At 48.2% G+C, this 70,920-nt stretch overlaps 1 protein-coding gene and 2 long non-coding RNA genes across 4 annotated transcripts; 1 reads left to right on the top strand and 2 right to left on the bottom strand.

Moving 5' to 3' along the window:
* Positions 1-15,799: 15,799 nt before the first annotated feature.
* LOC103161678 lies at positions 15,800-24,959 on the bottom strand. Its single transcript, XR_003479488.2, has 3 exons — positions 23,944-24,959; positions 22,565-22,676; positions 15,800-15,955 (listed from the first exon to the last, which is right to left on the bottom strand). It is a non-coding gene; the product is annotated as an uncharacterized LOC103161678 (long non-coding RNA).
* A 22,037-nt stretch (positions 24,960-46,996) lies between these two features.
* Positions 46,997-49,415, bottom strand: LOC107979001. Its single transcript, XR_004772443.1, has 2 exons — positions 49,092-49,415; positions 46,997-47,581 (listed from the first exon to the last, which is right to left on the bottom strand). It is a non-coding gene; the product is annotated as an uncharacterized LOC107979001 (long non-coding RNA).
* Positions 48,276-52,448, top strand: Msx1 (msh homeobox 1). Of its 2 annotated transcripts, none has more exons than XM_027387050.2 (2): positions 48,276-48,985; positions 51,262-52,448. In XM_027387050.2, the coding sequence occupies exons 1-2, from the start codon at positions 48,517-48,519 to the stop codon at positions 51,711-51,713; spliced, it is 921 nt and encodes a 306-aa protein (XP_027242851.1). In that variant the 5' UTR covers positions 48,276-48,516; the 3' UTR covers positions 51,714-52,448. The 2 variants fall into 2 exon arrangements, with proteins under 2 accessions (XP_027242851.1, XP_027242852.1); XM_027387051.2 differs by having other exon boundaries at positions 48,277-48,985; positions 51,271-52,448.
* The last annotated feature ends 18,472 nt before the right edge of the window (positions 52,449-70,920 follow it).

The raw sequence follows: 70,920 nt of genomic DNA, 5'->3' as shown, positions 1-70,920 counted from the left end.
TACTGTCCTGTTGAATTAAAAAGAAAAAGCTGCCTTCATAAAATTCCCAGGGAAGCACACAGAATGGAAATGGGCCATGCTGGTACTAATGAGAAGAAAGCAAGAGGGGTTATTTTAGCATCAAGGTAGATTTCACATAAAGATCCTCACTAAAGAGAGTAATTTTAAAATAACAAGGGTCATGTGGGGCTATAGAGGCTACTTCACAGTTCAGAGCCCAGGTTCAGTTCCCAGCACCCACAAGATGGCAAACAACCATCTAGGACTTCAGTTCCTGTATATGATATCCTTTTCTGACCTCTGAAGACACCAGGCACAGATGTGTGTGAACACACACACACACACACACACACACACACACACACACACAGAATTTCAAAATGTCTCTCTACTAGTCATTTACAATGTAATTCCCTGTGACTAAAGAACATTATTTGTATTTATTCTTGATATTTATATTTCAATATAATATATTGACATTTTTTAAGACCCTGGCTATGATTTATTTTGCTAAAGATTTTATGAGTACTTAAAAATATGTATGCTGCTCTTGCTGAATAGACCATTCCAGAAATATCAACTGGGTCAAATTAGCCAGAATATTCAGCCTTTCATGCCCTTGGTACCCTTTGCCCTGCTTGTCTGATCAGTTATTAGTGGTGTTCAAAGGTATGGCTAGCTGTACTTTGCAGATCTGTCAGTCCTGAGTTCATGGTTGGTTGGGATGTGGCACTGGGAACTGATCATAGCGCCTCACACCTCCCAGGCAAGCTCTCCACCACTGAGCCATATATACCCAGCACTCTATGACTTTTCAAAATTTTGAGACAGGGTCTCACCCTAGTTCACATTAAACTCAGTAGCCCAAACTGGCTTTGAACTTGTGATCCTCCCACCTCAGTCTCCTAAATAGCTGGAGTTATAAACTTGGTTATCACTGTCTACTTCATATGTTAAGCATCTATTTGATATTGATTCATGCTGTATTGAACATGTAAAATTACCATGTCCTTTTGAATGGTCTCTTTGCTATTTTTTTTTAAAGATTTATTTGTATAAGTGTTCTGCCTGAATGTATTCCTACAGGGCAGAAGAGGGCACCAGCTCTCATTACAGATGATGGTGAGCCACCATGTGGCTGCTGGGAAAGGAACTCAGGAACTCTGGAAGAGCATGGAAGAGCAGCCAGGGCTCTCAACCTCTGAGTCATCTTTCCAGACCCCTTCTTGCTATTTTTTAAAAATTATATTTCTTTTCATGTGTGTATGAGTGTTTTGTCTGCATGTATGTATGTGCACCGCATACATTCTTGATGCCTGCAGAGGCTTGAAGAGGTGTCAGATAACATGGAATTGGAGATGGTTGTGAGCCACCATATGGATACTTGGAACAGAACCTGGGTCCTCTTCAAGAGCAGCAAGTACCCTAACTGCTGAACCATCTGCCCAGCCCTTACATTGGTTTGTTTGTTTGCTTGTTTTGTTTTGTTTTGTTTTGTTTTTGAGAGGGTCTCTCACTAGGAGCCAGGGCTCAACAATGTTAGGCTAGCTGGCTTTGGGTATTGAAGTCAGGTCCTCATGCTTAAGCAACTGTTAAAGTACTGATTGAGCCATCTCTCCAGCCCCAATATTTACAGACTAATCAAGTTATCATTCTTCCAAGTATCCAAAAGGTCAAAGATATCAAAAGGGGAAGTAAAAAGTGATTTTGAAATAAGTGAAGAATGGAAACACAACTTACCAGAAGTTTTTAAATTAGTGAGCAAAGTAATGGATTTCATTCAAATGCATTTCATTTTGACACCTTCACAAATGCATACCATGTACTTTGCTGACACCTCATTGTACACCCAGGCTGCCCACAGATTAAGCCCCTTCTACTTTTTGGTCATATATAGATATAAAAGAAGACTAATATGTCTTGTGAGTTCCAAGCCTAATATTTAAGTAGGAAGACGATGTTCAAAATTTCCCAAGAGAACCAAGGCAATTTGTCATCTGGATACTTTTCCCTCAGTGAGCCCTTGGCCAGAGAAGAGAACAAGAGTTAACACATTGTAGGTTCTTGGCTGTGTTGTCCTTGTATGGATGAGGAAACAAGCCAGAGATATAATTGAGCCAGAGGAGTTCAGGCCCAAATCAGAATCCAAACCTTGTGCTCTGGAGCCTGGGCTACTAACAATCCCCCTGTCCCCTATTGCTCCTTCTCAGAGAGCAGGGGGCAGAAATCTTTTGGGATTTTGTTATGTGTAGGATGTTTTGACTGCATATATGTCTGTGCACCACACTCAAGGAGGCCAGAATGCAGCATCAATCTCCTTGGAACTAGAACTACAGATAGTTGTTAGCCATCATGTGAGTGTTAACAATCAAACCTGGGCTCTCTGAAAAAACACCCAGTTCTCTTAACCACTGAGCCATCTCTTCAGATGCAGGAAGCAGCAGTCTTAACCTGATGGCGGGTCCTCTGTGAGGAGTTCCACAATCCTTGCATTCCCACCCTGAGTTGTAGTATCCTCCCTTCTCTTTTCTGGCCTCTCCCATTTCCTTGGCACCTGTTTGGAATATCTCAGTTCCAGAACCTTCTAGAATCTTTCAGGCAGTTCCATGATGCCATGACTACTCTCTTATGACCTTATTCCTTGCTATACTCTTTGCCCTACCAACTGAAGCAGTCCTTCTTTCCAGGGATAGTTCATCTGTCCAGGCTTGCTGACGCCAGTCCCCAGACCCTGAAGCAGAGCTGTCCCCTTTCTTCTCCTGTGCTGTGCCTCAGGCGGACAGACTGGCTGTGAAAGATGCAGGGCTCTGGGAAAGGCGCCAAGATGTCATAGTAAATAATGTGGAACAGGGCAAGTCTAGTTGGGGTTTCTTGTCTAAATGAAATTTTCAGTCATGAAACACAGTTTATCTTATATTTATTTCATAACACTTAGTCTATGAACATGATGGTGGGGTGCCTGAGAGCTGGTCCTGACATGTCAAGATGACATGAAGCACCAAGTCAAGGGCATTTACTCCCTTGAGCCTGTGTGGTCCAGATGTTCATGTCCCTCTTCCTGAAGGGTCCAGCACTCACATCCTGGTAGCACAAGCACACTTCAGTATACCTGCATCAATTTTCATTTTATAGGGCCCAAATTTGTCCCCACTTTTGCTTTCAACAGAATAAATCCTTGAAAATTGTGGTAAGTACCAAAAGTCACCGATATTCTAATCCTTAGGACCCTGAGCAAGTCCCTGGCCGTGGTAAAGGAGACTTAGCAAGTGTCACAAAGTTCAGCATTCTGAGATGGGGAGGGCACTCTGGAATATCTACGGCTCATATCATTTCAAGCACCAGGAGAGGGGCAGGACAGTCAGTGTCACACAAAGTAGCTGTGGTGTAGAACTCAGAAGTGGGAAGCATGCACTTTGAAGAAGTAGCAAGGCCAAGGAATATGGCTAGCCCTGTGAGGCAGGAAGGAAAATGACAGGCCTTAACTGTACCCTAGAAGGAAGCACAAGGCCCATTCCAAACACAGAGCCCCAGAACAGTGGTGCACCAAAAGCTGCTCCATGAGCACACTCTGGGAATGCATCACCATGGCCACAGGTGGCTCACCCAGACCCTGGTGCTATGTCTGCTCCTGGGGTGTCCCATGGCTCTGGAAACAGCAGTTTTGGTGCTGGGTGCCTGTGTGTTCTGTACATGCACCTCTGATGACTCCCTAACTCTTCATCCTCTCCCCAGGGACTGTCTTCTTGGAAGGAAGTAGGTTACCCAAAGTCATGTTCCCTTTCTCTGGGACAGCCAAGGAATATGGCCAGCCAATGCCAGGGACAGAGCTCAGCTTGATTCTAGACCATTCTGAAGCCCCAGCCCAGCTCTGGGGGTTTGGGGTTCAGCCTTGACCATTTTTCCACTTTGAGGGTGGCTCCTTTACATCTGTTCAGCATTTCTGTCTGAGCTTTCCATAGTGGATTCCCTGATGGTGATATTCTAGGAAACTCAAAGACAGCAAGTATCAGGCAGCATTGCTGACAACCTAGAAAGTCAGTGGCCTTGGGGACCAGCTGAGGATCAGAGAGCTGGACCCTTGGTTTAACCAAGTTAGCTACAGAATGGAGTCATGCTGTTTGCTAGCATGGCCTCTCAGGAGAGGCCCATGCAGGCCATTATTGGAGAGTCTTTTTTTTTCCTTCTGGTTTTTCAAGACAGGGTTTCTCTGTGTAACAGCCCCAGCTATCCTGGAACTATCTCTGTAGACCAGGAAACTCATGAAGAGTCTTTCTTATTGCAAATGAGTTTGATTGTCCTAGCCACACAGAGCCTGCAGACACTGAAACAATAACCCTTACATGTGAAGAGCCACAGGGTAAATGTGTATTGTTGACACAGGCCCAGCCATTTCATGAATCAATGCCTCAGACCCATTGGAATGGCAAAGCCTTCTCTGACAGGTTGGCAAAGAGGATGTCAAAGCCTTCCTCTGTTCCAGGTGTGAGTGTTAATAGTGTAGGCAAGTAACAATTGTTTACTATTTATTTACCAAGTGACTGCAAAATCTAACCTCTGCTGCTTCTTCCTTCTCAACTTTAACCTGAAATAGCTGGCCTACAGCGACCTCCCACTGAGATTAGCCAACCCCTCCAGCTGTGCTGTATATAATAAACACACACGCAGAGCTTCCTGGTTATTGCATAGTTGATGTAGCTCCATCAGAGAGAGCACAGCCCACCTGATCCTAGCATTCACTCAAAGATATAGCATCATTTTAAATGGCTAGCAAGTGCCATTGCAGAAGCTGGGCAAGGGGGTCCCCATCTGACAGGTGTTGAGACCATACTAAGAGCCCAGGCCCTGTTGCTTTCAGTAGCCTTATAATCACTCCTCTCCCGGTTCTGCACATGGGTACACAGAGGCTGCAGTAAGGATAAGGGGACCTCAAAGACATACCATTAATTACTGGCATTCAAGTATTCATATGTGCAAGCATTAAACAAACATCTCTTACATGTCTACTGTAAGCCAGGTTCTTGAGAGGTGAAGGGGAAAGTGTGTGTGTGTGTGTGTGTGTGTGTGTGTGTGTGTGTGTGTGTGTGTGTGTGTGTAGGGGAAAAGGTTGCAGGTTTAATTAGGGTGGGCAAAGAAAGTCTCTCTGGGAAGGGGGAAGAGTCAAGACAGTATGAAAGAGGGTAAGGGGAAACCAGGCCATTAGAGAGTTCCTTCTATTTCTTGGGGCCCAGCACTGCAGCCCCTAATGGACAGGTGCCTCTGGGGCTCCCCAGAACAGCATGAAAAGTCTGTGGCCCTCCAGATGTGCTGTGCCAGATTGTACCTATGTCAGAAGCCGGACAGAGCAGGCAACATGGCACCAGATGATAATGCCCCCTGTCGCCCACACAGCCTCACCAGCTGTGAGTACCACCTGTGGCTCCAGTGTTAATTGCTCAGGAACACAGGGGCTGTATAATTTGGATCAAAAGGCCCCTCTTGGTAGAGACTTAATTGTAGCACTTTGTGCTGACCCGAGGCGATCTGCTACCTCTGGGATTGTGTGTCTGCTCTCAACCCTGCCCTTTTTCTCTCCCAGACTCAGTTTCCTTGCCTAGAAAATAGAAGTGAGAAACTATTTCAGTCCTAACCACCCCACAGGCTAAAGGGGAATAGGGAGGACAGGTAAACCTGGGGGGACACCATTCCTAATTTCTCACTGGAAAACTCCCATTTTTTAAAAGCTTACCCTGTATCCAGCCAGCCAGCTGTGCCTGGGTCCCTTGTATGCCAGGCATGAGTCCTGGGTTTACAGATGTCATGAAGGCCTGGTCAAGGGCATCTAAGAGCTGCCCTTCAGAAGGGACAGACAAGAAGACAGCCCTTCAGAAGGGACAGACAAGGAGACAGGAAGAAGTGCATGGAGAACACACCTACTGGGGAAGGAAGCTTTAGACTTAGCTCTGCCCACTTGGATCTGGGTAGGAGGCCAGTAGGTAGAGGACACCAGATGTGGAGAGAGGGAGGGTGTGCTGCTGAGTGTTGGTGGGAACTTCCTTCTGGCTATAGCTGGGACTGGCAAGGGCTTTGCAGGACAGTGGGGTAGTCTAGGTTTGCAGGATAGTGGGGGTAGTCTGGGTTTGCAGGATAGTGGGGTAGTCTGGGTTTGCTGGATGGTGGGGTATTTTGGGTTTCCTGGATAGTGGTGTAGTCTGTGTCTGCAGGAAAGTGGGGTAGTCTGGGTTTGCTGGACAGTAGGGTATTCTAGATTTGATCCTTTGGTTGCTGGAAGCCAGTGGAGAGTTATAGACAGCTTAATCTAGAGCCCCTAATGACAATGTGGGCTGTCAAAGAGTGGGGATGTGGGAGCAAAGAGGTCATCAGGAGTCAGCAGCATTGGTTAGAGTGGCACATCATTCCTGTACCCGGTGGTACAAGATTAGCAGGCCAGGTAGGGTTCAGGAGAGGAGAGATGGGCGCTTATGTTCCACAGGGAGATGATCAGCAGAGAAGGGTAAGGGATCCTTGGGCTGGCTGGAGCCCCCTGGACACTCCCTGCCCCTCCAAGCTGCTATGGATGGAGTGATGTAGTTGCTAGCTTCGCACTCCTGCTCACTTCCTTCTGCAGGGCTGGGAAGATAAACAATTCCAGCCCAGACTTCCTCCTCCCTCTGGGTCCCAGCCAGGTTACTAGTGCACCAAGGAGGTGAGCTGGAGCAGGAAGTGGCCTTGAGCCTGCTCCAGTTCCAAACTCTGGGCAACTCACCACTTGCAGTCCCAGTGTGCTATTGAGCAAGCTTTCTATGGGGCCTTGCAGGCTCCTGGAGACTCTGGGGACAGGGCCAAATGTCTGGTTGATGGTCACACTCCATGTTCCAGGGTCTGCTTTCTGTCCCTATTGGTGTCAAGAAGTGGTGTCAGTAGCAGTAGCGACCTCCTGATTTCTACTCCCAGATCCTAACTGCAGCCCTAGACAGATCTTTCATTTGAGATGGAACCTACTGTATAGTGCTCACAAGTGGCTCCTGTATGACTTTAAATGTTCAGGTCTGTGTCTGTGTAGTCACCTAGGTACCCCATGAAATATCCCTAACACTCCAATGCTGTTTACTCAAGAGCAGCAGACCTGGGACTCACCTTCCAAACCTCCTCATATTCCTTCAAATGACATGATGAAAGCCATGGGAGCCACTCTATGGTCACTTTAGGGGACTCTGCTGCTAGCCTTCCCAGAGACCCAATCCTGTGTATTAAATTGTTCACTGGGAAAACAGGAAGCCTTGGATGCTGGCTGGGAGGGAGGCCCTTGGTGTGGAGAAGATGCCATACCCAAGAGGCTGGACCAGTGGGTGCAATAGCTGTGTGACATGACTGGAGTGTATGGGACACTATGGAATGCATTGGGTACAGAGGAGGAGGAAGAGCTGCCTTGGATGCTACCCCTTAGCCATGTACTCCATGGCTACCCTCCATGGCCACCCTTCTAGGTTAGGCACCCTCTTTCTGTCAGCTGTCCTCCAGCTACCTGGAAGACCCCTGACCCTGACATATGTGGTCTTTTGTTGTAGACGTGTCACTGTGCCTCATATAGGGTGCTTTTCTCTCTAAGGTAGTGGATGTGGTTGGGGCAGCATCTTTCCTTTGTGTCTCTGTGCCCATTACATTGGTCTCCTCTTTAGACCATAAGCCATTGCTCCAAAAGGCTGTGTTATAGCTAGCTGAGTCTCCATGGACTCTCCCCTGGCAAAGAGAAGAGCAGGGATCATGTGGTCCAGGCAGGGTACCAGCACCTGTAATCTGGAGCTTGTGCACAGTAGGGAAGCGGGAAAGACAGAAATATCAGGGAAGACCTATGGGGCCACAGGCTGGTAGCCAGGTGTTGGAAATCAGGAGAAGAGGCAGGAGACAAAGTGTGACCATCAACAGCAAACATTTAAGCTCCTTGTTTCTGGGAACTAGGGTGTGAGCCCAGTTCCCCTGGAGCCAGAGGATTTCCATGTAAACCACAGTGGACCCTGGCCTGAGTTTCTCAGCCTTGTGTATTTGGGTTTTTCATCCTCAATGTACCTCTTAGGGCGTGTTGCCGGTTTCTCTGCCTGATATTGTAATGGTGGGCATAAAGGAGCAGGGTAGGGGCAGAGCAGTTCAGGAGCCTGTGGCCACAGACTGTAGCTCCTTGCCTGAATCTTACTCTTACCCTCCAGGCTGCTCTGCATAGGGCAAGCCTGTGGAGATACTTTTCAGGGAACCATAAACCATCCACCAGCCACCACCACACTGCTTTGCCATTACGAGCTGGCAGCCTAGGTATCCCTTCAGGCTCCTTGTTGGCCACAGGTTGACAACTTGTTGCAGTTGGCTCCTGTGCTCATCAGCCTGGCTGTCACAGTCCCTTGGTACAAAGCCTTGCTGTGTTCAGATGAGTTTTTTATTCTCAAAAGGCCATGCAAAACCCAATAGATGGACTTCAACAGGAGAGGAGGTGAAGAAGTCAGCCATCATGGTGACAACACCATGGTGACAACCAGGTTTTTGGGTGTGTGTGTGTGTTTGTGTGTGTGTGTGTGTGTGTATGTGTGTGTGTGTGTGTGTGTGTGTGTGTGTGTGTGTGTGTGTGTGTGTGTGTAATCGCCTTAACTTTGAGCAAGCAGAATCAGTGCCAAAGACAGAGCAAGAGCGAGGTGTCTGGGGCAACCCAGGATCCATTGTATTTCTCAAGTAAATAAGTTGTGCACTGTGCACTTCTGTAGTTAAAGCCAACCTGATTTCCCCATGGAGCAGACTACAGCTTAGCATTTTCTGGCAACCACTTGCTCACAGGATTTCATGCAAGTTGAAAATAAAAATGCAAAGCACTATGGTAATCCCTCCTGTTCTCCCAGCATGGGCATGGTCCACTTGAGGAGTGATTTACCCACCAGCTCTCCCTGTGGACCCCCACAGTGACCCTTAGAGGCTGCCTGTTTCACAAAACAAAAGAGGAAACCGAGGCAGTGGAGTAAGGCAAGTAGAGGCAAGACACAATTCAAGCCTTGGGGTCTGAGACACATGGTGTTTGCCACTCCGAGATTTATGCTGAAACCGAAAGTCCTGGGTCTGAGCCCTCTATGCACTGAGTATACAGTAAAAATGTCTCTCACTCATTTGTTCAGTTGGTGTCCTTGTCTTTGGAAGTATCTTAGGGTTTTATTGCTGTGGAGAGACACTAAGCACAGCAACTCTGGCTTACAGTTTCAGAGGTTTAGTCCACTGTCATCATAGTAGGAAGCATGGCAGTGTGCAGGCAGACATAGTGCTAGAGGAGTTGAGAGTTCTACATCTAGATCCACAGGCAGCAGGAAGAGACTGAGAAACACCGGGCCTAGCTTGAGCATCTGAAACCTCAAAGCCTACCCGCAGTAACACACTTCCTCCAACAAGGCTACACCTGTTCCAACAAGGCCATACCTCTGAATAGTGCCACTCCCTATGGGCCTATGGGGACCTTTTTCATCACAGGAACCTATGCTGAGGGGATGTTTCCTGGTTCACATCTTAGCCATGATGCTAGCCCAGACCCAATGGGAAAGAGCTACATTTTCAATTTTGGTAATTTTCAGGTATCTGATAATCTTTGAAAGAGGGTGATACTGCTTCAGTGAGCACAGGGGACTGAGACTGGTAAGTCTGCTGAAAGAGGGAAACTGACCAACACTGTATGGCCTAGGTGTGGGACTGGAGTGACTGGTAAAGGGCTATTGAGCTAACCAAGAGCTAGCCAGGGTTCAGGTCTCTGGAGGTGGTGACTCGGTGGTAGGCTTTACCCAAAGTTGGGACCCAGCAGAAAATGAGATCTAGAGATTACAGACATCACTGCTAGGCATTCATGGAGGCCCCTGGTCTGGGTTCCCTCATCTTACTGTGAAGATCTTGCCATCTGCTCTGCTACTAACTGGCTATGTAGCCATATGCCTGTCACTGAACCTCTCTGAGCCTCTAGTTGTTAATATATAGCAATGCTCCTGGGCCTGTGGTTTATTGTGAATTGTTTATTGTGCCACCCTCTGGGAAAGAAGTGAGTGAAGGTGCAGGCTGGGGTGAAGCCATGATACTTAGCCGAGCACTGCCACACAAAGGTCTAACACACTTTTCCTGGCACATAGAGGTGCTCCAGAGAGAATGTGTCCCCCAAATTCATATGCTGACAAATTACCTCCCAAGGTAGTGATACAAGAAGGTGGTACCTTAGGGAGGTGATGGGATCATGAGGATAGAAAATTCAACTGCATTAGCACTCTTGTAAGAGCTCCCAGACAGCTACCTCCCTCATCCCATGAGGACACAATGAGAACAAATTCTCTATGAATGAGGAATACCCTAAAACTAGGTGCTGGATACACTAGCATCTTTTTCTTAGACTCCAGCCTCCAGGGCTGAGAAACAAGTTGTTGCTGCAGCCATCTGGTCAACCTCATTTTCATGTAGTCACTGAAATAGACTGAGACAAGAAGATGCCCCTCAGCAGATAGTCATCTGATGAATGAATGAATGGGATCCCCAGCAATGCTGTGAGGTGATGGAATAGACAGTGTCACCCCATCTTACAGAAGGGGAAGGGTCTCTTTGAGTTGATTAGACTCTCCCAAGGACATACAGCTGGTCTATGGTTGCTTTGTGTGAGAAAGTTCAAGTGCTGCAGAGGGCTGTGGGATGATGGATACAGACTTGTCCACTCAAAGCACCACTCTGACCCTCAAGGAGAGCCCACAGGAAGCACTGGGCCTGCTTCAGGCCCCAGGAGCAAGCAAGGGCTGTTTCCCCCTCCAAAAAAACAAAACAAACAAAACAAAATACGACAAAAAACAACAAACAAAACAACCAACGACACCCTATCCCTGTTCACCTTATTTAATGCTCCAAATTTTCTGCGAGGCCTAATTGAACATTCCTCTGTGGACCCCTCGACGCGGAACAATTAACCGGCCTCTTAGCAGCAAGCGGCTCCCTGGGCAGACTGCTCAGATTTATGTCTCCTGGGGAGGCAGCCTATTAGCTGTGGCTGTAAATCCCAAGGTCCTGGCTGGCAAGGTGGGTTTTAATAAAATCAGAGGGGACGGAGCCAGGCTAGGGCTGCAGATTTCCGGGGGGAGAGCCAACATTTGCCTGTAATTAATCGGGACTCCTTCAAACTCTGGGGAGATGCCAGGGTCTTAATGAAAACTCAGGAGCTTGAAGCAGCAACCAGTTGGCAACCATACCAGTTCCCAGCTGGGACAGAGATGCAGAGACCTGGGGGAGTCTGGGTTACCCCTGCCAAGGGGACTTAAAATTGGGGCATCGTTCAGTGGACCTCGGGACCGTGAGTCTGTTCATCTGAAAACTTTCATGCTAGTTGGGAAATCACTTCATACCCCCATCTCCATGGACCCTCTACTTTTAGGCACCCTTGTCCAGAAATCCTGGAGCCTCCACATAATCCTAAAACATAAAAAGGTAAATACCTATCCCAGCAAGAGGCTTCTTGATCCCTAGTCCTTTTTGAATAGTGTTCTCAGCCTTCTTTTGAACTTAGTTGTCCCTTTAGCCAGATCTGTACATGTTGGAGAGACTTGGATGTCTACCCAGACACCAGACTCTCTCCCTTCCCTTCCCTCCCCTTCTCTCCCCTCCCCTCCCTTTCCGTTTCCTGGAGCCCTTCCTTTCTCTTTCTTTTCACTCTCTTCCCTTCACTGCTCTTTCTTCCCCTTCCCATTTTCCTTCCCTTCTTTTCCTGATCCGTGCCTCTAGCCCATACTCTTGAATTCCTGGTTCAGCAGCCTCAAGAGGTCCCACAGCATGGACCTATCTGATAGAGATCTTCTAACTATCTGGCCTCAAACTCCCTCCAACCTGATCCCTCCTCTGAGTGCCCCCACCTCTTCTCAGCAGCTATCATCTATCTGTTCAGGCAGAACACTCATAAGCACCCTTGGCTTTCCCTCACTTTGTCACCCCAACACATCCTGCCAGCTCTTCCATCGGGGCTCTGGCACCATCCTCACTGTTTCTTCACCACCCAAGCCTCTATGGTCTCCCACATGGACCACAGTGTCCTCCTCCACTCAGGTCTTTGTGCTTCCTTTTGTGTTTCAGGGTCTCTCTGATGTCCCTCCTACTGGGCAGTCTCACTCAGCAGTGATGGTAGACACTTTCTTGGTGCAGGTGTTGTCCCAAGTGCTTCACATGCTCCGGGTTCAACCCTCTGGTCAGTTGATGATAGTAGTGCTATTGCCCCCATTTTCCCAGTGACATTCCCATCCTGGCCTCTTCTATTCTGTCCCCCCACCCCTGCTCTCACCGAGTTACCCCCTGCCAGCTGTTATCACTGTCAAAAAGCAGCATCTTCCTATGCCTGTGTGCTGTCTGCTCCCTACCTATCATCCCCTGCGAGTGGGACCAGAGTTTTCTGTTTACCTGCTCCTGGCGCATAGTAGGCATACCATAAAGACGTCATGTTGGATGCATTCTGTTTAGAGTGGTTGGGAAACCATGTGGGAGCCATGTGGACTCCATGCGGTCTGAAATCAGGAAAGGGATTGCCTTTCTCAGAGGCAATCGTTGTCTGTGTTATCAGGCCCATTTCTTGGCATCCTACCTTAAGATGTACCCTCCTTGTTCTCATGGAGTCCATATAAGGTGAGGAGTGTGCCAAGAGGGACGTTTCTATGCTAGGTATTCTAAGAGAGATAACAGATGGACTGACACATTTATAAGAGTATTTTAAGAACTAGAAGGATCTTAGTCATTGCCTAACTATCATTTCATTTTATATTCTCTAAGTCACTGGACCTAGGACCCTAGACCCTTAGTAACTTGCCTGGGGATGCAGAAGTTCCTGACTAAAGTCAAATTATCTAGAAGCCAGACATCGTCCCAGGAGTCTGTGTGTAGCAGAGGGTTCTTATACTTGACATTACAACTCAAGGTCTGATTTTTCCTGAACTTGGGAAGCTAGGGAAAAGCACTGGGGTGACCCAGACTGGGATCTGGTGAGGGTGTTGGAGAAAAAGGCTTTGAAAATCAGCCAAATATAGACTCAAGTCCAAGCAAGTAGGCCAGTAGCAGAAAACAAGAACTTCAAGATGTTACTAGTGATGGTCTTCCAAATAAAGGCATTTCATAGGCGTTTACACTATCCCCAAACACTTATTCAGGATGAGGCCTATTCCACAAATTTTCATCTGTCTCTCTCTCCTTCTTTTCTTCCCTCCTTCCTTAACAGAGTTTCTAGCCAGGGCCACCCTCAAACACCATACATAGCTGAAGATGACCTTGAACTTTCTCATCTTTCTTTATCCACCTCTGCAAAGTGATGGGATTACCGGCATACACCATCGTACTAGGTTTATGTGGTACGGGGGCTCAAACCCTGAGATTATCACAATCTATGTGAGCACTCTACCCACTAAACCACACCCCTAGTCCCTCATAAGTTTCTCATGAAGCCACTCTGTCAAGCTGGGTTGAGATGCCTGCTACACAGTTGGTTTTTTAAACTTAATATTTTTTATTGAATCTTTGGAAATGTCACATCATGCATCCAATCACATCCACTTACCAGTCCTTCCATGTCCATCTCCACCCTTGTAACCTCACTCCCTCCCCCCCAAAAAAACCAAAGTCCAATTTGTGTTATCCATACAGACTGGAACTTGGGCAAATTCTCAGTAATCCTCCCCTTAAATAGAACTGAGTCCTTCCCTTCCTGAACCCTCACCAGAAGCCATCAGTTTTGGAGAGCTACACTTCAGCATCCTTATCAAACTTTTGCAGTGTTCTATTCCATGGCTCCTTGTTTTGTTTTGTTTTTTTTACCCTTTGGGGGTGGGTTGCAGGGGTAGGGGTTGTCACAGAAACCTTTCACATCCCTCTTTGTCAACTGTGCACTTGTAGTCACCAATATCATTGCAAAGGTAGCTTCCTTACTCTTTTTTGGTGGCAACTTGGGCCACCAACATCAACATAGACCCCCAACTGCAGTAGGACCTTGGCCCCAGACATGGCCCTTGGCAGCAACATGGCTTCAGGCTGCAGCACAGACCATAGACATCCACATGGCCTTAGATGGTATCATGGAGCCACCAACATCAACATCAACACCCCCTCTCCTGCATCAGGTCCACTGACCCATATATGGTCCTCAGCAGCAGCATGGAGCAGCAACATCAGTCCAGCCCCAAGCAGCTGCGTGGGCCACTCACTTCAATATGGTCCCTTGCCCATAATGTTTTCTTGATTGTAGCTTTTAATAGGAAAAGTGGAGGTGCTAGGACAGTGAGTGGTTCACAACCTATGGGTCGTGACCCCTTTGGGAGGTCACATATCAGATATCCTACATATTAGATATTTACATTAGACTCATAACAGTAGCAAAATTGCAGTTTTAATTAGCAACAAAATAATTGTATGGTGGGGGTCACCACAACATGAGGAACTGTATCAAAGGGTCATAGCACTAGGAAGGTTGAGAACCACTGCTGTAGAAAGTCAGGTGAACACACAGGGTAGAAAGTAAAGAATTCAGGATGAAAAAGTATGAGCATGAAGGAGGTGAATGCCACTGTACCATGGGAGACAGCCCTTATTTTACTGCACACACTTGAGACAATCCATGGAGACAGGGGAATCCATTAGTCTGCAGACACTGCTGGTAGGGGAGAAGTGGGATGGGATGCACACAGAGACTGGGGTGCATGATGAAGTGTTGGCTTAAACAATCACAGCACAGAAAAATTAGTTTAAAAAGGACTTTGGACATTTTAGACAAATAAAATATCTTATGAGTCTTTAACAACAAAAGCCAAACAAAAGAATCACAAGCAATAAATGAATTTTGTGTGCTTGAAAACTTTGTTAATAGAGTGCCAGATCCAAGAGGTTTAGCCCAGTGCAAAGAATAGGCAGGTTCTAGACTTTAGCTTCCAGAAGGCAGAGAGGGCAGAGCTGATGCCTCAGCTTCTGGGGGTGTCTGTGCCTGGGAACTGGGGTGCACCTGGGAACTGGGTGCTTGCAAAACTTTTCTTGGAGCAAACTATGTCTTCAGAGAAGAGTTTGTGAAAAGTTTGCTGGGAAATTCTCCTAGGACCCCTTTCTGGGCCTGAGGCTAGAAGACGGATAGTGTAGTAGGAAAGAGTTATATCACTTCTGTTCTCCCAGGTAAGCCTTGGGAATTCCTCCACGTCCAACTGTAAGAGAAAGCAAGTCTCCAGCTCTAGGCTGCTGTGAGAATGCAGAGGCCAGAAAGTGGATGATACTCAGGTAGGCCTGGCAAGATGGGGTTGGTTGGGGCAAAGAGATGGTGCTGTGATTAAGAGTGATGGTTACTCTTCCCAAGGACCAGGATTTGATTTCCAGCACCTATATAATGGCTCACAACTGCCAGCAACACCAATTCCAGAGGATCGCATGCCCTCTTCTGGCCTCTGCATACAGGTGTTGCCTACATACAAACAGAAGCAAAACACTCCTATACATAGAACAAAAATAAGTGCATCTTTGTTTTAAAAAGGTGGGCTGGACCATAGACACATGAGTCTCATCTCATCATAAACCTGTTAGCAAAGGCAAACAGGTTGGGTGTCCATCCCACCCTGCCCACTGCTGGAACCAAGTAGATTTTCTGATGCTATGTTCAGTGGGTTCTTTTTTTTTTTTTTTTTTTTTTTTTTTCCGAGACAGGGTTTCTCTGTGGCTTTGGAGGCTGTCCTGGAACTAGCTCTTGTAGACCAGGCTGGTCTCGAACTCACAGAGATCCGCCTGCCTCTGCCTCCCGAGTGCTGGGATTAAAGGCATGCGCCACCAACGCCCGGCTGTTCAGTGGGTTCTTAATGCTGTATTTAGTAGGCTCTTCGGTGTTGTGTTTAGTAGGTTATTTGGTGCTGTGCTTAGTAAGTTCTTTCCAGCTGTGTGTAGCTCATACTTCTCATGTCTCTTGTCCTTGGATGTGTGCCCTCTTGGATTCCTGTGGACAGGCCAAACACCCACATGTCATTCAGAGCTGGTCCGTGCCAACTCACCTATATTTCCTATACTTCCTGCACATAGTAGATGCTTGTGGAGCAGCAGATACAGGACTGTAGACTGTAAAGGAGGCCTGGGTTTTCATTTTGGCTTTCTACAAGGCAAGGCCCACAGCTCCCAAAACAGGTAGATTCCACCCAGGTAATACTGTGATAGGCTGAGCAGACTGGAAGACACTGAGGTGGGCATTCAGTATGAGTCTTCAGCATCCCATTGCAGCTCCCAGGACCCAGCCTCAGTCCTGCTGTGATGGCCACCAGGGTCTGCATTGCCTACCCCTACTACTAGTTTTTGGCCTTTAAAAGAATGGCCATTGTGGACCTCATCCAGGCCTTTGCTCACCAGGGATCCCGCCTGCACTGCACTCCTCATACACTGCTGGGTAAAAAGACCTTCCACTCTCAAGAGTCCCCTCCTTTAGAAAACCCTGAATGGCCACTATATAGGTGGATCTGACCACCCAGCAGGTAGATCCAATCACCCCCCCCACAGCTGCTCCACAGATGGACCCCATCCACCCACAGGTGGGGTTATTCATCCCAGGTTGATCTGGCCACCAACACAGATGAATTCAACTACACACAAATGAATGGCTACCCCATAGGTAAGTCTGCCAGTCCTAGATGGACCTGACTTTTGGCCACATTCACACTCCCCACTTGTCTGTATGTCCATCCTGGGTTTGTGTGACCTGGACAGCTGTGTTTCTTAGGTCACAGCCCAGGTTAGGCACACAGTTCTCTATAGGGTAAAGTGCCTGTTCCATTTGACTCACCCTCTGAGAAAAACGTAGGAATACTTACACTACATATGAGAACTTAGCTTCTCCCCTGGCATGGTTACCCCAAACTAAGAGAAGCCCCCATCCACAAGGAAGAATTTCACCGTCACCCAACCCCGCTGCCCAAGAGCCAAGCAGAGTAATTAAATCTCAATAATTGTTTTGCAGTGTTGGATTTATAATTACTAAATGTGTGATAACTGCGTCTTAAATGCCCGTGCTCTTTAAAAAACCTAATTTATAATGTAAAAAGCTGACACTTCTCCTCGGGCTTTATTTTATCTTGTCGGGAGTCATGGAAGAGTAAGTTATTGAAGCCCTTTCTTTTCCATTCGCCTTAAATCCAACGACAATTAATGTGCCCAATTTGATTATAAACCGCACAAATTAAACAATAAAGAGCTGTCTAATGAGAAATTAATTATGAGGCTGGGAAGGGGAGCCGGGCTGGATGGAAGCAATAACTCACCAGCCATGGCGGCGTGTGTCAGGCTTAAAGGAGATGGAGGGTCCTCTCCTCAATGTGTGTCTTTGCTGATAGGACCCATCACAGATCAGTTGATCCAGAAACCATAACAGCCTAGTAATTGAAACTGCTGAAATCAATAGTGCTGACAGCCTTAATTAAATTAAATATGGCCATGATGGGCTCCCAGCGCCCGGCGGCAGCGACGGGCCACTTGACCCTCCGGCTGTGCCCGCCTGATGGAGTGCAGTCATCAAGTGATGGATCTGACCCCAGGGGACAGTTGGGGACCTGGCTCCTGCTGAGAGAGGCTCCAAGCAAGCTGAGTAGCCGCTGTCGCCCCGCCCCACCTCCTGATGCCTGGCCTGCTGGCCGCCTGGTGGCTGAGCTGGACAGTAACTTGCATCTGACTAGGAAGCCTTCTGCTGGGGCAGGGGCTCTACTCTGTGGGAGCTGGGAAGTCTGTGCCATGTGATGTGTGAAGCAAGTGTGCAGAGGAGCCCCTTGAGCACAAGAGGGGCTAGGGAAGGAAATCCCTAGCTTTTCTACTACCTTTGGGAAAGAATCAGGGGCTCTGGCCCAAAACCAATTCAGGAGAAGCTGGTCAGGGCACAGTGTGATGCCACACTACCACTGAGGACTCACAGGACCCCGGGAAAGTTTCCCAGCCTTGCCAAACCTCCCTTTTTATTTCTGCATGATGGGTGGCTACATGGGCATGGAGCTATCTATGGTTAGGTGCATAAAACTTACAGCCTGGAGACACAGGCTACTGGATATTGGGAACTAAAGGACCTGTGAACATGGAGGGCCCTGTTTGGGTTACATGAGCATCCTGCGACACAGTGAGCACGGAGGGGCCTAGGTGAGTGGCTCAGACTCTGAACTCAGAACCTCTGGCCCAAACCCAGAATCTGTTCTTCCCACAGGAGCACTGCTCATGATGAAAGCCGGTTCAATGTTTGACAAGCTCTTTTTTTCTGCCCAGCCATCCCCTGTTATGAAAGTCTGTGGGTTATTAGCCCCATTTCACAGAAGAGAAAACAGAGGTTCTGGGCGATTAGGTAACTCAACCAATGTTAGAGAGTGGCTGGGTCCCTGAGCTACAGCTAGAATCTTGCAACCCAAGTAAAAGGGGGCCTAACACTTGAAGTTTAGGTCTAGGGGCCAAAAGAACCCCAGGTTTTGGGCTGGGAGGGAGGCTCTGATGAAAAACTGACTGTTTTGAGCTCCTAGAATTTGGAATCTTTCATCTGCCTCAGAACCCATAGAAGAAGAAACAAAACCAACAGCAGTTCTCTATGCTTTGGCTTTATGGCTGATTTTCTTATAATCCACCCCATACCAACATTGAGCTAATTCTGTGTGTGTTCATGTGCATGTGTGGGGTGTGAAGAACACAACTAAGATGCAATTTCTTAGGTGCTATCCACTTTGATTATTTTAATTTTAAAATATTTTGTTTACTGTGTGTGGGTGTTTGTATGTGTGAGAGTGTGGGGTGTGTGTGTGTGTGTGTGTGTGTGTATGTGCATATGCCTGTGTCTGTATAAGAGTACATGTACACATGAATACAGGTGCCCTCCGAGGCCAAAGGCATTAGGTCCCCTGGGTGCTGGGAACCCAGCTCAGGTCCTCTGGAAGAGCAGCAGGCACTCTTAAATGCTGAGCCCCCTTTTCAGCCCCAGGTTAATTTTTTGAGGACAAGAATGATCTAAAATGCACACTCCCCTCCTTCAACTCCTAACTGTGGGGTTCCCGAGACAACAGGAGCAGGTCCACCTTGGCAGAGAGAACACTTCATCTCATGGAAAGTTCCAGTTGGATACCAACTCAGATTCTGCTGCTTACTAATTGTGTGACCCTGAGTATGTCCCTATGCCACATTGCTTATGGGAATATGAGTACTTTATTAGTGAACCTCATATGTGTCACTATAACCAAGTCCAGGCCAGCCCTAGCAGAGTTTTCTTGCTTACCAGACACTGGACCCACTAGCTTTAGTCTTGGATTGAGCAAATTGAGCAAATGGGGTAGGGGTTCGGGCATGATCAGGTCCTGAGATATTATTCTTTCCTTACCAAAAAAAAAAAAAAAAAAAAAAAAAAAAAAAAAAAAAAAAAACCCTTAACAACTACAAAGAGTTGACCTCGTAAACGCTGGCTTTCACCACAGGAAGCTGAACAAATAAATATTTTCAGTTACCCTACTGTTGGCTGGCCTGAGTGGACTTCTTAAATGACTTGAGAAAGGCGGCTGTGTTCCTCCATGTTTATGTCAGCACTAACAAACTGCCCCTTCATTACAGTCCTGCCAGAGATCACAGGCCCAGATTATTAAAGGAGATGCCTTGGACATGCCCAAGTAGTTGCTGTGACAACACACCAGAGGCGGAGGGGGGTGGGCAGGAGGGCTGCTGTCTGTTGGAGGGCTCCCCATGCCTAGTCAGAGAAGATAATCCCAACCCCTCGCAGTCGTGTCATCCTCCTCCTCCTCCTCCTCCTCCTTCTCTCTCTCTCTCTCTCTCTCTCTCTCTCTCTCTCTCTCTCTCACACACACACACACACACTTTGCTTGACATGCACCTTAGCTCTCCAGGGTCAGGTTCCAGTCACTGACCCACCAGCAAATCCTACTGATGAACAGCTAAGTGGTATTTCTTAGCATCGGTTCTAAACCTTCCTAATGCTTCAACCATTTAATACAGTTCCTCATATTGGGGTGACCCCAATCATAAATTATTTTCACTGCTACTTCATAACTATAGTTTTGCTACAGTTATGAATTGTAATATAAATGCTTTTGGAGACAGAGGTTTGTCAAAGGGGTCATGACCCACAGGTTGAGAATTGTTGCTTAGCAGATATGGCCACCACCCTTCCCCAGCTACTACTCACAGTGCCAGGAACTCAGAATCCCTGCCCAGGTGTACCACCTTGAACAAGATCACTTACATTCTCTGAGTGTCCAGTGTAATAACAGTATAATAACAGCTTCCACCTTGCAGTTCTCCTAGGGAGCTTGGGACACTGCTACTCCAAGCGGCACACAGAGAGCAGAAATAGGGACTAGAGGGTCTCAATCTTGAGGGTCTAACTCCAACAGTGCTCCTCTCTACCTGCACAGCCTTGGGTAAGTCATCTACTCACATGAGCCTTCATTTTCCCATTTGCAAAATGGAGACACCACCCACTTCCTATGGATGAGCATATGATACCCTATGTGTTTAATGTGTGTTTATATCATAGAATGTCCTAGACACTCAGTTGAGGAGGGTCCTGGTACCTGTCTGAGGGAGGCTGGCACAGGCTGGACACCACCCCAAGATCCAGGCATTCACTGAGACACAAACCAAGAGTCCTGTCACTGGAATTTATATCTCACCCTGCACTCCCTCACTAGGACCCTGGTGACATAGGGAACAGACATCACATACATGTGTGTGTAGCTCCCTGTACCCCAGATCATGAGCTGTTTGTTGGTGACATTGTGGGTCCACTGGGGGAAGAAATTATCACAGAGAGGAAAGCAAACCCTACCTTGAATGTGTGTCTTTCACTAAGATCTGTCCTGCATGCATATGTGGGAGCTGTCAGCCTCCTCTGCCCAGTATTGTCCCCAGACATCTAAAGTGACAGACGATATGACTTACTCTCCCTGGTGGGCCTGATGGCAGTAGAGAAGCAGAGGGCAAAGTAGGTGGCCCTTGGGGTGGGTCTTACTGGAGCTTGGATTACTGCATTGCCCAAGCATCTTCCAGGCAGCTCACTCATCGGTTCAGCTACTATGACCAGGTTCCCACTTGGCGGCATTTTGCAGGTGGGATAATTATGAGTTCAAAGTCAACCTTGTCTACACACTCTGACCTTGTATCAGAAATACCAAACTAAAAGGGAAAGTGTAGGCTGTAAAGAGAGACTTTAAAGGACTTCACCTGTACAATAGTGGAGGCAGGTAAGTTTGAACTCTATAAAGCAGCAGGCAGAAGGTAAGTTAGGACAGAGCTGACACCACCATCTCCAGTCTAAACCCTGTGGGCTGGGAGGCCAGGCTGTTGTTTCCTGGGCCATAGTTTAAGGAAATTCGTCTGCTTTGGGACCCTCCATCTGAATCGGTAAGGACTTTGGCTGCCTGCACTCTGGAAGCTCATTGGCTTTGCTGAGTTCACTGACTCTGAATATTGATCCCTTCTGGCAACATCCAGACCAGTAGTCAGTCAAGTCAGCAGACCTCAAGACTGCTAAGCAGATCACACACACACACACACACACACACACACACACACACACACACACACACACACACTGCCATTGCCATGAATACCCAGGCCACCAGCCTTCTTGGAGGAGGCTTGGTTTGGGATCCCAGTTGCTATAAGTCCCCTTGAGCCCAGAGGACTCATGATGATCTGCAACTTTGAGACAACGGAGGTGAGACTGGATAAGGGACCTTCTCTGGAGTCAGAGCGGGGGCCTCACTGTCTTCAGGGACAGGTCCACTACAGGAAGAAGACAAGCAGCCCCAGACACCAGCAAAGAGCTGTCAGTGTCTGGCCACATTTTTCTACCTTTATTGCTGCTCAGGAATAAATCTAGGGGGCATCAGATATCAGAGAACTCAGCCATGGTAGTGAGGAGGAAGCCAGGGCCAGAAAACCCATCAAATTCAAATAGCCTTTCAGAGGTCAATATCTGACTCCTGGCCCATTCTGGAAGGACTTTCTTCCAATATATCCCTGTGCTATGGAAAAGAGGGTGTTTTCCACTGCCTCAGCTCTCAGCGTGGCCTCCCTCCTAGGACCCCATCTGATGCTGGCCCACCCTTTTAGCCTATTTCTAGCCAGTAACCCCCATGTCAAAAGAAAGCTCAGTCTTACATTGTTCACATGGCATGCTAGGCTGAACAGTGTCCCCCCCAACTCCCGGCCCCCTCCCCCCCCACCCACCCCCCCACCCCCCGCCCCCTGCAACTCAAGTTCATCTGGGATCTGTGGAAGTGACCGTATGTGGAAACAGGTCTTCTCAGCTATAATTAAGATGAGGTCACACTGAGTAATAGAGGGCCCAAACAGAGTGAGAGGGACAGAGGACACACTGAGGCTTACAGGGAGAAGACAGCCATTTGCAGGGGACTGAGGATTATGTTGAATCTGCAACCCAAGGGCTGCCAGTTACTCCAGAAAGCTGGGTGAGGGCGCAAGTTTCTTTTAGGGCATTCAGAGGGGTCAGGTGGATTTCTGTAGCTTGAAGCCCTTCTTCTGGTTTGTGGATATTGGTTACAGCAATCCTGGAAAGTACACTTACATTCATCACAGGTCTCAGTGGTCCCTGCTCCAAACCTCAGCAGTCACTCTTCTGGAAGCCTATTCTGGCTCCTCAGTCCTCATCATCCCCCTTATCTCAATGCTGATGACATCTGGTGACAAAGGCATGTTGCACATAGTCAAACCCGGTGCTTCCTAGGGACTATGGAAGCACAGATGACCAGTACAGTCCCCAGGACATTCCCCGCCTTGGATCTCCCATCCTGTCTGGCACACACCTGAAAGGCCTTGGAAAATTTTGCTCTCCCCTGTTTGACCTAGGATCTATGGGCAGACTAAGCCCAGCCTCTCTCTGGGGTCTGGGCCCAGTTCTGAGCTCATGATAAAGTGTCTATTTCTGGCAGCATCGGCCTGGAGGTGTAAACACATACCTGGTTGAGACACAACCATTCCTATCTTGGATTTCAAAATAAACTCAGCTCAGTAATGGGCAGTCTCCAGGTACCACAGTCCCTCATTAAGCCTGGAAGGGTCTCTGACGGGCAAAGGGCTGGCCCAAGGCCAAGGAGGAGACCTGACTTCAATGGGTAGCTTCCCAGCCCCACAGAGGGCATTAAACATAAGTTCCCTCCTCTACTCCCTCTCTCCCTCCCTCACCTCCTCCTCCTCTCTTACTTTCTCTTCCTTCCCCCTCCCTCTCCTCCTTTCTTCTCTCCCCATCCCTGCCACCTTTCTTTCTACTATTTTTTCTTTCTTCTATATCTTTCCCTCCTCTCTTTTCCTCTCTCTCCTTCATTCTCCCCTGGTTTTAAGAAGGACCTCTCCAGGAGCTTGGCAGTCAGTCCCCCGTCCAGCATGCATCCAATGTCAAAGCTTCAACACTTCTTCCCCATATGACCACAGCCCTCCTAGTGTTATAAATCAGTGCTCTCACTGGCTCTTGTTTCCTTTCTCTGGATTTCCCCCTTTTTTAATGTATATGTTCTGTCCACATGCACACCTGCATGCCAGAAGGCATCAGATCCCATTATAGAAGTTGTAAGCCATCATGTGGTTGCTGGGAATTGAACCCAGATCCTCTGGAACTCTTTATTGAGCCTCAGATAGCTTGGCCTAAAGAATTCTCAGCAGTGCCTCTCCCTGTATGAGCCTTCACTAGTCCCCTATTGTCTCCAGAAAAAGGTGGAATGCTTATCCACCTACAGAGCTCTTAGGGAAGTGGTTCTTGCCTCCAACCCATTCACCTGCCCATTAGCCACCGTTAAGGTCTGGCTAGGACTCAATGCACTGCACAGAAATACAGGTCCACAGCTTGGGCCTTTAAAGATATCACCCCTTCCTCTGTCCTCCCAGCTGACTAGCCCTTCCTTGCCCTGACAGACCCACAGCAGGGGTGTGTGCCTTCTACAGTCTTCTGACCTGAGTTTTGTTTTTCACCGATGTTATTCCCTGCTGCCTGGGTGGCAGTCCCACCTGTTCATCCATTCAAGGTTTCCTTCTGGTGGGCAAGTGAGCACTCAGCTTTCTGCAATGCAGTGCATGACAGGTGACTGCCCCGGGGACTCTGGCCTGCCCCTTGTTATGTAACACATCCTTCCATCCTGAAATATTAAATCCTGCAGGAAAACTCCTTAAGCAGAAAGGTAAACAACTCAAAACAGCTTCAGGAAGTCCCTGAAACAGACCAGATTCACTAAGCCCCTCCCTGGCAGAGTAAAGAAAAAGCTGAGAGTCCCTCTCAAACAAGCAGAGCTGCAAAGAAGACCCTCAGACTAGACCAGCAGTCAGGAAGAAGCCTAAACCAGACAAGATGCCTGGAAATGGTTTAGACCAACTGAGGAACCTAGATAGGACACTTTCCAACTGGCTGAACTGCCTGCTCCCAGCTTTGTGAGTTGTCACTCATGCATGAGAAAATATGCCCAGAAAAAATAAAGCTATTCTCAATGAAGCTCTGAGTAAGTTTACAAAGTACCTACTGTGATACCCATTTTACAGATGTGGAGACTGAGTCCCAGAAACACTCAAGAGAATTGCCCTCAGGTGCCCATGCCTGGCTCTGTGACTCAGATGAACCTCTCTCTATGCCTTCAGCTGTGTATGGTCATTTCTATGAACACCTACCCAGCCAGGTGGCTCTGGTCTCATTCCCAAGTGGCTGAGTGTTTTGGAGTAGCTTCTAAAGTGATTTCATTGTAGAAATAGTGTACACATTGATTTGGGAAACTAATGGATATTTTAAAACAATAAATATAATTTCTATTACTCTTATCACCCTTGGTCAACCTCTGTAGCAGCTGTTAACATTTTCTATTCTTTTTTACCTGTTTATTGATAGTGTTAAAATCAGAGCTCTAGTGCCATTTTAAATTGTGATTTTTAAAACTTATTATGCAGCTGGGTGTTGGTGGAGCACACCTTTAATCCCAGCACTCAGGAGGTAGAGGCGGGAGGATCTCTGAGAGTTTGAGACCAGCCTGGTCTACAAGAGCTAGTTCCAGGACAGCCTCCAAAACCACAAAGAACCCTGTCTCAAAAAAACAGAAAAAAAAAAAACTTATTATGTTTATTTATTTGTGTGTGTGTGTGTGTGTGTGTGTGTGTGTGTGTGTGTGTGTGTGTTGCATGCACACGTGCGCATGCCACAGTACTTTGTGGAGGTCAGAGAACAAGTCACAGGAATCCATTCCCTTCTCTCCCCGTGTGAGTCCCTGGGGATCACACTCAGTTCCTCAGCCTTGGTGACAAGTGCCCTTACCCACTGAGTCATATTGCCAGCCCAGTTCTACTTCTTGTTTTCAGCTTAGTGCAGTATCTTGGGTGTCTCTTCATATTCTAAACTATGAGTGTAGATAATGTTTAGCACTTTTTTATTAACTGTTCAAAAGGTGTCCTTCCATTTATAGGCGCCATCATTTACTCAGCCTCTCTCCTGTGGTTAAGCACTGAAGTGGCTTTGATTTTCACTATTCTAACAATTACACAACAAACTTTTTTTATCATTTTTTTATTTGAATTAGAAACAGGATTGTTTTACATGACAATCCCAGTTCCCTTCTCCCTCCCTTCCTCCCCTACCACCCCCCAACTAAAGCCCTACCTATCACATATCCTTTCTTCTATTCTTCCCCTGACTCAACCTTTCTGCTCCCTCATGACCTCCTTCCTCTTTTTCCCTTCTCATTCTCATAGCTCCCTGCCCCCTCTTCCCATGCTCTCAATTTGTTCAGGGGATCGTGACCCTTTCCCCTTCTCCAGGGGACAATGCACAACAAACTTTTATGGTCAAAAATTTCTTGCATACACTTGGATAAGCAATTAGGTTTTAAAAGTTAAAGATTTCTAGACTGGCGGTGTAGCTCAGTGGCACAGCATTTAATTAGTACCCCAGGTTTCACCCATAGAATTTTTTTTTAAAGGCAAAATAGATATATTGTTTAATAATGTCTTTGAAACCTGTACAATCAAATTGGAATGATAGGGAAATTTGCATGGTGACATGAAATACCATAAAGCATAATATATCTCTTTTGTTATGATAAATCTTTCTGCCAGCCACCCAAGCCCCGCTGCCATGTGGCCACCCAAAAGTAACACACAGTCTTATAGTAGTTTACAATGCTGTTGGCCAATTGACTAGAATTTCTTACATGCTAGCTCAGTCTTAATTATCATAAATCTATATATTTTATAAGACTTATCTTATCAAGGACACCTTCCACTGTCGTCCTCTTCCCAGGATCACATGGCGGCTCCTGAGCAGAGAGCAGGATGAAGAGGAAGAGCCAGAGAGTGATTTCCTGCTTATATTCTAAGTCTGCTTGCTATGTCACTTCCTGCCTGTATCACAATACTTCTTTACTACATTTCCCAGAATCCTCCTTGACTTCTAGTCCCACCTAACTTGCTTTTTCACTAGCCATCAGTACTTTATTCAACAACCAATAGGATAAACATACACCGAAGGACATTCCTCATCACTCTTTGGTTTCTTTTTCTTTTCTTTCTTTTTTTTGGCAGGGAGGAGTTTGGTTTTTCAAGACAGGGTTTCTCTTTGTAGCCCTGGCTGTCATAGAGCTTGCGCTGTAGACCAGTCTGGTCTGGAACTCACAGAGATCTACCTGCCAGTGCCTCCCAAGCACTGGGATTAAAGGCATGTGCCATCATTGCCTGGCCTTTTTGGTGTCTTAACAATTATTTTATTATTATTTTTGAGAATTTCATACATGAGAAGTGAATTTATATCATTTTCACCCCACTTTCTCTCTCCCCCAACTCTTCTGGTGTCCTTCCCCACTCCTTTTCACCTTCATGACCTGCTCTTCTTTAATTATTATTGGCAATATATTTGAATACATATACATATATCTATATAGAGATTGATCAATGTGAATGAATGAAACCAGCTGAGTCCCATGTGGTGGTTTGAATGACTCCCATAGGCTTATATGTTTAAATGCTTAGACATCAGGGAGTGGCACTGCTTGGGACTGATTAGGAAGTGTGGCTTTGCTGGAGTAGGTGTGGCATGTTTGCAGCAAGTGTGTCACTGGGGGATGGGCTTTAGGGTTTCAAATGCTCAATCGAGGCCCAGTGGCTCTCTTTCTTCCTGCTGTATATGGGTCTGGATGTAGGAGTCTCAGCTACTTCTTTAGCACTGTCTGCCTGCATGCTGCTATGCTCCCTGCCATGATGATAATGGTCTAAATCTCTGTAACTGTAAGCATGTCCCAGTAAAGTGCTTTCTTTTATAAGAGTTGCTGTGGTCATGGCGTCTCTTCACAGCAATAGGACACTGACCAAGACAGTCCATTTAGTGTTGCTCATATTGGATAATCTACAGGGGCTTTTTGCTGGAGAACACTGATTCTCCTTCTCTTAGCATCCATTAATGCCTACAGTTTCTCTATGGATGAGACCTTGAGAGACTTCCCCCATCCTGTGCTAGGCTGTCAAATGGTGGCATTGTACAGGTCTTCTTTAGAAAACCACATAGTTAAGATTTCATGAGTGTATGTTCTATCTTTAGATCTGCCTTAGCTCTAAACAGAAGGGCTCAAATCCAGAGACACCTGTCATGTTGCAGCCTGGCCTTACATAACAACGGTAGCCTCTTCAGTCCCCTGCATCTTGAGTCTGGTTGTTATTCTGTAAATAAGTAAATAAATAATAAAGTTTTGCAGGCCGGGGGAAAAAAAAAACTAATAGTGCCATGCCTCTCTAAATTCATATATGGAAGGCCCAGCCTTGCCCTGCCCCATGACTCCTAGAATGAGCTAAATGAGATCACAGAGGCAGGCTTAATTCCATGAGACTGGCATTCTCAAAAGAAACAGGAAAGAGACTTGAGGGGGAGGCCATGTAGGCACACAGCAAGGAGGTAGCCCTCTATAAACTGTGAAGAGTGTCTTACCAGGAACCAACCTGACCATCATGACCTTGAACTTCTGGCTTCCACAAAGGTTCAAAAGTGCAGAAGCCCCATGTTGGTGGTGTTTTATCCTGGCCACTCAAACAGACAAAGGAAACTTTACCCACAAATTGGGGTAAAACTTAACATATTGTGCATTTCAGATATTATTGACTTTTATTGTAGCATTGATGTGGTTTAGATGTGAAATGTCCTCACAGGCTCATGTGTCTGAACCAGTGTTAGTTTCCCACTGGCAGTGCTGTTTGGAAAGGTTGCAGAACCTTTAGGAGGTGGCGCCTTGCTAAAGGATGGAGAACAATGAAGGTAGGCTTTGAGGTTTTATAGCGTCACTCCACTTCCTGTTCCTTCTCAGTTTCCTGAGGATGCAGTGTGATCAGCCAGCCTCCTGATCTTGTCTCCATGTCTACCCTGACATGACAGACTGCGAGGTCTCAAACTGTAAGCCAAAAGAATCCTTTATTTCTTGAAGTGCCTCTTGCCAGGGAATTTTGTCACATGAGAGAAGTAACTAATACAATCAGGTTTGTTTTTTAAAGTAAATATCAACATACAGGCTAATTTGTGAAATATTTTCATCTCAATAAGTCCCTGCAGATAACTGAGAATAGCTAGGGACATCTGGAAGACTTCACACAGACCCTCACCATCAGTACCCGTGTATTTAGACACTGGTCCCTCATCAGACCATGGTACCTGACCGTAATGTATCCAAGAGAGCTGTCATACTGGCTTGGTGTGCTTGTGTGCTGCCCTCAGAGCCTGCTTCCTCATCTGTGAAGTGGGATGGTGCCTTCTTTCTTTTGGGTCACTCTGAGCTAAGATATACTAGTTGCCATAGTATGTGGGAGGAGATACTTCAAGAATTGTCTCTAAGAAATCATAAGACCCTGTGAATTTTTACCTTAGCATATACATGGACAAAGCCTGCCTCCTTCTCTGCAGTGACCAGAAGTGTCCTTTAGGAAAACTGACAGGAGTTTCCTGAAAGCTCCCACACTACATCAGAATTCTATGAGGCTTAAGTTGATACTGATGGACTCAGAAGTAGCTCAGGGTTTGGGGTGTTGGTGGGGACATTGTAAAGTGCCCAGAGAACTGCAGAGAGCCAACTTCCTGGGCTACACTAACCACACAAGAATGAGAATACCCACAATGAGGATTAACTCAGCCAGGGCACAGGGATGAGACACCAACCGAAAGACCTCAGAACATACCAGACACATCACATCCACACAAGGTAGTATCACACTGTCCCATTTTACAGAGGCTCAGACTTTGTCACTTGCTTGAAGTCACATCTCATGGAGCTGGGCTTCCAGTGTGAGTTTGTCTTGCTCTGAAAGGCTTTTCTATGTAAAACTGTGCACAGATATGTAGAAAGTCTTCATTAACGTGGGCACCCACTGAATGCCACTGTCAAACCTGCTGCATGAGGAGCCAACAGTTAACAATGCAGGCAAGGACTCCTGACTTCCACAAGTGAAAATGAGCACTGATAACACACACACACACACACACACACACACACACACACACACACACACACACACACCCCTCATAGAAAGGTGCAAGCTCTGTTGTTTTCTTAAGGACAGAAAGAAACAGGTGAAATCTGGTTAAAGACACAGCATAATTAACACTTTCCTTCTAGTGAACAGTATAGCTGTCATTCTAATGAAATCCAAATGACATCTAAATGAAGAAAAAAAAGAACCCCCCCCAAAAAAAGAAATCAGGGAAGAGCTGACCCATGTAGTGCTGGCCCCCACGGTGTGCCAGAAAACTCCAGATTGTCAAGTTGCCAGGTCTCAACTTCTTCTCTAGAGGTGAGGCACTTCCCAGGAGCCTGCATTGTAGATACCAAAAAATTCATTTTAAGTTTATTCAGAGGGCCAGAGACCCAGACAGCAGTGTAATATTGACAAGAACAGAGTGAGAGTGACAGCCCTGCTCACTCCAGACTTGCTGTAAACTATAGTTTGGTACTGTATGGGGGTCAGGCTTTCAGAATTAAAAGCCTTCTGCCACTTCCTGTTTGTTCACTGCTTCCTGATAGCAGTTCAAGGTGTGCTCTCTCAGCTTCTTGTCCCTGCCATCCTGCCTGTCACCTGCTGCCATATTACACCTGATTACACCTGATGTCTGTCATGGGCTCTATCTAACCTTTGGATCTGTGAGCCCAAGGAAACTCCCCCTCCCATAAGTTGCCTTGGTCATGGTGTTTTGTAACAATAACAGACAAGTGACTAAGACACTGGCCAAGTCGAAGGTCATTTCTTTTCTACTGTTAACTTTTTCTGAATTGTAAGGTTTTGTGTTTTACTTTTACACCTTGGATGAACTTTCAATTAACTTTTTATGTAAATTCTCTCTCCCCCATTCCTTCCTTCCTTCCCTTCCTCCATACCTACATTTTGCTTGTTTGCATGTAAATAACTTGTTGTTCCAGCAAGACTTTCTTCAAGCCAACAAGGTAGTGCATGCCTGTAATCCCAGACTTGTCTCAAAAACATAAGAGCTGAGGATGTGGGATGTAACTCACATGCATAGTATGTAGAAGGTCCTGTGTTCCACTCCCAGAATGAATTTAAAAATTTGATTTTTAAAATTAACCTATTATCAGCCAGGTGGTGGTGGTGCACGCCTTTAATCCCAGCACCCGGGAGGCAGAGGCAGGTGGGTCCCTGTGAGTTTGAGACCAGCCTGGTCTACAAGAGCTAGTTCCAGGACAGCCTCCAAAGCCACAGAGAAACCGTCTCGAAACACTCCCCCCTCCCAAATAAAATAAAATTAAACTATTATCAATTAATCAACATTCCACCAATGAGGACAGACAGATGTCTACAGACAAGCATATGAAGAAATACTTCTTGGGCTGGAGATGAGGCTTAAAGGGCAGAGTGCTTGCCTGGTTTGATCCCCAGTGCTGCATACACTGGGCCTGGAGGCATATTCCTGTGATTCCAGCACTCTGGAGATAGAGGCAAGGGGAACAGACTTCAAAATCATTCTTTCCTACATAGGCAATTGGAGGCTAGCCTGGGCTATATGAGACCTAGTCTCAAAAAATAAAATAAAATAAAAACAGATGCTTGAGAGAATATAGCATCAAGAAAAGTGATCTTAAGCAGTAGTGTGATAGAGGGATGCCCCTATGCCTTTCTTATTTCAGCAGCTCCAGTTTCAAACCCTGACAGCATCAGGCACTGGTGAGCATTCGGAGCACCAGGAATATTCTCCCACTATTGACAGGGCCAGTCATCTGCCAAACAATTTGACTTGAGAGAGGAAAGAGGCTGAATTCTCTCCCTCTCTCTCTTAAATAAAATTTGACCTCACAAGGCTGGCCTTGAATTCTTGAAACTCTTGCCTTAGCCTCCCGAGAGCTCAGGATGAGAACCTGTGCCAGCAAGCCTGACTCTGAACTCGTTGTTTTCATTAGGAGCCCACTCCCACAAAAGCTATCCCACTGTGCTATAATGTACTAATTCACTGTGGGGGTCATGCCTTCATGAGTGTCCCCTGCCCCCCTCCCTCCTGTTGCTATGGTGATTACATTCTATCTGGAGAATAGCACTATAGCCAACCACAGAAAGGAAACTTTTGGTGAAAGAAGGCTGATAGAATGAGAATAAAAACACTCATTTTAAGACCCAGAGCAGGGGCAAGAAACACGACACCCTCTTCCTCTATAGCTCCATAACGAAGTCTTTTAGTGGTTGTAAGTTTATCCTTAGTCTTGTGAATCCTAACCTGGACTCATTGGCTAACCTGAGACCCTAGTGGGGACTAGTATACTAACATGTTCCAGTGGAGAATGGAGAAAGCCAAGAGTCAGGTGATAAGAGGTGTTAAGTAAAGCCATACCTGTGTGTGCTCAGTATTCAAAAGATCTCCTCTGTCGCTAGGAATCTCAAAGCAGAGGTCTAGCAAAGCAGCCAGGCTTTCAGCTCTAGAGACCCTGGAAATGCACTGTGTGGATGCAGGTGGACCTCAACTGGGACCCTGGAGTTTTTCTGTTACTGTGACATATTTTAATTATTTCTCTTTATTTTATAGGTACACATGTTTTCCCTGTGTGCATATATATTCATCATGTGTGTATGCTTGGTGTCTGCAGAGGCAGAAGAGGGGGCCTCTGGAATTGGTGTTAGAGATGGTTAGATGTGGGTGCTGGGAACTGAATTTGGGTCTCCTGGAAGAGCAACAAGGGTTTTTAATCACTGGGCCATCTCTACGGCTCCCTATGAGAGACTTTAGGCACTGGGGTGCTCTTGCCCTTCATCCATCTCAGGATCCTGGTACCACCTCTGGCTGGTATAAAAGGCAAGACTGAGCTAGGTCTAATAATGCGGTGAGTCAGCATCTGCAGGACTCTCCCTCATCCACTGTGTTCCCCACAGAGAGGGATGGAGCGGGGAAGAGAGGAGATGAAGGGCTTGTTCTCTGCAGTGACCTCGGCTCATAGTTATTGCTGCCCCCATCACACTGCAGCAACTGCATACACCTTGGGAGCCAGCACTGCTTTGGCAACTATTGGAGGTGACACACAGCCTCAAGTCAGGAAGCCATTCTTCAATTTCTAATAAAATCCCTGAAGCAGGGATGACGCACAGTAAATCAACCTTCAGCAGTTCCACTCTCCCGTAATCTGTTCAATTATCTGTTGGTGCTCTGTGTGTCCCCTCAGAGGATCAGCTGGTGCTGCAGGCATGCCAGCCCTGCCAGCAGTAGTTGGAGAGTGTGGGTCCAATGGCCATTATGCTCAGAGACTACAACCACCATCCAGCTTGGAGGAGGGTTGCAAGGAGGTTGGGAACCATGCAACAGTCCACTGGCCCAGCACAGGGCTCTGTGCATCTCCAGCATCCCAGGAAAGATGCTCTGAGAATCCACCATGTTCCTGGAACCATGGAAAAGCAGGATCAAAATGAAATGTCCCTGCTATCTGGAGTGGCCAATCTAGCAAAGAATGGACATCAGGTGCAGAGAGTATGGGTGATAATAAAGAAAGGATCTGGTAAACTTTCCTGAGTGCCTGGCATTGGAGCTCTGTTGCTTACCTGCTTGTGACATAGGCAATAGCTTAACCTCTCTGAACCTAGATAATGGCTGCACAAAAGGATGGAGACTTGAGTGTGTACTGGGGGCTGTGGAAGAGTGGGGTGCTTCCCAGGAGCATCTTCCCTCATAACCTGTACTCCAGAGCTCTCTGTGATTCCGAATGGTATCTTTTCTCCATCCTCTTCAGGCCCCCTTCGTCTCCATTGCTGAGGTGTCTGTATATGCATGGGCCCCTCACCCTTACACGATTGACTGAGGACCTTTCAGAGCTAGAGTTCTATTCTCACTTGACTTTGTGGACCCCTTGGGCCACCTAGATGGCATACTATCAGCTAGTATCTCCTGCCTTGTTGTCAGAGGGCAGGTGGGTAGATAGAGAGCTGGATTCATGAATGGGTGAGTTACCTGATGAAGGGATGGTTGCATGCATAGACTCAGGAACTGGAGAGTAGATAAAATGATGGATGAGTGCATGCAAGCATGAGTAGATGGTTGGTTGGGTGAACTGGTTAATGGATGAATGGATGGATAGAGAAGATAATAAGAGAGGATAGTTAGATAATGTGAAGGGTGAATTGTATGATGGATGGGCAGATGGTGGGTAGGTGGATAAAGTGATGAATGAATGAATGAATGAATGAATGGTAGGAGGGATAGATGGATGGGTATGCAAATAGATGGGTGAATGGAGGCCTAGGCAGATGGGTAGGTAGGAGGTTGGGAGGGTGAGCCGCCGGTAGGTGTTACATAGAAAAGTTAGATAGGAAGAGAGTGATTAGACAAAGTGAAAAGTAGATTTTAGGATGGATAGAAGGATGAATGGGTGAATGGATACTGTTGAGTGAATGGATGGTAAGAAAGGTTGGTACATGGTGGAAGTGTGGGTGTACAAACAGATGAATTGTAGGTGAGTAGGTTAGTGGATATACAGATGAGCTAGTGGGTGCATATAAGTTGCAACTGGGGAAATAGGAACATAATAGGCCTGGGAAAGGATTTCCATGTAGAGGGGGGATGTTTCATTATCAGAGACAGAAGTTGGTTCTGACGACTAAGGAAAATTTGAGACATCATTTGTTTCCTTATTAAACTGTCTTGGGCAGCGTGCTGGGCTCTAGGGACCTGGAGAAAGAAGGCTCAGGGTTGAGTGACAGGTGACTGGGCAGTGAGTGTGAACTGCTGTGAGTGCTGGAATAGAAAGCCTGAGGGAGCCACTCGCTCTCCTAATTTTAGCATAGAGAAGGTGTCCAGCAGGGCTCAGTGTGGCCCTGTGAGCCCACATTGTGGACAGCCTCAGCATCTGGCAAGGACTGAGTTGGCACCTCTTTACTACCTCTGGGCAAGCCCATGCCTGACTTCGGCTTGGGAGCTCCTGCCTGGCTAGGGATCCCTGGGGACTTGGCAGACACTTGTGAAGCTGGGGTTCTTTTTTGTCAATCCTATTCAATCCTCACAGGGATGGGATTGTTCTCCCATTTGGGGAGAAAGGGAAGATATTTAAAGAGGGAAGACTTTTCCCTCAAGCTCACCCACCCAGCTGTGGAGCAGAAAGGCCAGACTTGGTACCCAGGACAATCACCCTGGACCCCCTACCCCTCCTACTAGTCTATGTCCCTGCTCAGCATGGATGTCCTGTCTCTGTTGTCAGGGTAACCTTCCCAGCCTAGCAGTCACCCCCCCTGGAGCTTGACTCCTGCACCTGACATCATAATCTTCCATGACATCTTAATCAGCTCCCTGGCAACGACAACAACAGGCTGCAGCGGCATTAATACTCCCATGAGTCAGCAGGGCCTTGGACAGGCCCACCTGCCCCGCCTCTCCTTATCCTGCCTGCCACCCTGACCTCTGGGAGGAGGAGAAGGGCCAATGGGGCTCGGTTTGGAATTCCAACAGTCACTACTGCTTCAGATGCAAGCTTTGCAGAAGAATCTTGACCGACTTCAGCTTCCTCCTCTGTAACACACAGAGCCGTGATGATGGCCCAGCAAGCATGCTCTACTGGATGAAGTCCTGGTGGAAGGAAGGGGGCATATCATGTCATCTCCAGGCATGCAGCATTACTCTTTTGCTCTCTGCAGCATGGGTGTCCAACCACACCACAGAACCCCCTACAAGGACCAAGAGGACACACCTATGGCCTGTTGTGGGTCTAATTGTGTTCCCTCCAAAAGACATGTAAGGCATGCCACACCCTGTTACTGGAAGATGTGCCCCTCTATAGAAATATGGTCTGCCGAAGTAAACCATTTAATATGAGATCATGGAGTAGAGAGGGGCTTAATCCAGGACAACCAGTGTCCTTCCAAGAAGAAACTTGGACAGAGTCACAGAGGACACCATGGAAACAGGCAAAGGCTGGAGTAGTGCAGCTAAGAGCCAAAGGTTTCCAAGGACAGGGCTACCCCTAAGGTCAGGCAAAGAAGAACGGTTGTACACAGGGTCTCAGAGAGAGCGCAGGCCTGCTTAAGCCTTGGTTCTGATTGTCAGCCTCTCGGACTATGAAAAGATCCATTTCTGTTGCTTTAAACTGTCCAGTTTGGGGAGCCTGTCCCAGGTGACCTAGGAGTCAAAGATGCCTTTAACAGTATAGCTCCTGGGTCAGGAGAGATGGCTTAGCTGGTAAACTGTTTACCATACAAGCACAAGGACCTGAGTTCCATCCCCAGAGCCTATATGAGAAAGCCAAGTGTGGTGGCACACACTTGTTATTGGGACAACCACTAGCCTAGACTACTTGGTGAGCTCCAGGCCAGGGATAGAATGTATCTCAAAAAAGCAGATAGATCCATAGCAACAACACCCAAGATTGTCCCTGAGCATGTGCATGAATGTCATTCAGGTGCACCTGTGCCTGTGTGCATGTACACACACAAACACACACACACACACACACACACACACACACACACACACACACACACACACACGTGCGTTTGCGCATGCACAGCTTCAACTCAGAGTTCTTTATGGCAAGGCTGGGGTACTCAGCAGAGATGCTACCTGAATGAAACCACCTTCTGCACCTTCTATAAGCTCAGTTCATTTTCCCAGGGATAGGGGACCATGAGGGCCACCCCAATGTTAGAGGTGAATTAGAGATGGAGGGAAAACGGCAGCCTGGCAGGGAAACACACCATGGTTGATGGGATTATGTATTCCACGGCATAGTTACAAGCACTGACTTTCAGTTCTCACTGGGGGGCCTGATTCTACCATCGAGGCCTGTGTCCAGTAGAAAATGGAGGTTTCCATGAAGAACTCGCCTAGTGTGTGCGTGACATCACTAGGACAGAGACACACAGGGTGCTCTGATAGCCTTTACAGTGTTTTTTCAATCTCTCTTTATTTGTTCCCTGAGACAGAGCAGCTAGGGATTCCAGAGCGCTTCTGTACAGATCCATGTCTCCTGTCGGCAGCTAACATTGTCCTTTGCACCTCTCCATGGACTGTGGCCTCCCGGGTCTGTTATCTCTTCAGTTGGGTGGGATAATGAGGGATCTCCACATAGTCCAGAAAATAAGGAGCTTCTAAACTCAGAGCCACCATCACATCTGTCTCCTATCATCACTACAGACCTTGTATTGGGATGAAGTCTGAATGTCAGGCCAAAGCCGCCTTCCACATTTGTCTTTTAAAGTGGTGATGAAATGACACAACCCCCACTCTGCCCCTTGTCACACAAACCTCTACACCTCTGCTCCTACCCCCATCTTCTGTCTTGCCCCTCACTCAGCCTAGCCTAGCTCTCATTCCTTCAGGCTTACTCCTCCCATGTGATCCTTCCTGAGGGAATCTTCATGGCCTCTGTCATAAAGCCATCCTCCCAAAAGAGTGCACCTGGGTAAGGTTGAGTGGCATCAGCCACAGCCAAGCAGCCACTGGACTAGTTAGAACAGGAACGTGGCTGGGCAGTGGTGGCACATGCCTTCAATTCCAGCACTTGAGAGGCAGAGGCAGAGGCAGACGCAGAGGCAGAGGCGCAGAGAGGCAGAGAGGCAGAGGCGCAGAGAGGTAGGCAGATCTCTGTGAGTTCAAGGCTAGCCAGGTCTACAGAGTGAATTCCAGTTCTGCCAGGGCTACACAGAGAAAACCTGTCTCAGAGGGTGAAAAAACAAACAACAAAAAACCAAGCAGGAATGTAAAGGGGTTCCCTAACCTTGTGACTCTCTTGACCTTTGTTCTTTTACCCCTAAGAAGACCAGGACAGCTAATCAGTGTGGAGGGTCATTGAGAGGCAAGGGTGAATTTGGGGTGGGATCCCTTGATATGCCAGAAAGACTCAGACATGAGGCTGTTGTGGTTACCTCACTCTTCTTAAAAACAGCTTCCTGAAAGGTCCACTGTCCTCTTAGAACAAACAACCATGGCCTACAGGCTTCCTCAATGCCAGGTCATACACAGGCCTCTTCCCAAGCCTGCTCTAGCTTACACCTCACAGTGGTAGAATGTGGAGTGACTGCATAGCCCTGCCTTGTCAGAAGACAAAGCACACACATAAAGAGTTTGGCAACATTTCTAAAGTCACAGTGTGTGGGGAATGAATTCAAGCATTTGAAGCTCTTTATTGAGCATCTACTGAGTGCAGAGCTTGGTGCTAAGTGGGGAGACAGCCTCAGCTGAATGGAACTCTTGAGGGGGCTGAAGCTCCAAAGAGAGTGATAAATAACAGCAATTCAATGTCACTGGCATCCATGAAAATAAAACAGGTACAGGAGGGGTTGCTAGGATCAACATCTGTGTTCTAGAAGGTAAGGGAACCCTTCTTGGAGAAGCAACCCTGAAGAGCAGAGGCCCCAAAGGAAGTGAGGAAACTGGAGGCTATCTGAGGCAGTGGGGTTTCTGAGGAACAGCTCGTGGGTGATCTTAGAGCAGGAAGGAACCCCCAAGCTATTGGGTGGGAAGGAAGAATCAAATGTGACAGTGGCACTGAAGGAAGAGGGGGAGAGGAGGGGAGGGTGGGTCGCAGGTTAGAACTAGGAATGAGGAAACATTTTTAGAGGGTTTTATGCACACATGACCACACTGGAGAGGTGCTGTGTAAGAAGTGGGTTGGTTTGGAGTAGCAGGTGGGGAGAGAGCATGTCCATCTTACCTCAGTTTACCTCCCAGGAGGCAGGAACCGCCCCCAGGCTCAGTTGATACAAAGGTCCCTGGCTAGCCCCATGTGACTCCTCTCGGAGAGCACTGTGGGTCTCCTTCTTGAACCCCAGCATCAGTGCATCTCCTGGGCTTGACCCTGGTCACAGTTAAGAAGCTCAGCAACTTTCTCAGAGGATACAAACCTAAACGGTTGAGGCCAAGATTTGAACCCACTGAGAAAAGTCCAGGGAATCCTCTGCATTCTGAAGGTGACTTCTTCACTCTCCTCTTCCTCTAACCCCCTTCCCTCCTTTCTCCTTTCACTGCCCCCCTCCCAGGCGGCATCTTTCTGAGGGCCTCCCTTACCTGGCAATCACACTCCAGACCTGGCTCTGGTTACTGAAAACCCTGGGGGTCTGTTTAAATAAGTGTGTCTGAGCAGGAAAATCAAACAGACAGGGACCCTTCGGGGCCACCTCAGGACCACCCCAGGGACTACCTCTTGAACCCGATAAGGCTGGATTTACTTTCACTTAATTGGACTGTGGCCAGGGGCTCACCATTTGATCAGATTGGAGTCTCAGCAGGGATGGGCTGTGTGGCCATCAGGTGGGTATTCTGTAGCCCTGGCAGGACAGAGAAGACAAAGGGGCTGTGGTACCCCTGAAGGGAGGGGCCCTGCTGGATCCTGCTTCTTGCTGAATTGGGAACACCAGGAGAGGAAGCTGCTGTGATTGAATCCTTCTAGAAATGCTCCAGGTCCCACTAGGTCCTGACTTCTCTGGCTTGCCCACCAGTCTCCACTGTCTGTTTCTAGGTATACACAAAGAAAGACCTGGTAGGCACTTCAGGAGTTAGTGGCCAGTATGGCAGGGACAGCCACTGGGCCTGTATGAAAGGCACAGTCTAACCACCAGGGCTTCCTCCTCTCTTGCTGGGTAAGAACTCAGATTCAAGTTCACAGACAGGAGCAAGCATCCTAGGAGGGACAGCTTCAGCTTTCTCTTCAAAAAACCATTCAAGAAACATTTGTGACCCTTTGTTGTGGCCCATGCCTTTAATCCCAGCACTCAGGAGGCAGAAAGCAGGCAGATCTCTGTGAGTTCAAGACCAGCCTGGTCTACAGAGTGTGTGCCAGGGCAGCCAGAGCTATGTAGTGAGACTTTGTCTCCAAAAAGAAAATGAAAGCCAAAAAGAGAAAAAGAAAAAATATTTGTGGGGGCTGGAGAGATGGATCACTGGTTAAGAGCACTTCTTGTTCTTGCAGAAGACCCAAGTTTAATTCCCAGCACCCAGCTATTTACAACCATCCATAACTCCAGCTCCAGGGTATGGATGTTTTCGTCTGACCTCCACAGGCACAAGGCACAAGGCACACAAATGGTGCACAGATATACATGCAGGCAGAACACTCACACAAATACATTTTTTAATCTAAAAATTAAAAAAAAATGGGCCCTGGGGCTGTAGCTCAGGGGGTAGAGTGCTTGCCTAGGACGCAGGAAGGTCCAGGTTCCATTGCCAGCAATGCATAAACCGTGAACTGTGGTACCCACACATCTGTAATCCCAGCACTTGGGATGTGGAAACAGGAGGACCAGGATTTCAAGGATTCACCACCTCAGCTACATGGAAAGATAAAGGCCAGCCTGGAATACGTGTGTGTGTGTGTGTGTGTGTGTGTGTGTGTGTGTGTGTGTGTGTGTGTGTGTTCACACACGGAGAATCAGAAATTTGGCTTGACATGATCCTGCACACATATTCACTCACTGAAGTGAATAAGGCAGGGACATTTAGGATTTGAGGCCAGCCTGGGCATACAAAATAAAAATATTTGATTCACATTTAGATTTGCTGGTTCCCACCCAAATGCCGTCGTTGGCTTATGCTAAGTGTTTCAGGCCAGGGGATTGCTCAGAGGTCCAGGTAGCATGAAGGTTGTAATTTCTTGGTAGTCATCCACTCATGTCTCTCTGGTACCAAGGTCTGTACTGGTCTCAGGATCTGTTCAGGCACACTGGGGGTGGGGTGGGGTGGGGTGGGGGTGGGGGTTCTATTGCTGGCCACCTGACACAGTCTAGAACACCTTCATCACAAAACCAGACTCCCAGACTTCTTGGCCAGTGTGCACTCCAAAGCGGAGTGCACCCCTGCAGTGATGAACTCAGACCCCCTGGGGTTCTGGGAGACTTCTTAGAGTGTTTTGTTTTGAAGTTCTATTGATACCATGAACTATTTAATTTTTCCCCTCTGTGTGTGAAGTAGGGACAAAAATAGTCACTATTGAAGATGAACTAGTTAAAACATGTTAATAGTATTGGCAATGGTGGTAGCTATTCTTTGCTTGGTTTTTTGTTTGTTTTGTGGTTTTTGAAACAGGATCCCAAGCTAGCCTTGAGCTCCTGGTCCTCCTGCCTAACTCTCCAAGTGGGCTTCATACAGCCACCCAGAAAAAGACCTATTAGGCCAATGCAACTGGGCTACTGAGATCTGACCATTTATCCAAAGCTCACGACTCTGAAGCTGGCCTTGGGGCAGTATCTGAGAACTAGGGTCCCTCCTTGTCTGTGCACTAGGATCAGCCAGACTAGAGAAGCCCTACCTGCCTCTCTTTTTTCCCAAACACGCTTTGGGCTGGGGGAGACCAACTTAACCATGGCTGCCGGCTGTTGCAACTCCCCAGGGCCCCCTTCCCCACCTATGTGCCTAGGCAGAGCTGGGAAGAGAACAGCTGAGTCGCTGCCTGTGGAGAGCAGCTGCCAGGAACTCTGGTTGCTGGTTCCCGCTACAAGGGTGGAAGGGTGGAAGGCTGTAATCCCGCTTCAACTCCAAGATCACCCGGCTCCCATCTGAAGGTCAGGTCCTCTGAAGAAGTCATCTGTGGAAATACATAAGAAATCACCCAGCTGGTAGTGGGTGCTAGGTGGAAGCAGATCCCTGCCACCCTTAGTTCAAAGACTCCAGTTCTGTTGGCTGCTCAGCCTCCCAGGCGCTCTGAACCTGCCAGTCAGTGCTTCAGGGTACCGCGCTGAGATCCTCCTTGCTTCTTAGCTGCCCCAGAACCGCCTGGCTTAGAGAAACATAAGACGGCCCAGGTTTCTTGAACTTTCCTGAGTTGAGGAGAACACAGATTTGCGGGGCGGGGGGGGGGTGTCGGGCCAGATACCCGCATTTTAACAGCTTCTGCCACTTTATGGCTCAGAGACCTGGGAAAATGAGTGTTGCTTGAGACTGGATTTCAATGTTCACGGAAAATGGGAGTGGAACTAAATTTCTACTGAGCCCTCCCTGCCCATCCCACCCACAACCTAAAGAGAAGCCTGGGCAGGATAGCCAGTGAGCATTCCCATTTCTCCCAGCAATCTCTTCACCTAGACCACTTTTGTGGCTGATGGGCTCACCTGGGAAAAGCAAAAGTCACAAAGCACTCCCATCTTCCTGAGATGACAGGACCCTTTGCTCAGAACCACCTCAAGTTGAGGGGCAGACTGGTGCTATTCTGGAAAACCTGTGGACAAGACCTTCCAGGGATGGGACAAGGGACTCACCCACTACATCTTGCAGACCACTAGGCTCAGTTGTCTGCTGCTTCTCCAAATTCTATTCATTTGCTATTCATTTTCTGACTGTTCATGAAATGCCTACTGCATAGGGAGGCTTCCAGCCACAGGCTCCTGTGGTTGACCCAGGAAGGCTCTTGAGGAGGCATGAAAAACCCTTCATTTGGTCCAAGGATGGCAAAGGCCCCAGGAGAGCCATGCACAGTGCCCATGAGGTGGCTTTCTTTCCTGGACCCAGAAGTCTGAAGGGCTAGAGGCATGAGGATAGAAACTGTCAGCAGGAGGGACTGGCCCAGAGGGGACAGCTAGAATCTAGCCCTAGTGCCTGTCCTGGGCATGCACATCAGCCTCTCCTGAAAGACACTACCTGCTGTCTTGTCAATTCCTGTCACCCTTGCCACCTTTCCAAATGTTCTACAATCTCCAGCTATTTTTTAGCCAGGGCTTCTGAGACAGTAGGGTCATGAACTCACCTGCTAGAAGGAATTTCCCACCTATCATGGTCTTTGTCACCTTTTTGGGTCTCTGGGAGGACCCTACAGGAAAGCACATATGTGGTCCATGATTTCATAGTGGAAATGGAGGTTCAGAGACTGGAAGCCAGTGGTGGTGGTGGTGGGGGGAGCAGAAGGATTAGCCGATCCAGGAGGCTGACTGCTGGTCTTTCAGAAGTCACCAGCTTCCTCCAGAAAGAACTAGCTGGAATCAAATTAGCTTCTTGGGGACTTGAAGGGTGTGATTCAGACTGAATCACTGGGTGAGGACAGAGTGTAAGAGGCTGGGGAAAGCAATAGAGAAGCTGCAGGAAAAGTAAACCAACAGCCAGGGAAAATAAGAAAGGAAGCCAGACTTGGAGCCTGTGTCTCCACAGGGGGTCATGCTACCAGCTCAGAGACTCAGAGACAGATTCTCAGAGTTGGGCCAAGACTGGAAGGGTATCAAACTCTGGGGCTCACCAGGCAGAGAGAGTGGGAAGAAAATGGGTTAACCTGCCCCTGCTCACTACAGTGAGTGCTGAAGTTTCAAATGGCTGGCTCCCACTCTCTGACCAGTCATATAGGCTGATGTTGGTCCCTTGTATCCCACCTGCTGTGGTGGTCCACGCCTGGGTGGCATAGCCTCCTGGGCTCTTCTATCCTAGTTCTAAGCCCCTCAGCATCCCCAATTGCCTTCCAATTCACTCAACTAGATTGTCTCAAGCTCTGGATGCCATCCGCAGTCTGGCCTTGAGCACCTCCAGGTGCTCTCTGCATTTTGTTAAAACAGACATTATTTTTAATGTGTTAACCTTAGATATGTTTAATGTCTGCATGCATGTGTGTAACTGCCCTGTGTATGTGTCTGGTGCCTGAGTAGGGCAGATAAATTCAATGGATTTCCCTGGAACTGGAGTTACTGAGGGTTGTGAGCTGCCATGTGGGTGCTGGGAACTAACCCTGGGTCCTCTGCAAGGTCAACCAGGTTTCTTAAGTGCTAAGCAATCTCTCCAGCCCCTCATTGATGTCTTTTGTCAGGATTCCTAAGAACAAGAATTGCTCCCTGCTGTGCTTCTGCCCTGTCTCCACCTTCAAGCTGGAGGACCAAACCTCAGAAAAATAAACAAACAAACAAACAAACAAACAAACCTGTACCCAGGCCTGTTTTCTTCTCAAAAAGACCCAAGAGCCTGGGCATTTAAGACATAATTCAGGAACCTCGACAGTGTCCTGGACTTCTTAAGAGGGAGGGCAAAGACAAGGCAATCCGCAGAGAGGTTAGTAACTGCAGGATGAAAGATCTTCCCTCCCTGTCTGGGCCGGACTTGGGGCGGATCCATCCAGTTCCTCAGCGCCCCCTCACCCCCACCACCCCCGAATATCGATGCAGTTTTGGAGAGGCCCTAGTGAGGCTATTCCTCGTAATGAAAAAGGCAAGGCGGGGGTTTGAGTGCTTCAGAGCTACTAGCAACAACCGCACTGCTAGCTAGCTGTGTAACCCTTAGCAAGCGCTTTTCTCTCTAACTCTCCCTTTTCAGCCTGACTAGGGAGGTATATTTTCGAAGTCCCAGAGCAGAAAGGATTAAGTTAGCTAAATTTTTTGAATCTTCTGATCAAAGGTCAAAAGTTTTTCCCGTTCCCCTTCCCCCCCAGCCCATATCCCCGAGGCCAGGGGCTAGAGCCGGGAGAGGTGCTTAGTCGGCGGACAGAGCTAGAGGAATTCGGGGGAATCCTTCCCGTACCGCGGTGGGCCGAGCTGGGGTGGAGGACCTTGGTCCGGGCCCCTGGAGCCTCAGGGTCTGCCTGACATCTCCAGGCTTAAATAACCGTGCGCCTTTGTTATTCGTAGGCAGCAAAGTGGTTCGTTACGCCTGATTGGTCTAATTGCTTTGAAATGAGATATATTATCTATAATTATAGAGTCCTGGTAGGAGCCGGCAGGCCTCCGCTTTCATCTTCCCCAAGTGCGCCCTCAAGTCCCGATCGCATTAATTTGCGCCATTTGAAGAGGGAGCTCCCTCTTCCGCGGATCCTGGCCCCTCACCCCTCCCGAATTTAAAGACACAAGAAAGCAGGGTCGAGAAAGAGGGATCCAGAGCAAGTGGGGGATGGGCGGGAAGGGGCAAGAAGTCACAGGCTTTAGCTGCCAGCTTCTCGGGTGAATCTGCATAACTGGCGCCCTTCTTCCGAAGTTGAGGAGTTCGCGAGAAAGGGAAAAAAAATCAAAATCAAAAACAAAAGCAACAACAACAACAACAACAACAAACACCTTCCAGGACGGGCTCCTTCAGCCGCACCAGTTCCAGAGCTAAGGACTGCATCAGTTTGACCAAGGTCCTTCCAAAGTCGAAGCATTTTTATTTTTTTAACTATCACCTCTGCACCTTCTGGGGCTTAAGATTTTCCTAGTTCTCAACTCTGGGGGTTGTCCTTGGAAAGCTTTGAAATCTTCCCTGAACGAGTGATTCCCAAGCAATTTCTCAAACATGACTCCTAGCCCCTCACTCGAAGACGACGAAGGTTCTGTGATGGCAAGGAAGGAAGGGCCTCTCCGGAGGTTAGCAGATCCCAGAACGAGGCTTTCTGTCCATCCATCAGTCCCCAGCCCCACCTAGGGACAAAAATACCTCTTCTCTCTCCTTTAGCTGCCCTCCTGGCGATTGGTGAATTCCCACAAAAATAAAGCGTTCCGGGTAATCGGTTTTCATAGCGCATCCATTCTGTTAAAGAAGACTGTTTGGAGCTACCTAATTGCTGGCGGATCCCACTGAGGCTCACATTAAAAAAAAAAAAAATGCATGCGGGGTTCCTGGGCAGAGGCCACAAAATGCAGTGGAAAAGCGGGTGAAATGGGGGCTACAATGAACGCAGTACTGAAGGGCTTAGCCCCCAGGTTCCTCCAACTGGACGAAGAGACTCGGGTTGTAACTGCTGCCTTTAAATTTTAATCCCTCTATAAATTGATTTTTCTGTCCATCGGGAAGAAGCTATCTAGGAACCATATCACAGCCATACCTCAGCCGACCTATACTCCAGTAAAACATGCGTTTTGGGGCTGCGGGGTAAACGCCACCAACCAGTGTAGCTGCTCAGACACTGAATGCAGAACAATTAGTCTTTAGGCAAAGACATTTTCCCCCCTGAAGCACCAGTACATTAGGGTTCAGGAGTCGAGGGGATGCCGAGCTAGGGGGAGAGGAGGAGAGTTGAGAGTCGGCAAGGCTGCTAGCAGAGTGCGGGTCTCAGAGTTTTATCTGCCGCGAGCCAGCTCTGCCCTTGCCAGGCATGAATTACGGTCGGTTTTCTCCGCTGCCTACAACTGTCGCGCCTGGGCAGCAGCGCCTCGGGTTTGCGCTACAGGGAGATAACAGGCACAGCCCGGACTGTTTGCTCGCCCAACCCACAGGCCGGGAAATCCGCAAAGGCCTGACAAAAATGAACTCGGAGGTTGCCGGCTCTCAGAGACCCCAAACACATGCCTTTCGTCTTCGGTACTAAGCCACACGCCCGGGAACAGGCATTTCATTTTGTTTCTCCTACTTCCTTCTCAGATTCGGGGGACATTTTTCCTTCGCAGCCCACGGGCACAGCCCAGCAGGGGTCCTGAGCTAGTTCAACTAGCCTTTGAGTCCAGTCCCCTGCGCTCTGCAGAAGCGCTCTTCTAGTCTTGTAAATGTTTGCAACCCTGGCCAGCCCTTGCACGCCGGACCACTGAAGAACTGAACGTACACGAAACCCAAAATGAAGAGACTGTAGGGCTTGAGAGACACTTTAAAAGCCCAGGGGCCGAATGCAGGGCTCAGGGCTGCGGGCGCAAGCAGTTTGCTCCCTGGAGGCAGGGGCGCGACTTCAAGGGCCCCTGCGCCGGCTGCAGCCTTTGATCCGGCCGCCGCTGGCGCCTAAAAACAACATCCTCGTCTGCCTATTAGGCGCGCTGAGGGATCGTGACAGATTGTTTATCCCCGCAATTAGCGATGCAGCCCTTCTCAGGCCGCCCCCCTCCCTGGCCTGAGGCTAGGCCTCTTTACTCAGACTGCGGCTCACGCCAAGAGTTCTGTCCGAGCCCCGCAATGCCCCGGGGCCCCACTCTTGGGGTTCAAGACCCCCTTGACCCTAAAGCAGGAATTAAGACTCAGGGCTGGTCCACGAGTTCCTGATGTTGTCTATACAATTGCGAGTAAGGTGTTTGGGTCAATGTGCATTTTTTTCCAGGGTAACTAACTGTCTTAGCTACATTGAATTGATTCTCCGATCTCTCCCTGGGAGAGAATCATTTTGAGTTGGGGACCGCGGTGGAACAACGGAAAACCCCTACCTTTTGACAAATATTTCTCATATTAAAAACGTTGGTCTAAAAGGGGGGACATTTAGGGGACTTATTTCCGCTTCTGTTTTAACAAGAGCGCAGAGTGAAAATCGGCTAATGTTGATGAACGAGTTGATCTAGCAACAGCTTAATTAGTTCTTCAGCTATAGAAGTTCTCCTTCCCTCTAGCCTTCGAGCTAGATGTTCGACCCACACTCTTGCTAAGCTTTCATTTGCCAGGCTTCTACTTTTCATACACACAAAACACTCCTAAGTGGACCCAGTATAGCAGGCGTCCAGCTGGGCCTAAATGAGTTTTGAGTCTCAAGCCCTGTGCAGTGCCTACTCCGCACTCTCAAATGCCTAAGAAATCCCTACATTTCACAGAAGCGAGTATTCCCGAACCCGCCGCGAGGCCTTACTATTTCTACAGGCCCTGTGGGCAGACGTAAGGCTCTGCTCTCTCAGGCGTCCGCAGCCCGACCCCTCCCTCCAGACCCCGGACGCCGTCTGGGTAATAAAGTAATTCATTTTCCTTAATCTGGTCGCCCCTAATCTACAGCTTTTTATTGCGCCCAGTTAAAAGGCCAGGGAATTCGCTATCCCTCCGTGCTCGGATAATTACCCCTAAATGGCCACGGCAGCCCCTTGTGTTTCCTGGAGATTAGAGCCCCGCAGTCATCAATGCCCAGTCCCAGTGAGCCGCCAATCACCTCCTCCAACTCCCCCGGAGCCGCGGGCCTGGGCCCTGGGATAAGACAGGCCATAAAAGAAAGCAATCCCCTCCCGCCCCCGTCCGAACCCAGTTTACATAGCTCTTCTGTGCCCCTCAACAACTTTCCTCCTTCTTATATCAGCAAAAATAAACCTTCGAAATTAGGCAAACAAAAGTTTTTAAGCCTCGCACCAAAGTTACGATGCCAGGAACTGCTTCCTTCCTCCAGCCCCTTCTTCACATGGCCTCTGCTCTCTTCAACAACGTAGACCCAGCGTTAGAAAAGTATTAGGTTTTTGAGGACTCATTGTCTGAGGTCACGCTGAGGCCAGATCGGTGTTTTGTTGTTGTTTCCAATTCTCCACCCAAGGGTTCCAAGGGCTCCTTTGGCCAGCAGTTCTCTAGTAGAGGTGTAACTTTCTGGAGAAAAGTAAGGGAAGGGGGTACATGTTTGTATGAAAACCAAGCGCATTTCCCAGATTATGTTACATGTTCTTGCACCCACAGAACCAATAGGGCCCAGGCTTCCTTTGAAAAACTTGTTCAGCCTCTAGAAACAAAGGTCCACTTTTACCCCGAGGTAAACTTTTTAAGATTGAAATACACAAGACATTTAGGGTTTTTTTTTTTAAGAAAGAAATTATTATTATTCCTTTTCTACTCTGACAAATAAGTATGATCATTCAAAACAAATATGAGAAGAATTTGTAAGTGAACTGAAGTAAAAACCTTCGTGGTAGAAAAAGGGGGCCGAAGAGGGAAGGGGGCCAGAAAGAAATAGCGACAGCGAAAGAAAGTAGGCTATGAAGGGGAAAGGAAGAAGTGGGTAAGGGGCAGTGAAGGACGACTAGGGAAGAAGAGAAGAGCTAATGAAGGAAAGTCCCTCTGGAACTCGGTAGTATCCAAGTCTAGGGGGACTCAGCCAGGCAGATGCCCACCAGGCTAAATCGGGCGGAAAGGCTCCCCAGGTACCTTCAGCTCTCTTCAGCCCAGAGCGCCCCCAGGCCGGGCGCGCCTCGGGACAGGAGCGCGGCCCAATGGTTCTCTCCGGGCCCGCCCCCTCGCGCGCTGATTGGTCGCTGCCGCGCTGGCCTTGCCTTATTAACAAGTTCTCAGGGGAGCGGCGGCGGACCCGGAGCCGGCGAGTGCGCCCGGGAACTCGGCCTGCGCGGCGCAGTGATCCAGGCCTAGCTCGCCCCAGCCGGCCTTTGGGAGAGCCGCGGGAGGCTCTCGAGGGAGGGCCGACCGGGCCAGGGTCCCGGGAACTCGCAGAAGCCGGCCGCGCTCCCAGCCCGCCCGAAACCAATGCTCCAGGGCTGGCCCGAGCTGCGGCTGGAGTGGGGGTCCGGCTCTGCATGGCCCCGGCTGCAGCTATGACTTCTTTGCCACTCGGTGTCAAAGTGGAGGACTCCGCCTTTGGCAAGCCTGCAGGGGGAGGCGCTGTCCAGGCCCCCAGCGCTGCTGTGGCCACGGCGACCGCCATGGGCACAGATGAGGAGGGGGCCAAGCCCAAAGTGCCGGCTTCGCTACTGCCCTTCAGCGTGGAGGCCCTCATGGCTGATCACAGGAAGCCCGGGGCTAAGGAGAGCGTCTTGGTGGCCTCCGAGGGGGCTCAGGCAGCGGGTGGCTCGTTGCAGCACTTGGGCACTAGGCCCGGGTCGCTGGGCGCCCCGGACCCGCCCTCCTCGCCCCGGCCTCTCGGCCATTTCTCAGTCGGGGGACTCCTCAAGCTACCAGAAGATGCTCTGGTGAAGGCCGAGAGCCCCGAGAAGTCAGACCGGACCCCATGGATGCAGAGTCCCCGCTTCTCCCCGCCCCCAACCAGTAAGTAGCCAGCCTAGAACAGAGAGCGAAGGGGCCAGAAGGGGGTGTGGGGCCCGAGGGCGCCAGGCCGCGCGCCGGCGCCGGCTTGTCTCGGGCGTCGGCGTACCTGCATCTGGGTACCTGGAGGCCATGAAGAGGTTGCGTTGGCGGGGAGGAGGCCTTTTGAGCCTCTTCTCACTCCCACCCAGGAAGAGAGTTAGAGGCTTCGAGCTGGCAAACCCCTCAGTCCGTTTTCGTGGGCTCCTTGCCTTGGCACAGTGCCCCTGAGTGTGTCAGTTCATTTGTAGCGCGCGGGTGTTTGTACACCCTCTTATCCTTCCTGTACTTAGGACACGGAGGGTTTCCTGCTCCTCCACCTGACCCTAAACACAGTTATTTTGCACCCTACTTAGATGGGCCCAGCGGCCAGTACATCTTCTCTCTGCGGAGTTTCACTTTCTGGTAGTAGCACCTCTCCAGGGATTCCGGAGCTCTGCAAAACTCCTCCCCTACCCATCAAGTTATGAACAGTTACTTGGTGTGCTGGGCCAGTGGATGATGTAGCAAGAGGGACAATCGTGAACAAGTGTGTGTGTGTGTGGGGGGGAGCAACACGACAGCCAAAGGAGCGCCCCATTTATCGCTTTGCTAGCTTCGGAACGTGTTGGACCTGGCTTTCAAAGCCGACCCAGCAGCCAGCGACGTGTTACAGGATAGTCCTAAATCCTCGTGGCCCTCAGGCGTCTTTACCCAGCGAACCCGCTTGAAGATATTTCAGGAGCACGGGAAATTCCCAAGTTTTCCTCGTTTCCTCCGATTATTTCGTACCACATAATAGCATTGCAAATTCAATGGCGTGATGCTGAGGAACGATTTTTATCTGGGGATTAAACGTCTTTGAAAAGACAGCCCCTCCCTGGGCCTAACAGTTGGTGAAGGTGGCCCAGAGCTGGGCTATTGATGCTGACCAAAGTGACATTTCCCTATGAACCCTCCCTTCTCTTGGCGGCCTGGCAGAAAACGAGTCTGGGGCCAACTTCTTTCCGGACTTGCCTTAGCCCGAGCTGGGGAAGAAGGGGAGATGTTAACTGGAAATTTCGTTTGACTCACATCCTAGTGGTCTGAAGACCCAAAGGGTTATTTTTTTTTTAAGTGCCAAGAAATGCATAGTTAGGCAAAACCCGCATGGTGAGACATCCTCAATTTCAATTCGCTTTCTTAAAGGAAAAACTGCTGCAGAGGCAATGCATCCTCCTGGAGACTTAGGAATTTGGTTTAGAACTTCAGCCTCTAGGACCCCAAGTCAAGGCAATCCCTAAGTGTGTGTATGTTGTGTGTGTTGTTGTGGTGGTGGTGGTGATGTGTGTGTGTATATGTGTGCAGGTTTGTTTTATCCTGCAACAGTGTTGTCAGGCATAGCAGAGGTGATGGAGGATTGAAACCCAGTCCCCTAACTGGGCCTGCCCTCCAAACAGTGGCAGCACTCAGCTGAGATTTAACCTTTACTGGGAAAACTGAAAGAAAAGATTAGTGGGCATCACCAGTCACTGGAAACTGAGCTATGTTGGAGAAGCTATCACATCCCCCACACTAGGCTTGCTGTGGTCCAAGAATCCTGGCGCTGAGTTTAGGAGACTGTTAGGGAAAACTGAGAGCAGCACATCTACATGATATGTCCTCATATAAGAATTGTCACAGTATGACCTCTTGGATGGCTCTTTTCTTTCGATTGTCCCTAGAGCCCAGTAGAAGCATGCTGTTTGATAGAAAGTGTGGAATTTCAAGATCCATTCTAGGGTTGGAGAGATGGCTCAGCAGTTATGAGCACTGACTGCTCTTTCAGAGAACCTGGGTTCAAACCCCAGGCACCCACATGGCTGTTCACAACTGTCTGTAATTCCAGTTCTAGGGGACCAAACACCCATAGCAAAACATCAATTCATATAAAATAAAAATAAGTATTTTTTAAAAAAAGTAGTTCTATGCAGTGGCCTACCTCCAATGCAGTACATTTGGTGGACACAAATACAAATGTATAACTAAGGTATAAAACCCAGTATGGCCTTAGGTTGGCCTAAGGGCCTCTGAATGTTTTATGGCCCCCTTAGCATTCATCTTCCTCTGTACAGTGGCCCAGAAGAGGCCCAGGGAGGGGAAGTCCTGACTTTAAGGTAGGTTGGCACTTTTGCAAGTGCTCCTTAGTGCCTAGCATAGATGTGCTTGGGCGAAATCAGTGCCTAGAGTGGTTTCTGTTCTTTAGTAATACACTCTTAACTCCTTGCCTTTTTCTTCTCCCGGTCCCCTAGGGAGACTGAGTCCCCCAGCCTGCACCCTACGCAAGCACAAGACCAACCGCAAGCCGAGAACGCCCTTCACCACCGCGCAACTGCTGGCTTTGGAGCGCAAGTTCCGCCAGAAGCAGTATCTGTCCATCGCTGAGCGTGCCGAGTTCTCCAGCTCGCTCAGCCTCACCGAGACGCAGGTGAAGATCTGGTTCCAGAACCGCCGCGCCAAGGCCAAAAGACTTCAGGAGGCCGAGCTAGAGAAGCTGAAGATGGCCGCGAAGCCCATGCTGCCGCCTGCCGCCTTCGGCCTCTCCTTCCCTCTTGGCAGCCCTGCTGCAGTGGCGGCGGCCGCGGGTGCCTCGCTCTACAGTGCCTCTGGCCCTTTCCAGCGCGCGGCGCTGCCTGTAGCGCCTGTGGGACTCTACACGGCCCATGTAGGCTACAGCATGTACCACCTGACATAGGTGGGTTCAGAGTCGCCTCCCTGTGGTGCCACTACCCCACACCCCCAGCCACCTCTTCTAGCAGCTGGAATCCTTCGTAGGAAGCCCCACACCGCCTGGTCCCTTCTCTTAAGCCCCCTTACTACAGTTCCTCCAGTTCCTTCCTCCAGTTCCTCCAAGTCTGATTCCATTTGGGGGGAAAAGTGGCTGGAAGGGTCTGGATTCTTTGAGAGAATCTAGATTTACACCCGCGAGTTATAGATGTGGAAATTAAGGGCACCGAGGCCAAGAGATTTATCCGTGGTCCCCAGCAGAATTAGAGGTTGAAGGAGACTAGAGGCCAAAACGACTAGAGGCCATGACTGTATCAGCTGCTTCCGGTTCTGGAACCAGGCAGGGCTTGGGCGGAGAAATTGCTGTTTGGTGCTTCGGGAAATGAACACAGTCCTATCTAGAAAGCAAGGAGCCCAGCTCCTTCAACTGTCAGACTCCAAGAGCTTTAGCAACAAAGCATTGCTCTGAGGGGGCAGGGCGCATGCTGGTGCTTTACCAAGGTAGGTAGAAGAGAATTTCCCAGGACCAGGAAAAAAAAAGTAAAAAACCAATCTGTTTCTATTTAACAGTACATTTTCGTGGCTCTCAAACATCCCTTTTGAAGGGATCGTGTGTACTATGTAATATACTGTATATTTGAAATTTTATTATCATTTATATTATAGCTATATTTGTTAAATAAATTAATTTTAAGCTACAAGATATGATGTCTGCGGATTTAGTTAAGTGTTTTACTCTTCATTCTTTCTCTTCACAAATACAATTGCTTTCCAGTTTGTTGGCAGTTTTACATTAGCAACTTTCAAAAGCGGCAGGAAGATGTTCAGGAATCATTTTGGGGGGCATGCAGGAGAGATTTGCATTAACACAGTCAAGTGGAGAATTGGAGCAATTACCTAGAATAATTAGGCTCAATTTTCCAATTCACTTTAAGCTGAAATCGACACTTGCTCTTTCCACCCATAACTGACTCCTTTTTCCTTCTCCCCCTTTAAACTGTCTATGAAAACAAAGTGACTCAGCCTAAATGGTTTGATGACTGTCAACAGCTAATCCAGACAATTCCTGTCCCCTCAAACCTGTTTTTCCTACTGAAGGGGGGGGGTTATTTATCTCTAAACAGCCACCAGTGTAGACACAATGTGTGAGTTTCATTTTGAGCTTTGCACGGCTAGCCCCTGCCCCTTACAACACAAAAACATACAGCTACACCAAATAGTACCAAAAACAAAACAAAACAAAACAAACAAAAAACAGGACTACCTTATACCTGGGCCCTGGTCTCCTACCCACTTAAACTGGGTTTTTCCTTTATGTAGTCAAGTTCAGGCGATCAAGAAAATATAAGTGAAAGTTTAATCTTCTGGGGAAAAATTCTTCAAGGATGTTAAGGACAGAAAATGGTAAATCAAACCTATTATCCAACCCCATTCTCTTTCTCTTGTGTAGTGACAACCCTGTAAGTCTCACCAAATCTAGGTGCTCGCCTCTATCAGCCTCCATCTAATGGGAGCTCGAATATTCACGAAAGAGATCCCTGGGAAACCTTAGTCCAGAGATGTCAGGAGGGGGAACCTAGACCCTTAGTACCTAGTGTTGGATTGGGGGGAGATGTGGACATCTCCACAGTTAAAAGGAGAAACCGCTTCTGGTCCCAAGGCTCACATTGGCCTGGGAATTCCATGAGATTTGGGGGTGGGGGGATTGGGAGGGTTTGTACACTGGCCCCAAGATACTCCAGAGGTACTTTGGCCTTGGGTCCTCCAGTCTGTTGTTGCTGGAGTTAAGAGTCTATGTCTCTGGCTATTTGTCACACCCCACTCCCTAAACGAAGGATAAGCTTGTCAAGTTTTGTTGAGGATCTTGGTTCTACTAATGGAACAGTCTGGAAGATTCTGGAAAGTGACTTTCAGTCTCTGAGCCTCTAGAAGCAAATCCACCACCTGAGTCATGAAAGGACAATTACACCTTCAAGGTTGGGAACCCACATCACATGTTCTTTAGAGGCACTTAGAAGCTAAGGTGCACCTCTGCTTCTTGCTGTCAGTCATTTAAGCAGTTTAGGGTCGTACAGTACACCCTGACCCCCAAACATCTTGACTCCCAGGTTGGATCTCCTGGGTTCCTTCCTAGAAAGCCACTGGAGATAGGTAGACAGTGGTACTATGTCTCAAGTGGCTCGAGGTGGCTGCAGGCTCATGTCATCTTGCTGTGCCTCCTAGGCTTTCACACCCGGAAAAAGGGTCCTGGTATGCTCATCATCCTCGTTCCTAGAATTTGGGGAAGTGTTACCCGCCTGGCATTGAGGTCTCAGACGATTCTCCTGGAGCCTGCGGTTTCAGCTTGCCCCCTCTTCTCGGCAGCGGCGGCGCAGGAGTCCTTTCCCTCACTCAAAATAGAGGAATGGCGGGACAGGATCCTGTGTCTCCTCAGGCTCAAGCTCCTGGGCCTCCTGGCTCCTCTGAGTTTAGCAATTTAGGGTCGAGGCAAATTTAGAGCAACATAATTGCCGTAATGAGCAACGGTTCGCGATCTACAGACGCGCCATGGCTCCAGTGAGGCGGTAGCTGCAGGCGAGGCGGACGCGCCTCCTCTCCCCCCTCTCGAGCCTCCCTAGGACCCCCGCCCGCAAGCGCCATGGCCTTTGGAAGCAGTCTTGGGCCTTGGGCCGGGTTTTCCTTCCACTACTGGGCGCGTTCATTTCCCCCCTACTTTTGTTTCTTTCCAGTTAGCCCTTTCTTTACCCAACTTCTCATTTCCTAAATGTCTTTCCAGACGCACAGAAAACGCTCAATAGATGTTTGCCGTCTCTGAGCAGCCCACTGGATTGACATCGAGTTTTCTGAGCTGCTTTAAATCCACTGTGGCAGAAATTTGGAGCCGGGAGATGGATAACTAACCGCTTCTCACTGTCGGTTTCTGAGGCTGAGTTCCTTGTCTATTCAAGGGCGAGCGATGCCCTTTGCTCGATTCTTTACCGATCAAATTCCTGATCTAGCTAACGAGTGTTCTTGATGGCGGGGAGTGGGAGACACTATGTAGGGTGCTGGCGGGCTATGGTAGAGAAGTCTGTTCTTGGAACGTACTGTGTTGGGCATGTGCCGGCTGTTTCACTCCTCGGCTTAAACCTAGATTTCTATAGTCTTGGAGGACTACTGAGGCCCAGAGAAGTGACAGGACACGTAGTTAATGAAGAAACAGAACGGGATCCGTTCTCATTTCATTGGGTACCAATGCGTTCCGGAGCACTAGCCCAAGTCTCTATAGCTGAGGGTCACTGAATGCCATGACAGTTCTCGTAGGAAATGTGGGTGTCCTGGGCAATTAGACAAGGGTGATCTGGGCTCTAGTTGTGACATTAGCCCCTTTCCCAGGACCACATGCAAGCCTTGTTCCTAGGGCCCTGAGAGGGACGTCTTCTCTGCCTCGCAGGCCGCCTCTGCACCGGCGTTTTCATTTTGTTGGAAAGATCACGGAAACGCGCAGCCTGCAAATTCCGTTTCTGACGATGCCACAGGACTGGAGCTGCCGGCATAGCATGGTAGCTGAGGCGAAGATGACGCTGGCCAGGGCAGCGGACTTGGGGCACCAGAGTTCTGGGCGTGAGTAGCCAGGATGAGGGGTCGCGACCGGGGAGGTTGGGTGGGGCTCCCGTTCAGAGTGCCTAGTTTCAGGGTACCTGGCTTGGATAGCTAATCCTGGGAGGACTACCCAGGCCGCGCAGAAGGCTTACAGATCAAGCATCCCACCGCGGGGGATCTCTTTAGTGACCTCTAGGTGAGCCCAGCCGGTCCAGGCCTGCGCCCCTTCGGGGGCGCAATGGGGAACGGGGAGGAGAGGCAGCAGCCGCCTTTTCAACTTTTGGGCTGGCGCCGGCCTGGCCGAGCCCCCGGGGCTCCGGTCCTCCTGGTTCCCTCTTGTCTTCCCAGCCGCTAGCTCCTCCGCGACAGTCTCCCTGTCCCTCATGCCACCGGGAGCACCTGATCTCCAAAGTACCACAGCCAAGTGTCCACTCTTCCCCATTGCACCCAAGCTTGTATCCCAGATTCGGGGATCCCTTCATCTCCGCTAGACAGCTCCCCTGCACACTTTGGCCCTGCAGGGTCCTGGCTACCAGCCCGCCTGCCTCCACCACAGCGCCACCCCGCGGCGACAGTCGCCTCTTCTTAATGTCAGCAGCCTGCAGTCCCCTTGTCTGATGCACGCGGGCTCTCGACACCACAGGCAGAGCCTACAAAATGCTTGTGCACACATGACCCACACACATCTCCACAATACAACAGCACACGACTCAGCAAACACACAAAGCCAACAGTGCACCCCAGACTCACACAGATGCCTAACACATGACCAACTATCATACACCACAGTCACAAAATCAGTAGATGGCACATAAACTCCAACAAACACACAACCTTGTGCACAAACCCAACGACAGCCCACTGACACAGACACACAACCACACACAACCAATAGAGCTACACATTATACACACAACCAACATGCATGCCCAAACAAAGCATGCATGCTAGCATTCCCTAGTTCATAGAGGCAAACCTCACACAGTTAAGGCCACCCTCTAACGTCCATAGAGAGCCAGAGGCTTAAGACCTGCTGACAGAAACACACTGTCTTGGAGAAATGAGAGATAGGTGAGAGACAGACCTAGATGGAGAGAAAGAATTCCTGAGGGATGGTATCTGGAGATACCCAGGGAGAGGCACAGCAAAGCCTGGCATAGAGTGGATCTCAGTGGGGGATACACAGATCACAACATCCTAGGTCCTGGGTGCAGGCACCAGTGTGAGCACCAGAGGAAATCTGAGCAGGAGTGTGTACCTAACTATTTATGCACAGTTCTCAGATGCAGGGCTTTTATGAGGTGAGGGTGAGATTTCTGGGAGACCCCTTCCCTGAATATCAGGAGGAGGAGAACAGCTGCTCTGTATTTGGCAAAGCCTCTCATGCCTTCCCAAGAGGGGCTCTAAAGAGACCTGACTCTGCTCAGGCTTATACAGAACCCAGGCCCCAAATCTGGAATGTCTGTCCAGCATCTATCCCTTGTCAGGCAGGCACAAATACATGGGTGTTGCTAGGAACAGCCCAAATACTACTAGGTACCACAGTTTGTTGATGTCTGATTGCTGGCACAGGGCTGGGTTATCTGCTTGGAGATCTTGGTTTTTGACATTTGGAGGCTGTGTGATTTGAGGTGAGTTCCTTAACTTTTCTGAGCCTGTCTTTTCCCCATATACCAAATACAAGATTCTCTGATTTTCTAGTCACAGAACAACATGAAAAGCTCTGCAATGTGCTCGGCCCCTCCAGCAACAAATATCGATTATGGGCTTTACTATAGCCTTTTATGAGACTCCAAAGAGCCAGAGTATGATGACCTCTCAGGCCTGAGACATGGGGCTCAAATTCAGGTGTGTTCCCATCGGGATGGTGACCTTTATCTAGCAATTTACTATGTCTCATGGAAGCTTTGATTCCACTCCGAATGCCTTTGTGCAGGGCCTAGCACATCTGAACAGGTGCAGTAAAACGTTGCCTTTGGGCTTTAGCTAGAAGCAAATGTAAGGGTCTGTCCTCAGTTCCTGGTCCTTGGGAACTGCCACATCACCTCCATCCTCATCCCCAATGGGTACAGATCCCCATGAGGGATTTTGCTACTAAGTTTTTCAGGAGACAAACTGGCTGGATTTGAATCTGATACTGTAGGACTGCAGGAGCCTCCTCTCCTTCCAACTTCTACAGGCACATGAAATCTCTGCATTGCAGCTCAACTGGGCAGATCTGTTTATGCATATGTAGGGGCTGCAGGAACAATTTGCTGTGTTGGCTGAGAAGCAGGAGAAAGTCCACTGGACATAAAGCAAAGTCTAACCTTTGTCTGCCACAGCATGGCATTTGCAAGAACATCCCCTCCGCAGTACCCTCCTCTGGCTGCCCAGGAATAGACTGGTACTTCAGTAATGTTACATTTAGATAGATACCCCACACACCCCCTTTTCTATCCAGTGGTCACTGCTGAACTCCTGGGTGTGGAGGGTTGGACTGCTTCCAGGTTGAACAATCTAGAAGTTAGGTATGGGCTTTCCCAAGCTGTTAAGTTTTAGGAGCCTTCCTTGGGCTCCGTCTGTGAAGTGGGCTCAACAGTCTGGTAGAGTGAGACAAAGAGCCTTTCATCATGTGTTGTTTATCACCTGACCTCAAAGTTTGATAGTGGTCCTGGGAGGGCTGTCACAGCACTTTCCCTGATGTGACTGCAGCTGGCCAGTAACACACCTTGCATGTATTCAGGGTCCTCCTGCTTTCTCCCAAGGATTACAACAACAAATACTCATTCTGGAGACATGCCACACACTATCCCCACATTAGAAGCCAGATAACAAAGGTGATGAGGGGGAAGGATAGATCTTTCAACCCAATCAGTATGAGATCTACAGCTTTCTGTTCAAATGGAGGTCAAGGAAGCTGGAGGTAGCTCAAATAAGACTAGGATGGGAGGTAAGCAATGAAGAGTGCAGAACACTGGGCACAGGGGCAGGATTATGCCTTCAGCCTTCCGTCCCTAGTCCTTCACTTCACCAGTGAAGTCAGAAGGGACCCCTTCAGGGTATGGTAGCAGGAAAATAGGAATTCCAGGCTGAGACGAAGCTTCAAAGGCAGCAATGGATAGCGTCCTCTTGTCTTCCACAGCAGTCAAGCTCAGAATCTCTGCAGGAGTGACTTGTGAGCTGAAAGCTGAAGGTCAGGGTGAAGCCTGGGTTTAAAGAACATTCAGGGGAAGTTTCCTAGAGTTAGATACCTGAGTGCAAACATCCTAAGGAAAAGCCATGCTGGCCAGGATAGAACTAGCCTCTAGTAGTTGAAGCATGTGGACTACTTGGAACTGGTGCATTTTTAAAAACACTGTAAAGAGATAAAGTATTGGTTAAGAGGGGCACTGGGACCCAGTTAGCTGGGAAGCAATGGTGGCATGAGAGATTGCTGGGAGGTGTCTCTTCCTCCATGAACATCTCCTCCTTTGTGTGTGTTCCCCACCACCCACCCAAAGGGAGAGACCTTTCAACCTCTCAGAGTGGAAGACCCCAGGGTCATACACCTTTCTTTTCAGAGCTCATGCAGCTGTGAGACCCAGAGCCTGGTCCCCAGCTCCATCCAGGAGTCTCTGAAGCTCAGCTGTTTCTGTGCCAGCTGGGTAAGAGGCCAGCTGGGCCTCAGCTGTGGGGTAGAGTTGATCAGGAACACCCCTGCTCAACCACAGCTCCCAATCCTACTTGCTTGGTCCTTCTGACACTGTGCTGGGCTCCTTAGCCCAGCTGTGTGCCATCTGTGTGGTCCCAGAGCTCAAGTTACCCAAGTCCTTCCCAGAATCCATTTCACAACCCAGGGAAACTGAGGCCTGTCCTTCCCAGGAAGAGAAATCAGAGTATTGATCTACTGGAGGTATGTGCTAAAGCCTAGGCCAAATAACAGAGTGCATGGAGACTTAATCCTGCAAAGGCCAGGTGACAAGAGAGGTGAGTGTTAGCATCACCACCCCCTTGTGGCCACAGGTATGCTGACACCCAGCAGATGAATGTAGACCAGGCTCAAACTGAGAAGGTAAGGGGTCACAGGTGACTGCATTTCGGGAGATTGTGCAAATGCTAGAATGGGGTGAGGGTAGCGAGAGGGGTAGGGTGAGGTGTCTCAAGGGAGGCATGCTCCAATTTTCTGATCATGCCTTTGCTGCTTTTTTCACGGAAATTGGGGCTTGGGTCTCATTTCTGGCCCTGCAGTCAATTCCTTTTTCTTGTTCTCTTCCTCTCTCCAACTCCACCTAGGATTTTATTCGTTATTCAGTTTCTACTGTTGAGCATACCTGGCAATGTCCTCCCCCTCTATACAGCCTGGCCCCATCTGCTCAAAGCACACTTTTTCTGAGCTGGAGTCTATGCCATATGCCTTACAGGTATCAAAGGATTTAATCAACAGTATGCCTCTAGGGGAAAATCCTGCATCAGCAGTGGTCCAGAGAAGTCAAGCATCACCCCCAAGGCCACCAATAAGTGACCTGGGGAGCCTGGATTCTCACTCAGACTCCCAGCTTTCCCTGAGGTTACTGGATGTAACAGGCAAGCATGGGGAAACCCTAAGGAAGAAGGAGTGGCAGCCAGTGGCTGCTCTTTTCAAGGCCCTTCTGCTCCCCACTCTCACCAGTCCCCCAGAAGCCAGGCCTTTGGGTGACATGTCTCCTAAGTTCCTCGGGGGGGGAAGTGTGGCTCCTGTGGTTAGGGCAAGGGCTAGGTAAGTGGCTGGGGAGCCCAATCTTTAAAGTCAGCTTCTGAGTGACACTTGTGGCAGGTTCACTATGAGTTCCCGAGACAAAGATTTGTGATTCCATTTCTGGAAGCAGAGCCCTGGATCTCTCTGTAGCAGTCTGGGGAGCCAGAGAAGGACTGGGTGGACTGAGTGAATGTCTTCTTTTTTCTCTCATTTTATTTCATATTTATGCCTTTGCTTCCTCTGAGAGATGATTTCACACTGCTCTGCACTCCTGATTCTCCTGCCTCTACCTCTTCTTTTGTTTCTAATTTCTGAGGCTGAAAGATTTAAGAAGGTTGAGGTGACTTCCAAGGACACAGGTTCATAACCAACATTTATAATGCAAAATGAGTGTTTCTCCCTGGCAGTTCATGAAGGTAGCTAGCAAGGCCACCAAGCCAGGCAAGCCTATAGCACAGGAAGATATGTTGTGTCCAAACTCTGAACCCCCAAATCACCAAGAGACCCTATCCTATGCAAAAGCAAAGAGTCTTTAATTTTAACGAGTTAACTGTATTAACTCGGGTTGTCCATCAGTCCGACACAGGGGGTGGAGCAAGAAAGACCTGGAGGGACCATGGGGCAGGGAACATATTGGGAGTAGAGCAAGGGGTGTGTCTGGGGTCTGCAATGGTCTCAGGATTGGTGTACTTCCAGGCTTGGGTGACCTGTCCTGTGTTGATTGGTCAACTGCAGCTAGAGCCAGGTTGCTATGGCCTATAGGCCCTCCCAGGGTGGTTGCTAGGCTCTGGGTTCCACTGTTACCATAAAGCACATCCAGAGCCAAGCTAACTTCTGATTGGTTCCTCACCACATGGAGGGCAAGGTTGGGAGCTCAGCACATGCTGCCGAGTCAGGGGCATACATCTTACTGGGTCTTTTCTGCAGCCTGTCATGGCTGCCAAAGCAGGGAGCTGGGTGAGGGTCTGGGCCCTTCAGGTGCTATGTTAATGTTCTTTGACCAAACACGTGACAAGAAGCCACTTAAGGGAGGAAGAGATTTTTTTGGCTTATATTTTAAGAAGGGACCATGACAGGGAAGGCTCGGTGGCTGGCTGGAGAGCCATGTGCTTAAAGCCAGGAAACAGAGAGCAGACCAGAAACACATTGGGCTATATAAAACCTCAAAACCTGCTCCCACTTACTTCATCCAGCAAGGCTCCACTTCTTAAAGTTCCACAGGTTCCCAAACAGTGCCACCAACTGGGGACTGAGTGTTCAAACACTTGAGCTGATGGAGGATATTTCACATTCAGATCACAATAGATGTGACAATGACTGGGGTGGGGCTCCCTGCAGATGGGGACACTGGAGGATATAAAGGGAGTGCCCTTGACACATCTGCACAGAGTCCTAAGGCTGTGGCCATCCTTCAGCTGTGGTATGACTGTGTGTGTTTTGTCTTGCTAAATGGCATCTCTGCTTTTGATCCAGATTTACAGACCAAAGTCTCTTCTTTAGTTAAAAGTCCCCCTCCCAGCATAGTAACTCTATGACCTTACCTTGGTGGTTGGTCAGTCCTTATCTGTTTGTACAATTGCTGTGGGAAGGTATTAGCATTGTATAATTATTTAAGTCAGATCACTTCACCCCCAGGTCATAACACTTTGATGGCTTCCTGTTTTACTCACAGTAAAAGAGGTTTGGCCCACAAACCTCTATGGGATGTGATGGGGAGATGGTTCAGTTGGTATAGTGTGTGTCACAAAAGCATGAGTGGGGCTGGAGGCTCAAGGGTTAAGAACACTGGCTGATCTTCCAGAGGACCTGGGTTCAATTCTCAAAATCTATCTGGAGGCTCGAAACCATATATAATCCCAGTTCCAAGGGCATCCAAAGCCTTCTTTTGACCTCTGTGGACACTGCATATACATGGTGCACAAATATACATGCAGGCAGGCATGCATACACATAAAATAAAAATAAAAATTAAGAAAGCATTAGAACTTGTTCAGTCCCAGCACCCACACAAAAAACTAGGTGCAGCAATGTGCATCCACAATCCTAGTGCTTGTGAGGTGCAGAGAGGAGAGAGAGAGAGAGAGAGAGAGAGAGAGAGAGAGAGAGAGAGAGAGAGAGAAAGAATCCCTGGGACTCTCTGGCCAAATGGTGTAGCCAAACCAGTAAAATTCAAGTTCTTGCAAAAAAAATAAGATAGAAAGTAATAAAGGAAAGTCAACCTCTGGCCTCCACATAGATAAACACATGTATGTACATGCACTTGTACACAAATGAATACCATTGAGTCTTCTCTGGTCTCTGGCCATCTCTCAGGTACAATACACACAGCCCTGCTTCAGGGCCTTTGCACTTGCTGCTTCTACACAGAATGCCAACTTTCTGACCACATAAAATCACCACAGGACAGTAAAGGAAGCTTGTCTCTAGTCTCAGCTCCCAGAGGCCAGAGGTGCAGCCCATGCCTGACAGACACTAGGACTGCACATCTGTGATTTAGATGGCTTATGTCCTCCTCCTGCCCATGAGCAGTCACAGCTCCCAGAGGTGCTGTGAATGGCTGGATGGTGAAGCAAGCTACTGAATGAACGCACAACTCTTGTTTCCTCTCTGCTAGGAGGCCCAGGAGGCAAGAAGCTAGATGCAAAGATAGAGGCACCTCCCCTCCCCCCGCCAAATCCTCAGACAGCTGGCCTTTGCAGGTACTGGGTTCTGGATTCTGAGGAAAACTTAAGTCAACCCTGATTTCCATGGCTGAAACAGGCTTCAGCTTGTTCCATTCACATACTGTCTCTCCCATCCAGAGTAGCCTATGGACAGTTGTAGACCGAGAGGAGGGACAGGGCTTCCAGCAAAGGAGAGGGGCAGAAGGTGCTGCTCCTGTGACCTCATTAGGTCAAGAAATTTACTTTCTAATTTAAGTCTCGCACTAAAGCAGTGGAGCCCACCCCCATTCCCACAACCCTATGACATCAGAACCCTCCTACCCCCACCACTATCTGACATCAGAGTTCTCTCCCATCCCCACCATCTGACATCAGAGCCATCCTGCGCCCCATCACTATCTGATGTCAGAGTCCTCCTGAGCCCCATCACTATCTGACATCAGAGTCCTCCTGTACCCCATCACTCTATGACATTCTATGCTTACTGTAATCATATTTTTAACATGGAAAATCTCTGAATTTTCCTTTAAAACTCTCATATTTTGTGATGTAAGTGGAAGCATGACCCTAGGAATGGGCCAAGTGTAGGCACACTGGAACTTCTGAAGCAAATCTGGGTTTCTGAGTGTGGTTACTCACTGCCTACTTAATGCACTTGGGCCTGTGTTTGGGTAACCACTTTTCATCTGTATAGCAGGAGCTGCAAGGATTTCTGCCCCACAGTATTGCCACAGGGATCAAATGAAGTGAATGTGATGTGACTCTAGTCATGCTGGGGACTCTCCTTAAGTTGGCTGTCACAGCACACCTGGCTGACATCTATGAACTGACCCTTAAGATATCATAGGAAGTCAGGCCCTGTTTCACTAGGAACCTTGTCCAGAGCCCTGCCCTCAAAGTCTAGGGCTCTTAGTTTTCACCAGGCTCTGTGAGACTGTGTCCCCCCTCCCTACCGTGTGTGTGTGTGTGTGTGTGTGTGTGTGTGTGTGTGTGTGTGTGTGTGTGTTCAAATGCAGGCAACCAAGTCCACATGCAGTTACGGAGAGAACAGCGGTTCTCTACAGAGGTGGGAAGAAGGGAAGAGCCATTTTCCTGTGTTGAGCACCTACTGGGCTCCCTGTGTCTGCTCCTCCATTTAACAGTCACAGAGACAACGCAGTGGTGTGGGTGTCTTTTTCCTATTCTTCAGGGAACACTGGATTCCAGATGTACTGAATCAACTGCTCAAGAACCAAGTCTGGAATTCAGATTTAGTTTGTGCCACTGAAAAGCACACACCCCTCCGATTTGCTTATACTGAAGCTTGCTTCGAGGGCCTTCACACATAAACTCTCCCACAAATACTCTGGAAAGTGGTAGAAAAATAAGAATCAAGTAAAACACCTAAAGGAAGATTGTCAGGAATACAAAACAAACTGCCCCTTTCTTGGTGGTCACTGGGGACCATAAGAGTCAGGAACACTGACAAACAGTCTTGGACTTTCTGTAACTGGCTGGCTATAAGAGGATGTTATTGAAATATTATGAGTCTTTTTTTCCCTTGTTAAAATCTCATTTTAAATAATTCCGTTCGTCATCTCTTTCTCCCCCACCCCTTTCTTTTCTTTTTCTTAAAACAAGGAACAAAAACAAATGTTTTCCAATGCTTCAAACCAAGACCTCTGTGTGGGTTTCTCTTTTTCAGCCAAATAGTCCAAGCCTTTTCCCAGGGGGGAATTCCCTCCCCCTTCTTGTTAGTTGCAACCCTCAGCATCCTGCTGTTACCCTTCTGCTGTCCTCAATTATCAGTCCTGTCCTCACAGGTAGTCAGAGTCCTGGGTTTAAGATGGGCAACTTTTTGGCCACTAAAATGAGTTTTAATTTTAATATAAAGTACACACCAGCACATTTCCCACTGTCTGATAAAGGGGAACCCATAAGAGTATAAACTACATCCTCATTGTTTTTCTTAAAGGGTCTCTATTTTCAAAGGTTTGCAAAATTAGTTAAGCCCCCACCTTTTAAACAAAGCCACACATAGTTTAAAGGTCAAGTGGTTCTGAAGGCTTACAATGGAAAACACCAACCCTACTCTCATCCTTCCCATCCCCAATTTTTCTGCAAATACTACCATTTCAATGTGTAGGGATCCCGGGAGCTGGAGTTGCAGATGGTTGTGAGCTGCCCCATAGTGGTGCCGGGGTCTGAGTAAGTAAGGAGAGATGAATGGCTAAAGCAGGCTGAGAGAAGCTGCTGAAGAGAAGGACTCTAGAATTGGGAGTCAAATGATGGGTGGCAGAGGCCAGCAGAAACAAATCCACATCTTAAAAGAGTTGTATCAGCAGCTTGGTTCAGTTAGAAGAGGCTGTGTCCCTTAGAAGGGAGCCCATATATGCCTTCACCAGGTTTCAGCACCAGATGAATGAAATGAGGACATGGCCACTCCAAGATATGGTTGAGGAGGTTTTTTATTGTAGATATGAGGGAGAGTACAGTCAGAGGCATCTGGGAGAGTCTAGAGCAGTCAGAGAAAGTAGTAGAATTAAACACAGCCAGTAGACTGAACCAGGCCATAAGAGGAAAGAGGGTGTTGGGCGAGACAGGAAGACAAAAGAAGACCAAGAGAGGACCAAGAGTGCATGGCTGAAATAGCAGGGTTATATAGGAATGAGAGGCTGGGGGAAGGGAAACCAATGAGCTGGAGAAGTTTAGATAGGGGTGGTCTGAGAAGAGCTGAGAGGAGCCACAGGTACTGAGTGAGCCTAGATGCCAGCATCTGGTTTGGTATGCTAATAGGCACCAAGGTTAGCCATTTGTTCTCGATTTCTTTTGGACCTGACAAGTATGTATTGATTTATTTAGTTCATGCGTTGAGTATGCACATGAAGTGGAGGACAGAGGACAACTTGGAGTTGATTCTCTCCTTCCATCCCTGTGAGATGGAATCCAGACACTCAACTCAGGTAATCAGATTTGGACAAAAACACCTGTACTCTCTGGGCCGCCTTGCCATCCCCTAGTTCTTTCATTTTAAACATCTTCAGTGTTTTATTACTTTTATTTTATTTATCCTTCTTTGCCTCTATGCTTCCACTTTTGTACCTTTGTTGTCAGGATTTAAGGGCTCTGCTTTGTTTTCTGCATGGCCACCTCTTAGAATATCATGACTTTCTTCTGAAGGCACAGTATTTTATGGCCAAGAGGGTCTGAAATATGAAGACTTCTCTGCTTCCTGCATGCCCCCATCTCCAAGTCTTTTTGTTCCTCAGTTTCACCTTTCTCTTTCACATGGAGAGACACTGCTGCCCCTTGAGCACAGCTGGCATGAGGTGGGTTTGTGGACCAGCTTGCCTGAGTAGCCAGTAAAAACAGTGATCAACCCAAATGTAATGGGGCAGATCAAATTATAATGAAGATAATATTTGAGTCCAAGCTAAAGGCTAGATCTCTAAGCCTAAACTCTTGCTCACAGTGTTTTGAACATGCAGTCCTGACCTGGAGGTAGATATACACCTTGGCAATGCCAATGCCATTCGACTAAATCCCAGAGGCTTAGGTAAGGAATGGGACAGAAGAAAATAGGTCAACATTAGTAAAGCAAAAGGATTTTTTTCTTCTATGCCTGATGCCACCTTCAGGCTGGAGAGGTAAAAAGTGGTTAATTGTACTGGAAATCCCACCATTTGGGAGGCAGAGGCAGGAGGCTGCTATTTGAGGTCAGCCTGGGTTATATAATGGGAAAGAAAGGAAAAAGGAAGAAAGAAGGTGTTCAGGTCAGAGAAAACTTTGTGGAGTGGGTTCTCTTCTTCCACTCTTATATGGGTTCCAGGGATTGAACTCAGGTCCTTAGTCTTGCACAGCAAACACTTTACCCATTGGTCCATGTTTGCAGGCCCTCCCTTTGATTTTAGAGACAGGATCCCTCATTGTGACCTGGAACCTGCAAATTAGGCCAGGCTGAGAGGCCAGCGAATCCCAGGGATTTTCCCTTCGTTTCATCCCAACATTGTGATCACAGGAATTACAAGGGTAGACAGCCATACCAGGCTGTTTATATGTGTGCCAGGGATTGAAGTGGGGGCCTCATGCATCCCCAGCAAGTACTTTATTGACTGAGCCATCTGTGCAAGCCCCACATAACAGGCTTGTCTCAGTGTTTGTGGGGACCCTTGTGTCTCTCTCTCTCTTTCATGGCATTATCAAGTCCAGCTCTGTCCAAGGTCATACTCTCTGGCCCTGAGATTCCCTCAAGCCCCAGAAACAGGCTGAAGTCATCACAGTCAAGATTAGATGCAAGCCTTGTGATCCACATGAAAAAGATGTCAGGAATCGGAAAAAACAAAAAAAGATATGTTTTGGCTGGAGTGCCCCCTTCGCCACTCTAGAGCTCTCTTAATAGAAGGAGTTTTCGTTTTTTCCTTTTTTTTTTTTTTTTTTGCGTGCAGATTATCTGAGAACGGCTTGGCACTTGGGAATTTTCCATTGGCGTGAGCTGAGCATAGTGGCGCCAAGAAAGGAGAGAAGAAAATCAGACAACGTGGGCCCTGGTTTTCCTGCCAGTCTCAATTTGGGAGACTTTTTCCATCCTTGGGGCCATTTGTGAGAAATTAAGCTCAGAGGCCTTCTAGGGAAAAATCTTTGGACTTTTGATTCCCCAGTGTGGAAATTTTGCACATTTGAATATTAAGTAGTGACTTGAGAAGGGTGTGGGAGGCGAGGCCAGAAAAGCATGCACTTTTTTCCCCTTTTGTCATGGGAAGGCAGCATGATTTCTGCAGCCTGAAAAGGCTTCGTCAGACTGTGGCCTCACTATGTACTGAATGGGGTGGTATCATCTGGGGCCTCAGTTTCCTGCCCAAGAAACAGAGTGATGCTATTGACTTCACTGAGTTTCTCTGGGAGGCAGCTGATTGTTCTCTCTTTCTCTTTCTTTCTTTCTCTTCCTCTCTCCCCCTAACTTAGTAGAAATGGTGTTTTTCTGTAGGAGCATTTCCAGTTATTGGTCTAATCCCCTCTTAAAGCTTTTCTGGTGGCAGGTGAGTGAATGAGACTAAGCTCTCAGCTGAGCCCTAGGCTGTCAGTGCAGAACCCGGCTGTAGAGCATTTAACTTTGGCAGGCACATCTGGCAGTAGGTGTTAACTCTCAGGATGGTGGTACCTGGTGAGATGCTGCTGTTAACACTCTTATTTCTTGCCTTTTGAAATTCTTTGGGTTGTTGAGATGGTTCACCACCCAAAGGTGTTTGCAGCCAAGCCTGATGACCTGAGTTCCGTTCTGTGGGATCCACATGGGTCAAGGAGAGAAAAGATTCCTGTAAGTTGACCTCTGACCTCCACATACTCCTCCCTGCCACACAGGCACATACAAATGAATGAATGACAGAATAAATAAGTGTAATAAAACATTAAAAAGAAATTAATTGGCCTTTAGGGGCAAAAAGTTGATAGAAGCATTGAGTCTCATCTTACCTGTGTTAGAGGCTATTGAAGGGCAGAGACCAACCAGAGTGAAAACACATGAGAGTTCAGAGATGCCCTTCAATAGACCTTCATTATAGTCGTGCCAGCAGGAACAGGATCAGCACAGAGGAGGTGGCCCCTTTGCTGATAGAACAATTTTGATTTAGCCCACATTCACAGAACTGACCAGTGCACCCAATCACTACAGTGACTACACTAGCTACTGGCCAGCGTCCACACCTGCTGTTGGGAGACTCAACTTCAACCCACAGGGCCTCTTACAGAGATCTTCTAGACTTACTGGCCTCAATGGAAATTTGAGGATTTTTCTGCTTCCTGTCCCAGGGATGGTTCGATGCCTCTCATTTTGGCTTCAGGGAAAGCTATTGGTCTCTAGCCTTGCTCTGCAAAGATTCTTAAGGGAGAAACTTGTCAGTTCAACCTCCCCCAGGCTTTAGAGTTGGATCACAGTAGCAGCAGGCAGCAACATGAATCTTAAGAAGTACAGAGAGTCAGACCCTAAGGGCCTCAGCCCACCTTGTAGTGAACTTGAAAGTTACAGGTTTCTTTTGAAACAGTTCTGGCTAGGCACATAGTAGGCATTTTGTATAAGGCCTTGTGGTGCAGGATCTGGGGGTAGACTTCAGAGTCATGTTCTGGGACTTCCAATATAGCCACTACATTATACATGCTTTCGGGAAACTTGCATAAACCCCCACTATCTCTGTTTTTCAAGCAAGTATTCTTTCACCTTCAGTTGAGAAATACCTCAGTGGACAAGCATATGAGTGTCCCATGGCTTTGTAGCAATACCACAGTAAATCTGTATTCTCAGAGCCAGGTGCCATGGCTCATACCTGTACTCCTGACCTAGAAGGATGAGGCAAGGAAGATGGCTGTGATTTCAAACCTAGCCTAGGCTACAGAGTAAGACCTTGTTTCCTAAAGAAACACAACACAATGAGAGGAAATAAACAGATACCAACCACATTTATTAACTGGGCTGGCCTAGTGTAATTACAAGTACTCTTAGGAGAGGATGAAAGGACAGTCAGAATAGAGATGAGGTCATGGAAGTGGGGCCATAGAGGCAAGGCTGCTGGCTTCGAAGGCAGAGAAAGTGACATGAGTCAGGGACCACAGGCACCAGCTAGAAGCTTCTGTAGAGACAACAGCATACCCAGGAAATTCCTGGCTGGGTACTCCTGTCTCATCCCATTTTCAGCACATCAAGACTGATGTCAGAATTCAGATATCTCCACTTAACAAAATGGTGTCTGTTAGTTTGTGATAGATAGCCTTTATTTATGGTAGAAAAATTTTGGATTTTGTCAAAGGTCTTTTCTGTAAAATTGAAATATGTGCTTTATGCCCTTGAGTCCACTTATGTGCTGAATTGTTTATTGATTTACATGCATTGAACTATCCCTGCATCCCTAGAATGAAAGCAACTTGATCACGGTGAATGACCTTTTAGATGTGTTCTTGAATACATTTTGTGTTGTAGTTAGGGTTACCATTGCTGCAATGAAACACCAAGAGCAGAAGTAAGTTGGTGAGAAAAGGGCTTATTTGGCTTACACCTGCAGATTGTAGTCCATTATTGGGAGAGTCCAGACAGGAACTCAAACCGAGCAGGAACCTAGATGCAGGAGCTGATGCAGAGACTATGGAGGAGTGCTGCTTACTGGATAGCTCCCCATGGCTTTCTCAGCCTGCTTTCTTATAGAATCCAGGACCACCTGTCCAGAGATGGTACCACCCACAATGGGCTGGGCCCTCCCCCATCAATCACTAATTTAGAAACCCCTACAGCTCAGTCCTATGGAGGCATTTTCTCAATTGTGGTTCCCTCCTTTCAGTTGACTCTAGCTTGTGTCAAGTTGACATGAAACTAGCTATAATAGTTTGCAAGTATTTTGTTGAGAATTTTTGCATCCAACCTCATCAGGGATATTGGCTGATAATTCTTTTTCTGTTGGATCGTTCTCTGGTTTAGGTGTGTGGCTCTCTTGTTGTTTGTAAAAAGAGTTAGAAATACTTCTTCCCTCTCTATTTTGTGAGCTAATTTGAGTGACGTTGGTATTCTTTGAAGGCTGGTAGAATTCTGTGCTGGATCTCTCTGGCTCTGGGGACACCATTAACCAGTAAACAAAACCACTACTATTTCCTCCTCTTGCATCAAGAGCCACTGTGGTGCTGAATTCTCATGAAGATACAAAGCAACAGGAGCAAGCCATGACACAAGGCACTGAAATGGCAGAGGACTTGGAAGCACATGTTTCCTGGCTTTGCTCTAGCATAGTTAGACCACCTATACTCTCAGGTAAGTGCAACCAACTTCTGCCATTTGAAATTGCTGTGCTATATAGGGTGTCTTGGTAGAAGAACCCTATCAGGACCATCTGTATCTTAGGGTTTTTACTGGCCATTGCAGTTAAGAGCATCATTTGCAGCAGGAAGTAGGGATGAGGGTAAGGGACACATGTGCACTCTTCTGAGCCTATGAGGCAGAAAGGATGCGGGGTACACAGAAGGCTCTAGAGCTATATCTGTCTCCTCCTCCCCCAAACTCCAATTTGTGCTGCCAATGTCTCCCTCTGGATGGGGACACCCGCTAGAGCATAGCTGACCTACCCATAGAAGAGGTGGGAGGCGCTACACCTGCCAAAGGACCCTCTAATTCTCAACACCTGGGTTTATCTAGCGACTCACTCTGAGCCTGGGTCTCTCCCTTCCATGCATCAATAGTGTTCAGCAGCAGCCACTCAATCCCATAAATTCTGTAGTTGCTT

Source organism: Cricetulus griseus (genome assembly GCF_003668045.3).
Source record: "Cricetulus griseus strain 17A/GY chromosome 1 unlocalized genomic scaffold, alternate assembly CriGri-PICRH-1.0 chr1_1, whole genome shotgun sequence".
In the NCBI taxonomy this organism is placed as follows: domain Eukaryota; kingdom Metazoa; phylum Chordata; class Mammalia; order Rodentia; family Cricetidae; genus Cricetulus; species Cricetulus griseus.
This window is presented reverse-complemented; position numbering and strand designations above follow the sequence as displayed.

What these genes read in the sequence shown, in the direction of transcription:
- Msx1 (XM_027387050.2), top strand. Translation starts at nt 48,517, where the DNA reads ATGGCCCCGGCTGCAGCTATGACTTCTTTGCCACTCGGTGTCAAAGTG. An exon ending in CTTCTCCCCGCCCCCAACCA is followed by an intron (nt 48,986 to 51,261) that starts GTAAGTAGCCAG and finishes TTTCTTCTCCCG; the next exon opens with GTCCCCTAGGGAGACTGAGT.